At 36.7% G+C, this 72,089-nt stretch overlaps 2 protein-coding genes and 1 long non-coding RNA gene across 7 annotated transcripts; all 3 read right to left on the reverse strand.

Annotated features, from left to right (window-relative positions):
- Positions 1-19,417: 19,417 nt before the first annotated feature.
- On the reverse strand, positions 19,418-22,696 carry LOC141630602 (uncharacterized). The gene is made up of 5 exons (XM_074443389.1): positions 22,016-22,696; positions 21,299-21,968; positions 21,065-21,240; positions 20,878-20,965; positions 19,418-20,526 (listed from the first exon to the last, which is right to left on the reverse strand). Exons 1-5 carry the CDS (start codon positions 22,694-22,696, stop codon positions 19,418-19,420), a joined length of 2,724 nt encoding a protein of 907 aa, XP_074299490.1.
- Positions 22,697-34,782: 12,086 nt separating this feature from the next.
- Positions 34,783-36,452, reverse strand: LOC141630603 (protein FAR1-RELATED SEQUENCE 5-like). The gene is made up of 3 exons (XM_074443390.1): positions 35,250-36,452; positions 34,902-35,165; positions 34,783-34,806 (listed from the first exon to the last, which is right to left on the reverse strand). The coding sequence occupies exons 1-3, from the start codon at positions 36,450-36,452 to the stop codon at positions 34,783-34,785; spliced, it is 1,491 nt and encodes a 496-aa protein (XP_074299491.1).
- A 7,843-nt stretch (positions 36,453-44,295) lies between these two features.
- On the reverse strand, positions 44,296-49,431 carry LOC141633724 (uncharacterized). 5 transcript variants are annotated; one of them, XR_012538497.1, is made up of 8 exons: positions 49,211-49,431; positions 48,729-49,123; positions 46,970-47,158; positions 46,281-46,334; positions 45,698-45,847; positions 45,285-45,595; positions 44,972-45,027; positions 44,296-44,760 (listed from the first exon to the last, which is right to left on the reverse strand). It is a non-coding gene; the product is annotated as an uncharacterized LOC141633724 (long non-coding RNA). The 5 variants fall into 5 exon arrangements; XR_012538498.1 differs by lacking the exon at positions 44,972-45,027 and adding an exon at positions 46,011-46,064 and having other exon boundaries at positions 44,296-44,754; positions 45,285-45,536; positions 45,698-45,823; XR_012538500.1 differs by lacking the exon at positions 44,972-45,027 and adding an exon at positions 46,011-46,083 and having other exon boundaries at positions 44,296-44,740; positions 45,285-45,536; positions 45,698-45,823.
- Between the last annotated feature and the right edge of the window lie 22,658 nt (positions 49,432-72,089).

A 72,089-nucleotide genomic window follows, 5' to 3' on the forward strand; every position in this document is an offset into this window, starting at 1 on the left:
AATAATGGATGGCTAGGATTAGATTAAAATAAAGGGTTGTGATATAAATACCACAAAACCCTAATTTCTCATTTCATTCCCTCACAACACAAATTTTACACTTCTCTCTCTTCCTCCCATCTCTCTCTAAACTCACTGCCGCCTCCACCATTCCACTACCGCCACCACCACATGCCGCCGCCACCCCAGCCGCAACAAAACCAACGACCCCTTCTCCTTTCTCCTAGACCACTCCCCCACCACGGTTTCCTCCACGTTGCCGCCTCCCTCCTCTCTTTTTTTTTTATTTTTTTTTCAGATCTGAGAAGCCACACCGCCACCCCCTTCTCCCTCACGCCGACACCGCCAATATTTCGTCTGAAATTCCGCCTTTCTTGTTTTTTTGGTGAGATTATTTTCAGATCTGGAATTTTTTTGGGTGGTGGGTATTGTTGTTGCTATTATTGTTGTTGGTGGTTGTGTTTTTTGAATGTAATGATACGGTGGTGGTGTTTTTTTTTCCTTTTCAGATTTGTTTTTTTTTTTGGGTTGTTGTTGGTGGTGGTAAGAGGTGGACCGTGGTGGTAGTGGTGGGTCGTGGGTGTGCCGCGGCAATGGCTCAGATCTGTTTTTTTTTTTTTTTTTTTGGTTGTTGGAGGTGGTGGTAAGAGGGTAGTGATGTAGGTGATGGATGTGGTGCTGTAGTGGTGACGGGATGGATGATAGTGGTGGTATTGTCGGTGGTGGACTAAAGTTACACGCTTGGCGGACTAAAGTTACACACTTTACGGACTAGAGTTACACGCGTAACAAACTGAAGTTACACTCTAAACGAACTGAAATTACACTTTTAACAGACTGAAATTACACTCGTAACAAACTGAAGTTACACTCTTAATAAACTGAAGTTACAATCAAAATGGACTCAAGGATTACATTAAACTTAGTGTTAAAATTATATAAATTCAACCTATAATAAAAATTACATAAATTTCAATTTTAACATTAAAAATGACTCTTAAAATACTAAAGTTACACTCTTAAAACAGTAAAGTTACACTTGTAAAACAGTAAAGTTACACTCAAAAGTGTTGAAATTACATAAAAAACAGTAAAGTTACACTCATAAAATGTTGAAATTACATAAATCGTTAAAATTACATAAATTCGAATTTATATATTAAAAATATTAAAAAGATAGCCATAAATTCAAAATTTTGTATAAAAATATCCATAAATTCAAATTTTATATAAAAAATAGTCTTAAATGATTAAAGTTACACTCATAAAGTACTGAAGTTACATCTACAAAATGAGTGGCTAAGATTAGGACTCAAGGACTCAACCAAATTTGTGGACTTATAAGAACTCATCTCTATATATATATATATATATATATATATATATATATATATGGTCAGGATTCAGTGAGAACCACTAACATAATAAGAACCGTGATAACCCTTACTAAATCATCATTAAATCTTGTTCCGAACGTTTTGATGGATCATTTAGCCTTAGTTTAGTTATTCAAATACATTTTTAGTATTTCTTAACAAAATTTATTGATTTTATTAACAAAATATAAACTTAATGTAGAAAAATACAATTATGTATAATAAAATGGCTATAGATGCATTAAAACGAATACTAGGTGCATAAAAATTGTTACATGCATGAAAACGATTACTAGATGCATGAAAATACCAGGCTCTAGGGGCACGAAAACGAGTTCCAGGTGCATGAAAATTGTTATATACATGAAAAATGAGTAGTAGGTGCATGAAAATTAATAAAATGTTTCTTGTCTCGATTTTCGGCAATAATTTATACTTTTTAGACCAAGAAATATGTTTTCTAGCCATAAAATTCTATGCCTAATCCAAATATATCGTTATTTTTTAGAAAAAAAATGTAAGGTGGAGTTCTCACGGTTCTCACTATATATATATATATATATATATATATATATATATATATATATATATATATATATATATATATATATATATATATATATAGAATGAGGATCCGGTACGAACTAAATTATGGTGCGAACTTACGAACTCCATCTCAGCCCTTGATCATATTAATCAAAGGTTAAAAACAAACCCCTTAAAACACTACTAGTCCCCCTCTCTCTCTCCTAAACTAATCCCCTGACCCCCTAGCCTCTCTCACCCTTACCCACCCGGCGACCATTACTCGTCATCATCGTCGGCCACCAATGTCGTCGGAACTCCGTCATAACTTCACCAGCGCACTCCATTACTCCACCGTCGCCGCTCACCGGCCGTTTCTTTTTCTTTTTTATCTTCACCTTATTCTCCTCGTCGGCCTACTGGCGCACCACCACCACCACCTCATTTTCAAGTCGCGATAGTCAACCACACCTATTTGCCACCGCCCTCGCCTTCTCCGATCATCAAAGTCACAAATCTGGTCGAGTACAATGAAAAACATTCAAACCAAATCGAGACAACTCCTCACGTCAATGGTGGTTGTGTCAGCCATGGATTTTGGGAGGTTGAATGGCGGTGTGGGTCTCCCGTTAGGTTCGGTATATGTATGGAGTGGCCGCTTGGTGATGTGGTTTAGCGACTGAAGTCCGATAGTGAGTTGCCACTGAGTTAAGTCGCAACGATCCCCATGGTGGCGCGTGAAGGTGATTGTTGGGGGAGTGTAAGGGAGCACCTGCAAATAGAAATGGCCGAAGATCCGGTGATTTTCTCGGTCAGTGACATGAGATTGTGAATCGAAGGCGACGGTGATAGGTGGTCGTTATGGTGATCACTGTGGTGAGAGGTTGCGGCGGAGTTGGGGAAATGTGTCGAAGGCAAGTGGAAACGAGAATGATGATTGGTCAATTTGGGGGTCACTGGTAAAAGTAAGTGCATGACGTTGGTGATTGGCGTTGTGTCGCCTAATTGTCAGCATTAAGTGGTGATGAGGTGGCTATGGCGGTGGTTGTGTGCAGCGTGTAGTGATAATTCCAGATCTACAGCGGCGCACTGGTAGCTAAAATTGAAATATCTAAGAAATGTATTTACTGTATTTTTTTAATGTATCCACTGTCTTGTTTCATGTTTCATGTGCGTGAAACTCATTAATGTTTCATAAAATTATCATGTTAGAGGCTGTTTAGTATTCCCTCCCATCCAAACCAAAGGTTACATTTGACTTTATTACGCTTTTCGATGCGCGTTTTGCAACGTGAATATCTTTAGTTATACATTATTAAAAATTATAAAAACTTCATATTCTTATAATATTCATGACGATGAATCAAACAAGATCTCGCATGATTGTGTTTTCACTTATACATTACTAATAATATCAAAGATTCTCTACAATCATGAATAGTGCCAAAAAGTCAAATGTAACCTTTGGTTTGGATGGGAGGAAGTATCAACTTAGAAATATTGAATACACAAAACAATGTATCTAAAAGGGTTATCGTCCTTCTCATTTGATCCCATTAAGTTGCTAAATACAAACCTTTAACCTGCTAGATACAATTATTTAAGTTGTTAGATACATGCCTCTTGCTATTTAGATACATTTCTTTAAATTTCTAGATACATATCTTTAACTAGCTAGATACATTCATTTAAGTTGCTAGATACATACCTCTAGCTAGCTAGCTACACTCTATTAAATTGCTAGATACACACCTTTACTTAAGGATACCTGTCTCCCTCCTTTGATCGATCTCATTCCCCCTCGGAAAGGGTTCACCCTATCTCTTTAGGGCTTAGTTTTTGTTTCCACTCTCTTTCCGATAATAAGGGAAAGAGTTTAGGGTTGGCGGAGCCGCCTTATCCATCCTTAAACCCTTTCCTAAATTTAGAAACGCGTCCCCCTCGTTAGATCCTATTAAGTTGCTAGATACACTCCTTATCTTGTTAGATACAGATCTCTAGCATTCTATATGGGTTAGATGAGGCCATTAAATTATTAATTAGCCATTTATTTATGTACTTCCTAACTTATTAAGGAATAATTATCCCACTTAATTCTCATATGGGTTAGATGTGAATATGGGAATATGTGAATATTATTATTATTATTATTATTATGATCTGCATTGAACAACGCATAGCTTACATTGCCTTACAATATAAGAAGTCAAATGTAGTTTAATTGTTCTCGCTCTCCAACCTTTTTTTTTTTTGCCTTCATATTGCCTAATGCTCTACTGGTTTGGAGAGTCCCTATTCATAGCACTCGAGGGAGTTACATATGAAGATGCTATGATGAATTTTTAGCCATATGTACTGACATCATACTGTTATTACAGTACTGAGACAAGTAGGTTGGATTTATGTAGTCGTACGCCATTGTCGAAAATAATTAGGTAACCGTTTTCGATTGACCTACTTCACTCTATCAAAACGTCACAAGTACAAAGGGTTGAATGACTCTTGTAAATTTATATCATTATGCTTCAAATTAAGTCCAAAAAATAGCAAAGTTTTCAGCTCCTTAAAAAGGTTAAGTGTAAAATCCATTCATGTATCAGGATTGCCAGCAATAACAAATATGCGAAAGGTAGTATGCTCCATAGAGGAAAAGCCTGAGCTCAAAGACAGACACAGCGGGTCAATGTTCGTGCTAGCCGGAGTCGCGACAATGGCTTTGAACAATGACAGACAGAGCATTCAGAAAACTGGTGAATGAGCCTTGAATTGGAGATGCGGATTCTGGATCGCCCATTAAATTAGGGACTGTTCAGCAATTGAGTTACATCTAAATATCGACCTTTCTTTTCAATTTTCTGAGCTAGTAACATAAGAAATTAGATAATTAACAAATAAAACAGGAATGCACCAGCACTAGCATAGCCTCCATCTCCGAGCTCACACTCCTGCACTCTAGTCGGCACATCCTGTACAGTCCTTCGACCAACGTCGAGCAGCCCAGCGTCAAAGGCAATGTCTCGGACCACCGCAGCAACACCAACATTTAATTTGCGTCAGAGGCAATGTCTCGGACCACCGCAGCAGCACGCACATTTAATTTGCTTATTATTATTATTATTATTATTATTATTATTTTTATTTCTTTCCGTTGTTCATAATTTCCTATCCTTCTACTGGACATTAATTTATTTATTAAGTTATTCGGATGTTTGTTCTATAATCATATCCCTAGTGATTAAACCTCAACTTGATTAGTATGATTAAATATCAAATAACCTACGTCTTGCAATGGACTTAAAATCATTTATATAATTGCACAAATTTCTATTTTGTTTTTTTTTGCTACAATTTATGATTCAATAATACGCTGGCTACATATGATTTAACTGGCCCATATTTTAACTTATAAACTAATTTTTGATGAATCAACCTTATTATTAAGCAAAGTGAAATCCATGGACACGCTTGTTCAATTGAAGACCCATGTAACACAATCTTCTCTTTTTCCTAAGATAGATGCGGAAATCAAGACATGAAGAGTATGAATTGAAAACAGGTCTATTAATACTTGTCACTGCCTAGTCCAATGGCCATCCTTGTAAGACTAGAGTCTCAGAATGGCAAAATAGATGGGACCATAGGGCACCAAGTCAAAGTCACGCAAATATTACTCGCATATCCTTAAGGGGATATATATATATATATATATATATATATATATATATATATATATATATATATATATATATATATATATATATATATAGAGAGAGAGAGAGAGAGATTGGATTTGGTGATTTTGGTTCTTATGGTGAGTTGTGAGTTGGGGGAATCTCAGCCACTAGATTATATTAGAGATGAGTGTCCAAGATCAAATCTTACATGTCATATAAAACCATTGTCATTTACTTATTTTCTCTTTTTTTTCTAATGTTCCTTTTTTTTACTTGAATTTTTTTTCTCTTTTTTTTTTACCTCGTGTTATTTTATTTTTTTTACCACTTTGATTTTTGTTTTCTCTTATGTTTTTCTTTAATTTACTCATTATGTTACCTTTTTTTTTTCTTTTTCTTTTTGTACCGGATTTTTTTATACTTGAAATTTTTTTTTACTCTTATTTTTTTTCCTCGTGTTATTATGCTATTATTGTGCTTTTTTTTTACCTAGATTTTTTTACGACTTTTATTTTTTTCTCTCTTTTTTTTACCACATGTTATTGTGTTGTTATTGTTATTCTACTGTTATTGTGATGTTATTCCGGTATCACTTTGATTTTTTTACTACTTTGATTTTTTTACTCTTTTTTTTTTACCGTATGTTATTGTGCTGTTATTCTGGTGGTATTGTTATTCTGATGTTATTCCGGTGTCACTTTGATTTTTTTTACAACTTTGATTTTTTTACTCTTTTTTTTACCACGTGTTATTGTGCTGTTATTCTGGTGGTATTGTTATTTTGGTGTTATTGTGATGTTATTCCGGTGCCACTTTGATTTTTTTTACTTCTTTAATTTTTTTACTCTTTTTTTACCATGTGTTATTGTGCTGTTATTCTGGTGGTATTGTTATTCTGGTGTTATTGTGATGTTATTCCGGTGTCACTTTGATTTTTTTTACTACTTTGATTTTTTTTTTTACTTTTTTTTCTCGTGTTATTATGCTGTTATTGTGGCATTATTCTAGTTTTATCCGTGTGTTATTGGAGTATTATTCTAGTGTTATTGTAGTGTTACTCTGGTGTTATTATGGTGCTATTGTGGTGTTACTCTATTTTTAATGTAGTATATTTGTGTTACTAAGTTTCTCACCCGTATTAGCCTAGTGTTCTTGTTTTGTTACGCTGATATTATCCGAAATACACTAAAATTGAAGTTTGCTACTGCCTACTTATTGAAGTGTGCTATTGCGTACTAGTATTAGTCAGTATCACTTAATTATTAAGAGTTAAGAGCACTTAATTCAAATTGAAATTCAAATGGTTGCATGAGTCATTTTAAGGCCAAAAGTGAGAATCTTTTTAACAGTTGGTTGTCTGACACTGCGACAGTACCCATATCTTTTAACATTTCACCGGTTGCCACTGTTATTCAATGATTCGCTAGCTTTGTGTTAAAGACGGTTATGAAATATAATAAACATGCAATGCCAGGGCCATAGAAAACTGAACGAATGCGAGTGCTCAAACTGTATATGTAGCAGTATTGTTGTAAGCACGTTTATACTCTGAAAGTGTGAATGTTAATAACATATACGATTATAAAATATGAAGAAGTGCAAATGAAATCGGGAAGTGAAATTCAATATAATGATTTAACGAGACAGAAACTTGAAAAGCAACTGTTTCACTACTCTTAAGTATTATGCCAGTCGAGCCCCATCTCACTTCTTACTCACATTCTACCGCAATCTCGACCCTCACTTACGAGCAGAAATCGTAGTATTTTGGCTTCACTAATAAGGTTAGTTAATCACACGCTAAGATGTACTTCTCCCTTACAGACCATGCTGACCCTTCAATGTAGATCTTATACCTATCCATACCAAATTTTGAATCAAACCGTCAACATTTTACAGAATATCTTCTGGCCTTACGACATATCAAAGATTCAAAGCTAAATTGGCGAAGCAGAATGCACATGTACTTGTGTATACATTGGCTAGCCAAGTTTGACTACTTAAATCCTTCATGTGATTCTTGAAAAGTAACTATTTCACTACTCTTATAAGTATTATGCCAGCCGAGCCCCATCTCATGCACTTCTTACTTACATTCTATCGCAATCCCAGGCCCGACTTACGAGGCGCACCGGTGCCAACACCAATTTCCACAAAGTGGACCAATTCAGATAAAATCGAATTTGGTGAAGGTGAAAGTGAGAAGGAGAAGAGTGCTGAGGTACATCACCACCTCCATAAACACCAACAATCACCAATGAACACCATCACCAATTCACCATCCCACAACTATCACCACCACCACCATCAATCATTGCCGGCCACCACTTACCCAGAACCATCCGCCCGACCACCTGCTTCTACCCACGACATCCGAGTATATATATCGACTCCCTCCACCGTTCACAACATCGACCATGTGGGTGATGGCTATCGGAACTCGGAAGTGAATCCGGCCACCCTTCACAACATCCGATTTCCCTTCCTGATCGAATTATATATCTTTATATGATTGAGAAATTTCAAGGGTTTGATTATTGTAGACTAAAATTGATCGGGATCTTCAATTACTTCAATAATTTGATGCTTTTGTGATTATTTTTTCAAAATTTAAGCGTAAAGTGGAAATATGGCATGATTGTAGAAAACTAAACGCAGGAGGGAGAGGACGAAATCGAACTTTTATCGGAGTAACAATGTCGAGGACGAAGGCAAGAGTGATAAGGGGAATGAAGAACAAAAGACAAATGCGATTTTTTTAATGTCAGGCTTTGCGTTTTTATGTTTATCAATCTCAGCCATCTATTTTCTTTTATTGAATGGTTGAGATTTGTAAGCACACAAACTCACAACTCACCGTAGAACTAAACTCACGAGATCCCGCCTATATATATATATATATATATATATATATATATATATATATATATATATATATATATATATATATATATATATATATAGAAATAGGATCTCGTGCGAACTAAAAGTTCGGTACGAACTTATGAACTCGACTTTAGAGCCGTCGATTTGAGTTAGTAACTTAACTCTCGTTTATTAAACAAACTCCCTTATTTTCTTTCCAAATCCACACATTTCATTATTCCACCATCTTGGTCAACCGGTCGAGGAATCTGAGCTCGCCACCGTATCCTTCGGCCAATCCTCGTCGCCGGTGAACCACACCAACTTATCTCTCCGCGCGCGCTGCATTTTCTCTCTCCTCCCCATCAAACCCGTAATCACGACATCTCGCATTCTTACCTTTCTCATTCCTATGCGCCACTTGTTATACCCGATCTCAGCCACAGTCAAGTCGTGAGATAACTCGAAAGTCGGTGAATCAAACTATAAACGCCGCAAGTTTCGTATACCAGGTGTTATATCCGAGATTAATTTCAGATCTGATGAATTGCTGCCGGAAAAGCACTCGTTATTTTCTGGGTTGAGAGGCAGTGGTTGGGTATTGGTTGTCGAGGAGTATTAGGTTCGGTGGTTATGAGGGTCATCGTGGGAGTGTTGGTGTTGATCCGTCACCAGGTCACGGTGCTCGTAGGGGTAGTGCGAAGGGAGGAAGTCGGAGACTTGGTGGTTTTAGCGGGTCAGGTGTCATGGTTATAGCCAACGACGTTACTGATAGTCGGCACGACGTCAACTGGTGGTTGTTTATGCTCTCGGCAGTGTAGATGTGTGGTGGTAAGATGATAATGTTGATGAATGATGCACGGAAGTTGTTTATGCTCCTGCACCATCTTTTAAAAGAATTGTATTGGCAGTTAACTGTGATTGCAAGATGATATTGTTGTGTTATTTTGTTGTGAACGGTGCTGGCGGCTTTTGAAATAAGATTTTGAAACTTCTGAGATTGCAAGATGATGTGGCTAAAAGCATAGGATCTTCAACAACTACTTAGTTGCAAAGAATTTAATAACATAGCCATAAGCCATTCTCCACTTCTTTTCCATTATTTTATGACCATCGTACTTCTATTATTTTTTTGTGACCCGTGCTGATGGCTTTTAAAATAAGGTTATGAGTATGACGCCACTGGTTATGACTTTTTGCGTTAATTACCGTACTAGTTAAATTAACTGATACGGAGAGAAAATTTACATTGTGATTGTGAACTTTGTGTCTTAAGTTTGAGGTAACTAGTGTTCCGTTAAGTTGCTAGATACATATCTTAGCTAACTAGATACACTCTTTTAAGTTACTAGATATTTACTTTTAGCTAGCTAAATACATTTCCGTAAGTTAGTAGATACATACCTCTAGCTAGCTAGATACACCCCTTTAAGTTTCTCGATACATACCTCTAACTAGCTAGATACACTCCTTAAAGTTGCTAGATACATACCTCTATCTAGCTAGATACACCCCTTTAAGTTTCTCGATACATACCTCTAACTAGCTAGATACACTCCTTAAAGTTGCTAGATACTTACCTCTAGTTAGCTAGATACACTCTTTTAAGTTTCTAGATATTTACTTTTAGCTAGCTAAATACATTTCTATAAGTTAGTAGATACACTCTTTTAAATTGGTATATACACACTTTTAGCTAGTTAGATACACTCTTTTAAGTTGTTAGATACACACCTCTAGCTAGTTAGATATACTTTGTTTTTGCTAGATACAAATATTTAGCTTGTTAAATACTTATTTTCTGTGAAACCGTCTCACATAAAATATTAGGAAATTTTATACTCCGTATTTCTTAGGTCAATCACAAATTTCTCCTTCCACTCCTATGCTTTATAAAAAAAGGGCATTCCGGTGTACGATAGCGTCCTCGCTAGGCGAGGGTCCGAGGAAGGGTCCCACCACAAGAGTTTAATTGAGGCAAGGCGGCAAGCCTATACAATTCCTTATAAATAGAACAATTCCACCCTTTGAAAATTTGGCCTAGACAAACGTTGTAGTATAGAATAATTGAAGTAAGACTATATCTTAAAACTTAGTAATATAAAATAGAGAAGAGAATGTCGAAATGGGGTTAATGGGGAAACGGACTCGCCCGAGGTAAACGGAGGTCGTCGGCGTTGTTAGGGTGGCCGACGACTGCGACATGGAGGTGGTGGTAGGTGGATGAATATAAGGGAGATCAAGGGTTTGTGTTTGGATTTGGAGAGAGAGATTATTATAGTTATACGAGGCACATATTTGATTTCATATAATCCAAAGGTTATTATGAGTTCGTACGGTTTGCACCGTAAGATAGTTCGCACGGGATCCCGCCCCTACACTCTTTTAAGTTGCAAGATACATACCTCTAGCTAGCTAGATACACCCCTTTAAGTTTCTCGATACATACCTCTAACTAGCTAGATACACTCCTTAAAGTTGCTAGATACATACCTCTAGCTAGCTAGATACACCCCTTTAAGTTTCTCGATACATACCTCTAACTAGCTGGATACACTCCTTAAAGTTGTTATATACTTACCTCTAACTAGCTAGATACACTTCTTAAAGTTGCTAGATACTTACTTCTAGTTAGCTAGATACACTATTTTAAATTGCTAATTATTATGAAACTCGTCCTAACTTATTAGATACATACCTTGTTTTTTTGCATGTTGTATTATTATGAAACATAAATCCTTAATTCAAGAGACATAAATCCTTAATTCAAGAGACACGTATAATACCACGGAGAAACTAATGTATCTCAAAACTCACAAGAGACATTAATGTATCTAAAAAACTAATGTATCACAAAACTCACAAGTTGGTTTTGCATGTTGCTGTAACAATTGTTACTCAAGGTATTTCCACTATGATCACATCACCAGCACGCCAAAGCAAAATTCGGGTTTGGTTAAGAGGATGTTCAGGAAGTGCACGGTTTCAGAATAGAAAATAAGAAATTAAAGATAAAAATAAAACATCTCTAATAAGTCGTAAACGACGTATAAAAGCTGAAGAAACACATGGTGTAGCAAATTTAAAGAGTGAGATGTAAATAATTGTTCAAGGTAATACACAGGACTGTAGGGATACCATTAGAATAATCTAGAGGGGATCGGATCTGAGTTGATAGCTTCGCCCAATACTGTGGGCTGAAGACCCTGAAATTTAAAACAGCAGTGTGCAAAACTCCTAGGCGTATCCAACACTAAAACTATTCCATCAACCCAGATCCACAACCATCATGTCGGACCCCAGAACCGCCAATCACTCGACACAAATTAATGTCGCGCACCACCGTAACCACCTATCACTCAACGTTAATGTCGCGTCGCCAAAATCCTAGGATACAACTTTCCGATATCAACACAGATCGACAACCATCAGTTGGACTCCAGAACCACCTGGTACGACAGCGACATCAATTTGGAGGCAACCAATTTAAGCACCACACCGAAACCCAAGCCGAATCAAGTCAAATCTGGGTCGATTTGGTTCGAGCCCTAAAAATTCGATGTATCTCAGGCGAACATCACTCGACACAAATTAATGCCCAGCACCACCGTGTTTGTCGGAGATGCGCCGGTCTAGTGTCGGCGTCATGGTGCTCGTCATCGTTGGCGGCAGCAGATCGAGGGTGGAAAGAGGCTGATATTCATAAGATGGAGAAGGGAGAGTGAGGAATAAGTCGCGGAAGTGTAAAGGCTTCATCGGCGATGTTGTCGAATGTTGTCGAATGTGTCTGGTGCCGGCGCCGAGGGTATAAGGTGTGGGTTGGGTGAAAGAGAAAGAGGGATGTGGGTCCAGTGGGATAGTTGAGTGTGAAAAGGCAGTGGAAATATGGTCAATAACATATAACGTGATTGATACGGATAATGTGTGATTTGAGTTTTTAAATTAGTTAAATACGGTTAAATGCACTGTACTTTAGTTCGCACTGACCCGACCCTATATATATATATATATATATATATATATATATATATATATATATATATATATATATACTCATTGGTTATTTATATATATATCCCAATATTTTTTTTTAATTTTAAGAGATAAAGTTTCTATGAAAGAAAAGTTATCCTTTTAGATTAATATTTACAAATTCTGTTATTTTTTTAGATCAATATTCCCAATAATTTTTTTATTTTAAGAGATAAAGTTTCCATGAAACAAAAGTTATCTTTTTAGATTGATGTTTACGAATTCTGTTATTTTTTTAGATTAATATTATTATTATAATTAGAGTGTTTCAAAAAACTTGGAGTCTTTAGAATTGTCTGAAAAAAGCCTATATACTCATTGGTTATTTATATATATATATATCCCAATAATTTTTTATTTTATTTTAAGAGATAAAGTTTCTATGAAAGAAAAGTTATCCTTTTAGATTAATATTTACAAATTCTGTTATTTTTTTAGATCAATATTCCCAATAATTTTTTTTATTTTAAGAGATAAAGTTTCCATGAAACAAAAGTTATCTTTTTAGATTAATATTTACGAATTCTGTTATTTTTTTAGATCAATATTATTATTATAATTAGAGTGTTTCAAAAAACTTGGAGTCTCTAAAATTGCCTGAAAAAGCCTCTTTTATATATATATATATATATATATATATATATATATATATATATATATATATATATATATATATATATACAACAAGGATCCAGTGAGTCTATGGTTTTAAATGAGTCCGTCCTACTATTTCAGACCGTCCGATCAAAGACAATGGAAGCATAGGATCGTGCCACGTTGCATGTGACACGTCAGTTTTAACGGATGAACAAAACTCCAAAATTATCACGCCTGGTTTCAAAATTTAGATTTTTTTTTCTCTCTCCTCTTCACAACACTCTCAACCGTTTTACCCCCAAAATAACAACGCAAAAACAACAAGATAACTATCACACAAATTTATTACCGATTCTTTGCTAAATTCAAGAACAATAATCAATCGATATAGGTAAATTCAAGCTTTAACTATATTTTTCATTATGTAATTACGATTTAGGTTATTAATTTTAGGATTATGATGTGTTTTTGAAGGTAACTGACCTATATCAATTGATTTAGGTTATTTATTGATGTTCGTATGTTACAATGGGCGATAATATGCGAGTTTGACAAATTAATTTTAGCAATGTTATAGTTACTTATTATTGTTTAGGTTATTTATTGATTTTAGTTTAAAATGCAGGAATCGTAGAAGGACATGGCGAAAAAAAAGTAAAGAAGCAGATTCAAGTCCTAAAACAAAGAAGGGGAAACGAAAAAACAAGGAAGTAGGCGAAGAAGATCCAACTGCTAGTAGGAAGAAATTGAAAGTGACACTGAAGAAAAATATCGATAAAGAATTAGCAAAAACCAGTGCGAATCACGACATTGTTGATAATGCAGAAAAGCCTAAAAGGAAACAAAAGTATGTAGTGTTTCTGTTAACTTATTTTACCTTTTGTTATAGTAACTGAGAATGTATGTTATAATGAGGAACTATTGGTGATATTTTTGACATGGTACACTCATGTTTTTACATGTTATAGTAATTGAATATGTATGTTATAATAACTAAATATGATTGTTATAGTTACTTATTATGACGTTTAAACTGTTATGAAATTTAATCTGGAACAGTTTTTAAACTGTTACTGTTGTCCAATAAGTATGTTACAGTAAATAAATTTGTTGCCTAAGATTGTTTACATTGTTAAATATTTGTTCCCTTCAATTAGTAAATGTTTTTAATGTTGTTGTCAGACATTTTACTTTCTTTGTAACATATAATATTTACATTACATACCTGTGGAATTCGTAGTTAAATGTCGATCGACAACTTTGGTCGACATTATTAACAAGCTCACAGATGAGCATAAGCAAGCAGTTAAAGGCATTGGGTTTGGGGGCCTGTTAGAATTGAAAATAACTGAATTTCCAAAGGGAATATTAAAATGGGTGATATATGCATTCAATCAAAACAATTTTCTGTTCAAAGCTTCAAGAACGAAGGAGTTTATTCTGACGATGGACGATGTACATGACTTTTTCATGTTACCTAGGGGAGGTAAAGAAGTTGAATTTACACCGATTGGGCGTTGTAAAGCGTCGGCAGAAGAACCTCTGAAGAAAGAGTGGCATACCAGGTTTGGATTAGGAGGCACTACGGAAATGATCAAGATAAACCACCTATCAGACAGATTAAAAGAAACAGATGACAATGGAGATGACTTCAAACGGGTGTTTGTGCTTTATAGTTTGTGCACCTTCTTAGCACCAACTACAAGTCATATACTTGATTTCAGACTGCTGAACGCTGTACAAGATGTTGAAGAAATCAAAAATATGAATTGGTGCAAGTATGTATTTGATAAATTGGTTAAAGAAGTGGAAGAATTTAAAGGTGGTAACAAGACACTCTGCGGGTGCACTATGTTCCTCATGCTAGCATACATGCACAGAATAGAGTTTAGAGGAGAAGTACAACCCACTGAACTTCCCTTGATTCAGCATTGGACAGACGCAAAGCTCAAGAAAAGAGTATCTGATGAGAAAAGTGTAGGATACTTGGGAGATGGAACCGTAACAAAGACAAATTATCCAATATGCCTCCAAAAACATGAAAATGATGCTGAAAAAACAGTAAAAAAGGATGGAAGTCGGGGATCTGTCTTAGAAAGGGGAAAAGTTTATGTAGCAATGGAGCTGCCTCCTGGGATTGAATCAGACGAACAGCTAAAGAAGAAGGCCATTGATGTAAGTTATTTTAAATTAAATTTTTAATGTTTATCAACATATAGTAATAGCATACTAAATCACATTGTTTGATTATGATGTAACAGTAACATTATGATGATGTTATAGTAAGAGCAAAATGATGTTAATATGAGGATTATGTAACAGGACATTCATTTGCTTTTCCTTGAGATGAAAAGGGATTCTGATCTTTTCCATGCAAGGAATGTTGAACGTATGAGGATGTTCAAGGAAAAAGTACGGGCACCGGCAGGTTCAAATATTTCTGAGACAAGGAATGCAGCATCGGCAACACAAGTTACTCAAACAGCAACTCAACAACTGTACAACAATCCTGTATACCATGCTTATATGGATGAGCTGGTGAGGAGAACGAAGCATGCAAAAAGCCTTGATATACCTTCTTTTGAAAAGTATGAAGAATTGGTAAATGTATTCAACAAGTCAATGGATAGTGAAGAACACAACGGTGGAACGGGAAGCGAGAATCACGAAAATATTGATAATAACTTGGATGACATTATACTGAACAATGACGTTACAAATGCAAAGGATAAAGAAACGTTGGACGACATAAGAACAAACAAAGAGGACTTGCCAACATCACAGAATACGAACAGCAGTGATTTCAGTTACGTGTCAGAACCTGGTACTCAGAACAAAGACAATACACATAGTCCATTGGTCAGTGGCAAGGATGAACCAGAAATTGAACTTTTAGACGACGTGGAAGACAGAGCAACTGATAAACATTTATATCTACTACACACAAACAAAGAATAAAAATGCATGGATTTAGTAGATTATGATTTCGGATGTTTACTCAACTGTTTTGATGCAGACGATGAGACTGTACTGTTGTCAGAGTACATGATTGAAAACAGTGATATAATGAGACCTATGCTTCGACTGAGGAAGGAGGTAGTAGACTATTGTTATCTAATGGACCACAACTACATCAATGAGTAAGTTCACATTTCTATTTCTTACATATTTACATTATTAGAATTTTAATAAAACAACACTGTTTTTGTTTAAATAGTGAAAGGCTAGCAACATATGGAATATTCCACTTCCTGTCAAAGGATGATGCAAAAAGTATGATGGCCGATGAGCTGATAACAACATCAATAATAGAATGTTGGTCAATGCTTAATGAACTCATTGAAAGAAAAATATTGACTTATGAACCCTCCAGAATATACTTTGGTATTAATCATATGGTATGTTACTCTAAGGGCTATATCTGTTATACTAATTGTTAGACTATGTTATATTGGCAAACATATGTTACAATGCAATTTTTCAGGAACAAATCCTTTGAGTACTACAAAAAGAAGATGAGGATAAGGAAATTGATGGGAAAAGAGCAGGATATGTGACAGAATTATTCAATGCATGGAGAGGATGGGGAAATTGTTGCAAAAACAAATTGAATCTGGACGCCGACATGGTAAGAGAAACAGTTTAAAACTTTTTCAAATCACGCAGTATTAATTATGTACTACTGCAGAATATAAAATATTTTGTTTCTTGATGTGTTGGTAGATATTCATTCCAATGATATTTAAGAAGCACTTCCTTTGTGCTTGTATAAATTTCATTGACAAGAAGATTGACTACTTAGACAATAGAGAGTATGAAGGGATCTTTACCGAAAATAAATATGTCGACATGGCGAAGATAACAGTACGGATGCTAGACCCTTTGTAATACAAATTAATCTATTTTGTGCACATTCACATGAAATCACTTAATTTCTACTGTTGTTCTGCAGGCTCACATGTTTGGAACATTTCTTTATGAAAATGGTGTTCAAAAGGGGCAAATGGTTCAAAGTTTTGAAATGAGAAACGTGTTGTTCAAGTGGAAGTGTAAGGAATTGTATGACAATGTGGACTGTGGAGTGTTTTTGATGTTTCACATGTTGTTTTACATAGGCGAGCTTTTCGATTGTGACCTTGGCAATGCAACATCAAGGATTCTATATCGCGCAGAGTTATTGGCGATACTTGTTATGAGTGAGATTAACAGTACAAGAGATAAACTGCTGGAAAAGTGTGAAGAAATAAAGAATGAAAGAGAGAGTTTGCTGCCAGTCCTTGTTGAGCAGCGTAGGAAAGCGGCTGAAGAAGAAGCAAGAAAGTAAGTAGATAGTAAAACTCTTTATTAATAGTATTTTGCATAGTCTACCATATATATTTAAAGAATTGACTGTGTGTGCTGGAAAACAGGAAAAGAAGAAGAGGTTTCATGGTCAACACCATCAGCAAAAATACAGCAAAACTATGATGACTATTTGAAGACCTCTATATCAGTATTGGGTAGTCGTAAAAATGGAAATCAGATGGCATTGGATGCACATTATACTGTGGAGAACCAGAACCTAATGCTGAAGTGGTGGCAAGATTTATGCGAAATAATAAAAGCTTGTTCTCTTTAATTTTAAATAAGAGAAAAGAAGTGGCTGACTATTGCTTCCTGGATGACTACATATTGGATCAAAGGTATTGAAAAATGAATGCTTTTAATTTTTTAAAAACTGGTTATAATTGTATATATAATCTGTTTACTGATATTTTTGGAAATAGTTAATGCGTGGTGGAATACAATGCGATAAAGACTTTGAAGAGACAAGAGATACAAACACTGATGCCAACAGTACATTTCAATCCAAATGTGGTAGAATGTTGGTCTATGCTGCTGAATAGCATAACAAACACTGAGCAAGGAACAAAAACAATCATGTTTTTTTGGCATAAATCACATGGTAAATCTCTTACACTAGATAAATAATTCTGTTACATTTCTGTACAAGGCTGTTACACTAAATGCATAAGGCTGTTACACTATATGCATAAGTCTGTTACACTAAATGGTTAAATCTGATACACTGAATGCCTTAGTCTGTTTTCACTAAATAGATGTGTCTGTTTCACTGGCTGAATTTGCATTGATGACTTTTATTATTCATATGTTAGGAGGAAGTCAATGCACTGGTTGAAAGAGAAGCCAATGGTACACAGGTTGATACACAGGCCAATAGTGTGTATTATTGTTGGAATCAGTTTATAGATGATAACGCAGTATGCAACATCAATGCTGAACTGATTTTCATACCAATAGTTGCTGAAAACCACTACTTTTGTATATGTATCAATATGTCAAAGAAGATAATTGAAGTGCTCGACTGCCTGATTCATAAATCATGGAAAAATATCAAATTTTACAATATTGCAAGAGTTGTGGTATGTAACTGTAGACTATCTCCCCTTTTACACAACACTTTATGACTTCTTAAAAATACTAGTTAAATATGCGTTGTGTGACCTTTGTGTGCAGGCTGGTGTATTGAGTGACTATTTGGAAATGAAAGAAGTGAAAGGCGCAGAGGAGATAGCAGGATTCATGATCAATGAGACAAAATTACCATGGCGGTCGCCTGATGTCACTGATGAGGAATCGGGATGCTTTTTAATGATGCACATGATTGCGTATGAGGGTGAACCGTATGCATCAGAGTTGTAGAAAAAGATTACGAGGCGCATATTTTGTACTGAAATGGCAGCCTCATTGGTCTTGGCAGACGTAAATAAGAAACGAGCTGAAGTGATCAAGAAAGTTGAGGCATTTACGAGTAAAAAAGCAGAACTCTGGCATGAGATTAAGCGTAGAAGGGATACTTTGAATGAGAAGAAAAAGAGTGAAGGTGAAACTGCTGCTGCAAACACTGTCCTAACCGAGATGCCTGTCTTACATGCAAGGCCGATGGTGCAACAACTTGGGTAATTTCTTATATCTACAGAATAAAATGTATTTTGAATGGATTAATACATTTCAATAACTGTCAATTTTCTAATTAATGTAGGAACGAAAATGAAAATGCAAAGAATGGCAGTGGTTCACAACACACATTTGCTACGTATGGGAGGAGGCGAAAACAAGTAGTAAGGAGAGAAGGTTATCCCAAGAAAAAACAGCCAGTACACGGAAATGCTGCAAAGAAATGAAGTTTATGTTAAGGAGGAGAAATGGTAGTGAAATAGTTAAGACATGTAAAGACGAGTAACAGTTTATGATGTTTTTTTTTTTTGGTGAAATGTGAGCAGGTTTCCATTAATTAAAAAAATAGTCTATTACAACATCATTTCAATTTTCTAGTACTAACCACAGCTAAATTAAAATATCTAAGCTAGAGAGCCATAGCTGATCTTGGCTAGTAACAAAACTTGGAAGCAATTGACTGATTCTAGCATGAATCAGCCTCTTCAAATCTCTCACAATATTCCTAGGCATTATTAGCTGCATATTCAGTCGGCAGTTGTTCCTCTCCATCCAAATGGTATACCAGCAGGCCAGCTTTGCCATTCTACACACCTGTTGCTGCAACTTAGAGCACCTCCTTGCAGGAACCAAGTTCAGTTGCAGCCAAGTCTCAATCTGTCCCATAATGCACTTACTATATAAACAATCTTCAAACAGATGGGCATGTGTTTCAGTGCCATCCTCACACAGCACACAGTCCTTAGAATCAGAAATCCCATGAGCATGTAATTTTTCACGAGTATTAAGCGCCTTATGATAAATCAACCAAGCTATGAAGGAATGCTTAGGGATATTCCATCTATCCCAAACATCAGCATACCAAGATACAGGTGGGTGTTGACCCTGTATCCAAGCATATCCAGACCCTGCTGAGTAGCCTTTAGGATCAGCTACCCAACAGTTATCCACAAAACCAGCATCCAATTTCATTCTGATCTTACAGATGTTCCTCCAATTCCAATTGTAGTCACTAGGAGGCACATAAGTAGACCAGTCACTCCCTTTCATATAAATATGATCAACCCATTGAACCCACAGTCTATCTGCCTTAGTGTAGATCCAATTTGCAAGTTTCCCTACAGTAGCAATATTCCAACATTCAGCATCTTTCACACTCAAACCACCAGATTTCTTACTGCAGCATACAGTAGACCAAGACACAAGAGGAGCCCTCTGATACTCTGTGCCTCCATCCCAAAGATAATTTCTGCAAATAGCCACAATCCTCCTAATAATCATTTTAGGAATCAAAAATATGGAGGCCCAATAATTATGTAGAGTATTGAGGATAGAGTTAATCAACACCAGTCTTCCTGAGTAGCTAAGCTTCCTAGCCCCAATCCCTCGTATCCTATTGACAATCCTTTCCACCAAGATGTTACAGTCCTGTTTTGTGAGCCTACCAGGTTGGATAGGTATGCCTAGGTATTTAAAAGGTAAGCAGCCCTCTTGGAATCCTGAGATTTGCAAGATTTCATGTCTCAGGTCAATAGGAACTCCAGCAAAGACAACTTCAGACTTAGCCTCATTCACCACCAGTCCAGAAGTAGCAGAAAAAGTAGAGAAAGCTCAAAGCAATAATATGATAGATCTAGCATCCCCTCTGCAAAAAAGTAACAAATCATCTGCAAAAAACAAATGGGTCAACTTAAGGCTTCTACAGAGAGGGTGAAATCTGAAGAACCACTTCTGGGTAGCATACATCAGAACCCTTGATAAGTACTCCATACAAATTGTAAAGAGAAAAGGAGAAATAGGGTCCCCTTGTCTTAAACCTCTCTTTCCAGCAAAGTATCAAAAATGTGAACCATTCAGTTGAAGTGAAAAGTGAGGAGTCCTCACACAAGTCATAACCAGATGCTTAAAATTAGCAGGAAAGTTCAATGCAGCCAGCATCTGCTCAATAAAGTCCCATTCAATGGAGTCATAGGCTTTTTGTAAATCTAATTTGAACATGCATCTAAGAGAGGCATTACCTCTATTGTACATCCTTACCAGATCTTGGAAAATAAGGATATTTTCTAAAATACTTCTTCCATGAATAAAAGCACCCTGATTCCTACTTATGATGTCAGGAAGGACCCCGGCCAATCTAGCACATAAAATTTTTGAAATAGTCTTGTAGATGATTACAGCAAGCAATAGGTCGAAAGTGTTTGACACTAGTTGGCCTGTCAGTCTTAGGTATAAGAGTAATCATAGTTGCATTGATCTGATTGAGCATCTTACCACTAGCAAAAAAGTCTTTAACAACATCACAAACCTCCTTGCCAACAATGTTCCAGGCATCCCTATAAAATTGGCTAGTAAAGCCATCAGGACCAGGGGATTTATCCTTAGGGATGCTGAATAAATGTAATTTAACTTCCTCTGTAGTGACTGCTTTACTCAGCATCTCCCAGTGAGCAGGACTGCAGCAAATCTCTTGTCTGACTACCCTTTCATTGACAGGAATAGTACTCTTCTGAGACCCCAAGAGATCTAAGTAATAATTTAAGAAAGCCTGCTGAATTTGAGAGCCCTCAGTACAGATCCTACCATCTTTATCCTCAATACTAAGGACCTTGTTTTGCATCATTCTTTTTTTGATTGAATTGTGAAAATAAGCCGTATTCAAGTCACCCTCAATAGACCATTGAATTTTAGCTTTCTGAATCAGAAAGCTATCCCTTGCTGTCATCAGGTCCCTTAACTCAGTAGCCACCAACAGCTCATGTTGCATCATCTCCATATCACCAGGATGGTCCACCAACTCCTTCTGAATTTTTTCCAAGAGAGCAGCAGAATTAGCCGTGCTATTCTCTATATCAGAGAAACATTCTTTATTTATAGCTTTTAAACCGGTCTTCAGTGCTTTCAATTTTTTAATGACAGAGAACATTTTAGTCCCCGGGTAATCCTGGCACCAGACATGCTTCACACAATCAAGAAAAAATTCAGATTTACCCCACATGTTGTAGTATTAAAACTCTTCCTACCACCCATGTCAGCTTTCTTATTGACAATTGTGCAAGGACAGTGGTCAAACACACCTTCAGGATGGAAATGAGCAAGGTAGTCACCATATTCCATCATCCATTCATGATTTCCCATCACCCTATCAAGCCTACTATAAACTCTATCCACAGGGTTCTGCTTGTTAGACCAAGTAAACATAGCCCCAGTAGCCTGCAGATCCTCAACACAACACAGAGAAACACATTCCTGGAAATGTTGCATTTCAGCTTCAGAAGTATGCCCCCCAAGTCTCTCCACTGGACTCAACACAGTGTTAAAATCCCCAGCCCAGAGCCAAGGTTCATTACAAGTCAATGCAGTATGCTTCAGGAAAGACCAAAGATCAAGTCTCTCATATAAATCATTATGAGCATATATCATAGTAAGAAGGAAGCTATGATCATCACTCCTTGAAGTCACTCTCATATGAATATATTGTGCATTATAAGCAAGGACATTAACTATGAAAAGCTCAGGTTTCCATAAAATCCAAATACGACCTCCCTTATGCCAACTACTATTAGTAGTAATACTCCATCCTTCACAGAGAGAAGTATTCTGATTCAGAAGATTCCTAGGTTTTATTTTGGTTTCCAGTAGTCTAAATAACCCTACCCCATTATTATGCATAAACCACTTAACCAGTTTTTGTTTATTCAAATCATTTAAATCTCTCACATTCCAAAAACCCAAATTATGCATGAGATGGTTGAGAAGGGGGGTCTTTACCACTCTGCATCACTCCCCCCTAGGAGTAGTGCCATTTAAAGCATCTAAGAAAGAACTAGGGCCTTTCCTGCCAGAAGCTATAATTTCAGTAATACCACCCTGCTTATTGACTTTCATGGTATGCATAGCAGGAGTATAAACAGTAGGTCGTACCAGAGGAGGGAACCCCTCAGGAGAGAAAACAATTGAGCGTTTAGCTCCAGGGGGATCCACCTGTTTTTGCACTGGTTTCCAAACTTGCCTCTTTTGTTTCTCTGGAGGAGGATTTGGTTTTTCCTTGGGTTGAACCTTTGGCTTAGTCTTTCGACACTACTATTTGACATGGCCAAATCCTTTACAACCCTCACAAGAAACAGGTCTCCACTCATAGTGCAGATGAACAACCACAACATGTCCATTTTCATCCAGAAATTGGATTTTGTCTGGCAAGTGTTGGTTCATCTGCAGTTCTACCAGGACCCTAGCATAACTCAGTCTCTTTTTTTCAGTAGTAGCAATATATTTCCTAACAAAATTGCCCACAAGTCCTGCAATAGGCACTAAACAGTCCCCCCAGAACTTCAGAGGGATTCCTGTTAACCGCACCCAAACAGGGACCATGTCAATTTTCTCCTTAACAAGATCAACATCCACACTCCAAGGTTTAATCACAATAGGTTTGTTGTCAAAGAAATAATATCCAGCATTCAAAAGAGCAGACATCCCATCAGGCTTAGTAAATCTGACTAGGAACACACCATTCTCCATGTATGAAAACCTATCTATACCAAATTCAGACCAAACCTGATAAACATAATCCTCAATTACTTCTTGTTTTAGCAGGATTTTTCTGAAAGGATCCGGCTTAATTATAGAGTAGTCAGGGTATCTAGTTCTATAAGTTTGGTATGTTGTAAATGAATAAAAAGGAAAGACTAGGAGAAAAGAATAGTGTTTATATTATTTTGATAAGCTGAATACAGATTTTGTTTAAGTAAGTGAATGCTAATAAAATGACGAGAAGATAAGTAATAGACTAATTTCACACTAATGAATAATCAATGCCTTTGCCAATGCTAGAGTTACAGTATTTATAGCCATAAAAATGAACGTTGTATTGTTCTTCAACGTCCTTCTCTTTTGTCGGAGCTGTTACCGGATTAATAGGGCATAGTCCCTATCAATCCGGTTGACTCGTTCTTATTTGATTGATCCTCTTCCTTTGCACGTCTAGGTTCATGGGCAATATGGTTTTACAAGTAGACTTAGTCTTCCTTGAAGATAGGACACGGATATATATCTTTATATAACCGTTTTGCTTCTTCTTCAGCTTAATTTAGCCTGCTTTAATACTCTGCCAGGCTATTCTGTGCTTACCACCAGGCTTCTCTTCCAGTATAAGGCAAGCTGATTGCAATAATAGCTAGAATTGTCCGGTCTTCGTCTTCTTTAGTCAGCCTTGTAAAGTCAGGCCAGGTTATGGTCAGGCCAGGCTAATCTGGGCCTAACAATTGCCCCTTGACATTTTACCCGTGCTGAACCAGGCCAGGGGTGAGATGTCAATTTTTACCGGGTTGAATAATAAAGAGAATTATACTTAATCAATGACTCTTAGACTCCTAGTTACCGTTGGACACTGTAACGGCTAGGTGATGTCATGCTGAGAGTTTTGCAATTTCTAGGGTTTTCACGCCGTTGCTCATCTTCTATAAATACGGTATCTGGGACGAGATTATTCTCCACCAATTTTCCTCCACTTTCTTTGCTAAATTTTCTTCTGAAATTCTTCCCTACCTCTCAGCAATCCTGTTCTGCTAGTTTATATTCTTTAAATAACTTAACTTCATCACAATAAATCTGCCAATAAAAGACATGAGAGCCAAAAAACGTCCTGCATCCCAGAAAGTTGCTGCTGCTGTTGAGCCTGAACCCACAGACATCCAAGAGGAAGAGGTGAGGGAAATTGATCCTCCTGCTCGTGTTGTGGCTTTCAAGTATCAGGATTCTGTTTTTACTGCTCTTCAATCTCTGGATTCTTCTTTCCCGAGGAAAACTTACTAAAAACAAACTATGACAAGATTCTAAGGGAGAAGAAAATAATTCCGAGTCAATCGAGGTATGGATCCCGAGTCTTGTCCGGTCGGGGCTAATCGGGTATCACCTGGCTGGTTCTGTATTTTTGAATGGGCATTCAAAGCAGGCTGTAAGTTACCTTTTACTCCCTTAATGATTGACACCATTCGTGCTATGGAGGTATCCCTTTTTCAGATTATGCCAATGGTTTGGAAACTTGTCCATTCTATTGAAAATTTATGTGCTAAACACAATCTTGTAATTACTATTAATGATATCAAGGCAAAGATATCATATGAAAAATCTGTTGATGGTCGCTTTAATTTGAGAATAAAATCGAAAATGTCTCCATTAATTACTAACCTGGACTCTGGAGATGATAAAAATTAGGCAAAGACTTTCCTGTTTGTCCGGACCGAGACTTTGGGATCAGGCTTTGATTATCTGAGATATCCTCCCTTGGAGAGTGGTAGGTTCCCTGTACTTTTTATTTTGCAATATACATTACATGAAATTAATGGATTTTGATTCTTACTCGTGTAATTGTAATTTTGACGGTTTTTGCAGCTCCCGATTGGAGTTTTGATCCTCTTGATGAGGAAGCTATTTCGGATAGAGGCTTTCCTTGCTATTCCCGAGGAGGAGAGGACCGGCCACTAGTTTGGGTAGGGAGTTGTTGCCCGGTATATGAAGACCAAGCCGACTGGGGTCGAGTACCCAAAGGCAAGCCTAGTTCTCGCTCTTTCTGTACGTCTTCGTATGTTTTTATGTTAGCCGTTATCTTCTGTCGTTTTTGTTTGATACTCACGTATATTTTTTATATATTCAGTATTTAGGTCTTCTGCTAGGCTGGCCAGCTTTTCTGCAAAGGATTTGAAGGCTGGGGTGGCTAGGATTGCTGAACAGTCCAAGAGCCAGGAGGCTAGTGGGAGTGACAAAACGCTTGATATCCTGGTTTCTGATATCCAGCCTTCTCAAGATCCACCCAGGATAGCGTCATCGGAGGTCGTCCAGGCTCAAAAAAGGAAGAGGGAAGATGTTATCCTGGAAGAGGAGGAGGGAGAGAGAGAGCCTATCCAGGCTCAGCCAATCAGGAGTATAAGGCAAGTGTCTACTAGGGTTGATGACATGGATGATGCCCGGGCACGGATAGATGATTTTTCTGCAAAAATGAGCGGCCGGCTAATGTCTGCTAGTACTCTTGAGTCGTCTACCAGAGTGGTTTCTATTCTGACTTCTCTTGTGACAAATGCTGCTGAACTTGCTTCCCAGGCTAGGGAGGTTAGTTGTAAAGGGATATTTTTAATTGTTCATGTGCTTTTTGTTTTGCCTTGTATTTGGTTGATTGATTTTATATATATGTAGGGATTGGATGCCGGGTTGGCTACGCTTATCGGCTTAGGGATGCCCAGGCCAGGGTTTCTAGTTTGGAGGAAAACTGGATAAACTTAACCGTGACTCCGCACACATCCAGGGGTAATGAAGTAGTGCTTCAATCTCGATTGGGGACAGACTAGGGAGTCAACCAGGGTCGCTATAGTTTGTGAGGTGGGTGGCAAAGAATCCGAGAAGGTGTTAGGCAAGAGTTGGAGGTCGAGAAGGGCAATGCAGGATCGATTGAGAAAAAATGAGGAGCTTCTTCTTTGAAAAGGAATTGGTGGAGGCGAGGTTGGGCGATGCCGCTCAATACTTCTTCGGGAAAGGCCGGGTTGATGCTATGAGGGATCCGGAATCGGGAAGGGCTAATTGGAATCCGGACCGGGATGAGATAGCTTTGGACGCTCAGTATCCTGATTTGGCCAATATGGGTCAAGAAGAAGAAGTGGATTCTCCTCCTTCCAAGGCGAAGTCTGATGACCAGGAAATGGCGGATGGTTGTGAGTCGGTCACTGGCTCAAAGATAGCTTAGTTTTGTTTTTCTTTTAGGTTTTGGTCTATCCAGGGGGAATGTCCCTGGAATGAATATTTAGAAACGTTTTTTGGCCCATCCAGGGGGGATGTCCCTGGAACGGATGGTTATTAGGTGTGTGGTGAGGCCAATTATTTTGGATGAATAAATATTTGGTCTTTGTTTGTTTCTTTTTGTGTTTTGATAAGGTACTTTTGAAATGTTGGATGTGTCTTGGATCTCGACCATTTTTTAATGGATCGGGCCAGTTTTTGTCTTTGGATCCGCCAGTCCTTATTTTTATGTATGTTATGGGTGGGGTTGTTGCATCCGGGAGGGCTTACGTCCCCTGCCTGGAGGGCTTATGACCCATCTGTGTTATACAAGTCGGGGAAGAAGTTTTCCGCTTTGTATGTTTAAGTGGAGCTCAATATTTAAAGGTTCTGTTTTGCAATCGAAATTTGGATATCGTTGGATATTTGGTGGGGGTGGCCCCAATCTTTAAGATTTGTTTTAAAAATGCAATATGTAAAACAAGTATTGAAGATTTCGCTAAGTAAATATGAGAACATAGATAAGTACTTGGGCACATAATTTGAAGAAATCATATACGGCATTTATTCATATAGTTGCAAGTATCATACATGTAGTTTCCAGGCAAGAGATGTCAAGGTGAAAAGTTGTACCTGGATTGGGAGATATATTTTATATGTGAAATAGTTTTAAATGTGCAATATTCCAAGCTCTTGGGATCATTTCGCCGTCAGGGTTTGTAATCTATAAGCTCCCTGGCCGACTATTGAATCAATCGGATAGGGACCTTCCCAGGTTGGGGCCAATTTGCCAAAGATTCTTTTCTTTTGTGTTTTGGAAGACTTTCCCGAGGACAAGGTCTCCTACCCGAATACCCCTGGCTTTGAGGTCTTGTTGTAGCTTTTCACAACCCTTTCTTTGGTATGTCGCTAATCGATCTTGCGCCGGGCATCTCTTAGCTCTTCCGTTAAGTCTAGCCGTCCTCCATTAGAGGTATATTGCTTGTTATTGTGTTTAGGCTGCATCTGGCTGATGGAATGTCCACCTCACCGGGATTATCGCTTCACATCCATAGACCAAGGAGTAGGGGTTTGGCTCGTGGAAGTTTTAGGCGTGGTTCGTCACCCAAAGGACCGGGGGAGTTCTTCACCCATCTGCCTTTTCTTCTTTCCACTTTTTCTTTATGCGGTGATTACCACCTTATTATTGGATTCTCGCCTTTGGCCGACCGTTGGCTTTTGGATATCCTGGTGTGGATGTTACCAGATTGATGTTCCATTGAGCACGGTAAGGCTTCTTTGTTCTTTTCCCACAAATTGTGTGCCATTGTCGCATACTATTTCGGAGGGGATGCCATATCTACATATGATGTTATGTTTGATGAATGCTATGACATCCTTCTCCTTGACTTACTCGTATGATTCAGACTTCTATCCACTTGGAGAAGTAATCGAGTCATTGCTAGCATGAAAACTTTTCGTCCAGGGTGCTTGAGGTAGTTTTCCTACTATATCCATGCCCCACTTCATAAATGGCCAGGGTGCGGATATAGAATGTAGTTCCTCAGATGGCTGATGGATATATGGTCCGTGAATCTGGCAAGCTTTGCATTTAGAGCTAAAATCCAGGCAATCGGCTCTCAGGGTAGGCCAATAATAACCTGTTCTGAGTACTTTGCTTGCCAGGCTTCTTCCACCTTTATCATTTCCACAGTATCCTTCATGGATTTCTGATAATATCTGCTCAGCTTCTTGTGGTTCCAGGCATCTGAGGTACGGCCCGGCCCGGCCTGCGATTTCTTAAAAAGCACGTTGTCAATAATAGTATATGAAGCAGCTTTTATTTTTAGTGCTTTGGCATCTTGCTTATTTAGGGGAAGGATTCCTGTTGTAGTGATCATAGTAGGGTTTTGTCCAAGAATTGGCAATATAAATTAAGAAGCTTTCATTTTGTTTGTTTATTGCAGGTTCTAATAAATATACGATGGGTATTTTGTCGAAGTCTAGGGGACTGAAGTTGGATCCTAGGCCGGCTAGAGCATCGGCCTGGGTATTCAAGTCCCTGGGAATTTGGTCAATATTAAAATTGCGAAATTTTGATTTTAAGATTTGAACAACATCTAAATAAAGCATCATCTTTGAGTCTTTAGCTGTATATATCCCATTTACTTGGTTTGAAATAAGGAGGGAGTCAGTACGTACCTTTAGGTTTTGTACACCAAGGTCAATACATACCTTTAACCCAGCTATTAGGGCTTCGTATTCTGCTTCATTGTTGGTGGCTTCAAATGCACAGCTTATAGCCTGTACTATCTTATCCCCCTGTGGCGATTTTAGTACTACTCCCAGGGCCTGTGCCCTCGTGTTGGCTGCACCATCGACAAATAGGGTCCATTCTAGGTCTGTTTGGTCGCTGGTCAGTTTATTTACTTCTTTTATTAGGTCGGGTTCTAGGGTCGGACTAAAATCAGCCACAAAGTCTGCTAGTGCTTGTGACTTAATTGCTGTCCTTGGTTCAAATGTTATATTGTATGCGCTTAGCTGTACTGACCATTTACACATTCGTCCGGATAATTCTGGCTTTCTAAGTACAGATTTGATAGGAAGATTGGTTCTGACTATTATAGGGTGGCTTTCAAAGTATGGTCTTAATTTTGTGCAACTCATAATTAAAGCTAAAACATATTTTTCAAGCAGGCCATACCTGATCTCTGCGTCCAGTAGACTTTTACTTACATAATAGACGGGGTGCTGTTGTCCGTCATCTTCTTTGACCAAGACTGCACTGACAGCAGTTTCTGTGACTGACAGGTATACTGTTAGGGGCTCATCTTTGATTGGTTTTGCCATCAGGGGAGGAGAGGATAGATATATCTTTAGGTCTTCAAAGGCGGTCTGATGATCAGGGGTCCATTGAAAGTCCTTGTTCTTCCTTAACAGGTTATAAAATGATTTGCACCTTTCTGATGATCTTGAAATGAACCTGTTTAGGGCCGCTATTCTTCCAGTCAGCTTTTGTATGTCTTTGACTGTCTTTGGTGGTTCTAGCTCCAGAATAGCTTTGATCTGTTCAGGGCTGGCTTCTATTCCTCTTTTTGTCACCATGTAGCCCAGGAATTTGCCTGCTGAGACTCCGAAGTGGCATTTTTGTGGGTTGAGTTTCATATTGAATTTCTCCAGTATTTGAAAGGCTACTTCCAGGTCTTTGATGTGGTCTTCTGCCTTTTTTGACTTGACTACCATGTCGTCTGTATAGACTTCCATGGTGTCTCCTATCTGGTCTTTGAACATCATGTTGACTAGCCTTTGGTAGGTTGCACACCGCATTTTTAATCCAAAGGGCATAGCAGTATAACAATATATACCTCTTTCAGTGATGAAAGCTGTGCTTTCCTGGTCTGCTGGGTGCATTTTTATCTGATTGAATCCGCTGGAGGCATCCATGAATGTTAACATTTCGTGGCCTGCAGTGGCATCTACCATTGCATCGATGTGTGGCAGGGGAAATGGATCTTTTGGGCAGGCTTTGTTTAAGTCGGTGTAGTCTACACAGACTCTCCATTTGCCATTTTTCTTTTGGACGACTACCACGTTTGCAAGCCAGTCAGGGTACATTACTTCCCTGATCATCCCCATGTCCAGTAGCTTGTCAACTTCTTGGTTGATGATTTCATGCCTTTCTGCAGCGAATTTTCTTCTCTTTTCTTTGCATACAGGCTTAAAGGATTTGTCAATGTTCAACTTATGAGTAATAACATCAGCATCTATACCAGTCATATCAAAATGTGACCAAGCAAAACAAGACATTTTAGTTTTGAGAAAGTCGACGATTTGGTCCGATTGTGTCGGTTTGTATCGACCCTACGAGTACTTTCTGTCAGGGGGAATTCTGAATCTAATATGACTTCTCCTGTTTCCATCTGTGATTGTGCTACATACTCTTCCCCGACGGTGACTTTAATTGCTATGCGAGGGACTTACCGACTTTGATGGTTTCAAAGCTTGAGTGTAACATTCCCGAGCCGTCCTTTGTTCTCCTCTCGATGGTGGTTATCCCCCATTCTCGTTGGAATTTTCACGCATTGATGGTATGTCGATGGGATTGCTTTGACATTGTGGATCCATGGTCTGCCAGGATTACATTATACGAGGATAGGCAATCCATTACTCCAAATCTTTCATATGAAGCCACGCCTTCTACATAGGTAGGCAGCCGATTTCTCCCAAGGTGTTCTTTGTTTCTCCATGAATCCCACCAGGACGCTGGATTTCTTGATGATGTTCCCTTCGTCTATCTTCATAGCTTTGAGGACGTCAAGCATCACCAGGTTGATTGAACCGCCTCCGTCATCGAGATTCTTGATACCTTTCTTTGTCTTGCCGATTTGCATGGTGATTACCAGTGTCATGATGTAGATCCGATATTCCTTGCAGTCCGAGTCATCAAAGGTAATAGCAGGCAATGACTTGGGCCTGGAAGGAGGTTGAAGTCTGGATTCCCTGGATATTCTTTTGGCGGTGAATGGTCGGACCACGATTTATGATCCTTCATTTATGAATTTGACTTCATAGATAGGGGGAGGAGGAGGAGGGTCTCTGCTGCTTCCTGGATCTCTCTTGTTTTGTTCTTCATTTTTGTTCTTTGGCTGCTGGATTAAGTCTTTCAAGTAGCCTTTCTTTAGAAGATATGCCACCTGTTTCCTGAGTTGGATGCATTCTTCGTGCTGTGTCCGATGTCCGATGGAAGTCACACCATCTTGTTGGATCTTTCCTGGGGTTGTCGGATTTCTTTGGCCATCTGACCGTATCTCCCAGGTTTCCAGGTGTTTGATTAATCTGCGGTATTAATAGAGAAGTTATATTCGGGAATAGTTGGAAGGCTAGAAAGGTTACCTTTGTGTTCTTGTGCCATATTGACTTGGATCGTTCGGGCCTGGAATAGGGTCCGATCCGGGATTGCCTCCTTTCTCGGTAGAAGCTTTTCTGTTAGTGTGTCCATAGCCTTGCTTTCCTCCGGATGAGTTCATGCTGAAGTTGAGGTCTTCTTCCAATCTGACATGCTCTAAAGCGATGGATTGAACAGTGGCAAAGGTCGGGCAAGCTTTTTTAGTTAGGTCTGCATATATGTCACTTTGTCAGCGGGACTCCTTGCTGAAGGCTTCCACCATTGTTTCTTCATCACACTGGGAATGGCCACCTTTTCTTTGACAAATCGGCCAGAAATTCTTTGAGAGATTCTTGGGAAGTTGCTTTACCCCAAGCAGTTCTTTGGGTCTCTTGGCCATATCTCTACCGCTTGGAATTGTTGATTGAAGGCATTGATCAATTCCGCAAAATTCTTGATACCTCCATTTGGGAGATTGATGAACCATTGTAATGTTGCTCCGGTCAGGGTTGTACCAAAGCCTTTACACATGCGGACTTGCCTGAGTTCACTGGGTATTGAGGCGACCAACATTTTTGCTGTTTGAATATGGCAACGTGATTTTGTGAATCGACGTTCCATCATAAGTTCTCATGGACGGAACGAAGTAAATTTCTTGGGAGATCAATTTTTGCAATTTCATCGCAAAGGGTGAATCTGCGAAGTCATCAACTTCTACTTGACCACAGTGGTCCGCACTCAGGGTATGTTTTCTATTTTGTTGTGGAGTTTTTGAATTTCTCGAAGCATGGCCATCATTATTCTTGATTTTTTGTTTGTCTCATGATTGGGAATGGTTGGGGTATCGGATAATGTATCCTTCTCCGGGGTTCCAAAATTGGAGAAGTCTATGTTTTTGATAATGGATGAAAATGGGGTTCCTGGTTCGAATCTGGTCTTGGATCCTGAAGCTTGATTTTCCAATTTTTCTTCGAGGCTAGACTCGATTCTTTCCTATTGATTTTTTCCTCGCCGGGGTCCTTCTCTTGGATTGTCTCCAATTCTTTGATCTTGGCCAGGGCAGCCGCTAATTGTTGTTCTGCGGTAAGTTCCACCATTTTTGTATGAATATTAAATGAAAAATAATAAGGGGAATTTTATTGGTTGAAGAACTAGATGCCCCACGGTGGGCGCCAATTGTTTTAGCAGGATTTTCCTGAAAGGATCCGGCTTAATTATAGAGTAGTCAGGGTATCTAGTTCTATAAGTTTGGTATGTTGTAAATGAATAAAAAGGAAAGACTAGGAGAAAAGAATAGTGTTTATATTATTTTGATAAGCTGAATACAGATTTTGTTTAAGTAAGTGAATGCTAATAAAATGACGAGAAGATAAGTAATAGACTAATTTCACACTAATGAATAATCAATGCCTTTGCCAATGCTAGAGTTACAGTATTTATAGCCATAAAAATGAACGTTGTACTGTTCTTCAACGTCCTTCTCTTTTGTCGGAGCTGTTACCGGATTAATAGGGCATAGTCCCTATCAATCCGGTTGACTCGTTCTTATTTGATTGATCCTCTTCCTTTGCACGTCTAGGTTCATGGGCAATATGGTTTTACAAGTAGACTTAGTCTTCCTTGAAGATAGGACACGGATATATATCTTTATATAACCGTTTTGCTTCTTCTTCAGCTTAATTTAGCCTGCTTTAATACTCTGCCAGGCTATTCTGTGCTTACCACCAGGCTTCTCTTCCAGTATAAGGCAAGCTGATTGCAATAATAGCTAGAATTGTCCGGTCTTCGTCTTCTTTAGTCAGCCTTGTAAAGTCAGGCCAGGTTATGGTCAGGCCAGGCTAATCTGGGCCTAACACTTCTATAGGAGGGTTAGCGCCTAAGATATAACAATAAACATACTGGTTCCAAAATTCTACCTCTGATTTTATGTCATCCGTCGTGAACCTAAATAGATCCAGCTGTTCCTCCTCCTCAACAATCGTTTTCAGAGCTATGTTTTTGCCACCCTGACGAAGGAGCCATCCAGATTCTGGGTTGTCAGGCACTCCCTCATCCAGGTTCAGAACAGGAATACCCACAATAGACCCCAAAGATACTGTCTTTTTCGCATCACCAGTTTGAGGCCCCTGTGTAGTCCCCTTAACACTAACTGTCTGCGTAACTTTCTCAACTGTCGCATTCACCGCTCCCTTATTTTTTTGATTTTTTTGATTTTTTTGATTAGGAGTAGTTCGTGGGAGTTTAGAAGATGAAGCTAACGGTGAGAATTGATTATCAGTAAAGGTCATGATAGCCATGGTTGTTAGAGCTGCACGGAAAACAAAGATGATTTTTCAGGTGTTTTTAGGGGTTTCTCTCTCTATCTCTAACATTTTTCTTTTTTCTTATTCAGTTTATGATGGTTGTTAAAATAGTTTGTTACTGTAATTGTGGTCTGATGTTACAGTGTAGAACAATGATGTTATTGTGAAAACAAGATAATTGAAAATGAAATTTGCCAAAATGAAATAGCCGTTGTGACAGTGACTATATTGACATGTTATAGTAACAAGTTTTTGATGTTACACTGAAAGTAATAATGTGCTGATGTTATATAGTTTAAGGAAAATGGTGTTAATGTGAAACAAGATCACGTTGTGACAGTGACTATATTGACATGTTATAGTAACAAGTTTTTGATGTTACACAGAAAGTAATAATGTGCTGATGTTATATAGTTCAAGGGAAATGGTGTTAATGTGAAATAAGATCACGTTGTGACAGTGATTATATTGACATGTTATAGTAACGAGTTTTTGATGTTACACTGTAAGTAACTGACCTGTTTAAGTAATTTTGTTACAGTAATAGTGTGCTGATGTTATAGTTAAAAGAAAATGGTGTTACTGTAAAACAAGATGCCGTTTGTAATAGAATTATAACTTGTTGGCAAAAAAATTATTGCAAACAGAAACTGCGTAAATGTTCTACTTTTTTTATTGAAGTAACCATGTCTCAAACAATTACATAAACTGTGTAAATGTTCTTATCTGAAAAAACAAAACAAAAATAAAGTAATGTCGAAACAACAAAGTAAAGTAATGTCTTAAATGGAATTGACTTAATGTCCATGCTGCTGCATCACCAAGACTCAAACATCCTCTTCAGAAGTGTCCTGTTTAAAATAAAAACAAGTAAATGATGTTAAGTAAAACAAAATTCAAAAGATATATAAACATGTAACAAGGGAAACAAAAAAAGAGAGAATACCGAATATATATCCTTTTTAGGACAATTGCGTTTGTCATGGTTCACCATTTCTTTGCAGCAGGCGCACAGTCTTTTGGGCTTCTGTGATTTCGCAATAGCATCCTTCCTGGTAGACAAAAGCCTTTTCCCGCTGCCCTTGTTATTTGAGATTTTTGGTGGTAAGATTGTAACTTCTGAAGAATTTGTGAAGCCCAACAATTGCTCTATCTCTTTCTCCTTGGATAATACCTCTGATGATGCAGGACTGACTTCCTCTCTAAAAGCCTTCAAATTTGCAGCTAACTCTTTAATTCAATCTACAGAAATAGTTTTTGCAATAGCCATTGTAGAATAAAACTCTGACCACACATTAGAAATCTCCATGTTAATAACATCAGCAGGCTCACAATCCTCGACGAGATTCCCAGGGAAAATTGAATAAGGATTTCTATAAGAAACCTTGCACCAGCGAGGGACAATGTATTTTCCAGGAATGCTTTTAAGAAGGTTAGCTGACAAAACCCAAAAAACATGTCTGCAAAGTAAACCTTTACTTTCAAAAAGTTTGCAAGTACACTTAACATCTTCTGTTGTGGCAGTGTAAGAGACCTGAAATGTAGTATGTCTCAGCTCATCATTTACATCATATACACGAATGTCCCCATTCAAAGGCATACCAGCAAGCGCGCAGACGGAAGTGTGCTTCAATTCAACTTGCACATCATAAAAAACTTTATGAGTATAGACAGATGCAGCTTGTAACTCAATATTAGTCAGCGATGGAGTAGTAACTGGTAAACTGTGCTCACTGTCCTTGTCTAGACATTTTTGTAGGTAACGCTGTTGTTCAATGGCTGTTTCATAACGCAACCATAACTCAACCAAAGTTCCATAGTGATTCTGATAACGCTTAAAGAAGGAATTTGCACTCTCGGATCTCTGAGTTGTCCTTAATAGGCCTCCCATTGGCATGTCCCTAAAAAATGCTGGAATCCAGAGATGCTTATCACGAAACATACTAGAAAGCCATTTATGGCCACCAAGGTCGAAGTCCTTCATAACTGCAAGCCACCTCTGTTCAAACTCCATTGGTTCTAAACTAGAATCCCACACAACAGAATTCAAACGAGATAGGAAATCAGTTTCTTTGCATGTGATTGCACCCACTTTAGCACTGACTTTCTCCATAATGTGCCACATGCAAAAACGATGACGGACTGTTTTGAAGACTTTAGGAATTGCAAGTAACATCCCAGGGTCTTGGTCTGTTACGAGACATAATGGTTCTTTTTGATCCATACAGTCCAAAATTTTCCTGAAACACCAAGCAAAAGAACGTTCATCCTCATGATCAAGTAAAGCACATGCAAACGTAACAGACCGCTTATGGTGATCAACTCCAGTAAACGGGGTGAATTTCATATGATATTTATTGGTTCCATAAGTAGCGTCATAGCTAAGTGCATCCCCAAATATAGAATAATTCCTCCTACACTCAGCATCTGCCCAAAACACCCTGCTCAAACACTTATCATCATCAACCTCATACACAAAATAAAAACCAGGTTTCATTTTTTAAAACTCTTCAAGGTGATTGATGAAAAGATTTGCATCCTGTAAACTTATATAGCATTTGACATCCCTTGCAAAATTCTTAAAATTTGTCAAAGTCGCTCCAACATTAGCATATACTTTGCAAAGTTGAAAACTCCTGTCTGCCCCAATATTCAACTTTGAATTATCAATTATTAACTTTTTTTGGAAACCAGAAAGATGTCTGACAACTTTATGGAACTCTTTGTCTATAACAGAAAGAAGACGGTGATTATGAACAGCAACAAATTGATCGACTCTATAACCTCCACCCTCCACCGCTTCCACTCTCATCATTGCTGGACAACCAACCTTAGTAACTTTAACATTCCTTGAACCTTGAGTCTTAACAGTAGAATCAGTATCAATCTCTTGAGCAGGACACTTCAGTTTCCTCTTATTATCTCTAAAGCCTTGACGATTACAAACAATCTATTTCCTAAGTAATTCACCAGAACGGGTACGTTTTGTGGTATGCAGCCTTGGTTCAAACCCACAGGAAATTGCATACACAACATAAAAACACATTGCTGAATCATAATCAACAAAATGCATAGATAGTTTAGGTGTGAAACCCTCCTCAACTAGCCTAGTCCATCTCTGACTACCACCAGGAGTGTAGCTCACTTGAAGTGGATGTATTTTTGTTGGGTGTGATGTGCACGTTGGAGTAAAAACAGAATCACGACAAGATTGGACTTCTGAATAAAACAAAATGAAAATAGAAAATAAGAGACTACATATAGCACATTAAAAGGAAGATTACAGTGTATTAATATTATTAAAATAAAACATGTTACAGTGACATGAAATGGGTGTTATAGGGACATGGTTTGCTATTCCAGTAATGATTACATATGTTATAGTCATTTATAACATGTTACCGTAATATAACATACATATTATAGTGACATGGAATTTGTTAAAATAATCATACTAAATCACATTGTTTGATAATGATGTAACAGCAACATTATGATGATGTTATACTAAGAGCAAAATGATGTTAACATGAGATATTACATATGTTATAGTCTTTTATCACATGTTACAGTAATATAGCATACATATTATAGTGACATAGAATCTGTTACAGCGATGTAGCCTATCTATTATAGTAATTTCACATGTCAAAATATCTAACTAAAATTTAAAATACAAACAAAGAAACAAAAAACAACGCGTAATTCAGAATAAATTTGTTATAGTGAATTAAATTATATGTTACAGTTAGTAAACATGTAGATAGAAAAAAATTAAATTAAAAAAGAAATAATAGACAGAAATGACTTAATTGAATGAACAGGATGTTTCTGAAATAAATGTAAAATACTAAAATATAAAGGTAAAGCCGGTTAAAATACACATGCAGATACAATAAAACGATTTTAATTCGAAAAACAAAGAGATTATAGTAATACCTGGATGAATGTCATCTTCAATTGATACGCTAATCAATGGAGTAGAAGGAACAGTCGACATGAAAACAGAGACCTGCAAAAAACGAAAAAGCAGTGATGAAGAAGCGTGAATCATTTAAAAACCTAATATGCAAGCAATTAGAAGAAAAGGAAACCGAAATTGAATAACAATTGTACAATAAGAACATAAATTACCTAAATCGAAAGGAATCGAAGACTGAAAAGATATATGTTGATCGAAGTAAACGCGTAAACCTAGTAATAAAGCAAATAATGAATTGTGTAAGAACAATATGAACAATTGAAGAAAAGTAATCAAATCGCAATATGATGAAACAGAATTCACGGAAAAACGAAGTTGATCGTGAAAGTGATGATTAGCGTGAGAGAAAAGCAAAGAGAGAGAAAGAAGAGAGAGAAAGTTGCGTAAGAATTATGACACAAATTAGTCAGCTCCACTGTTTTTATAAACAATATTAAGCTTAGATTAAATCTCAGCCATCAGATTGACATGATCAAACGGCTAGGGATGGTAGGACGGACTCACCCTAATAACCTAGACTCTCAAGATCCTCTCTCTCTCTCTCTCTCTCTCTCTCTCTCTCTCGCTATATATATATATATATATATATATATATATATATATATATATATATATATATATATATATATATATATATATATATATATATATATATTGATTATGTTAGTAGTTACAAATACCGGAGAACATTAACTTGTGATCCATTGAAGGGTAAGATAATAACTAAGTTAAATTAAATTAATTTAAGTTATGTTCAAATTCTATACGTTAAGTTTAAAAAAGTTTAGTTTCTATAATTTCAGTTCAGATTATATAGGTTCAGTTTAGAAAAGTTCAGACTTATAAGTTAAGTTCAGTATAGACAAATCGAGATACCATTTCAGATCAGATCCTATAGTTCAGTTCAAAAAAATTCGACAAAATTAAGTCCAAAAAAATAGGACCTAGCTCGTATAGAACTTTGCTTTGGCTCTAAGATTAGTACTCGGCATTATATATGACGACCCGCTTTAATGTAAGATGGATACATGATATATCCGTCTTAAAGGAGATCTATTGTATTAATATTGTGAATGGAATAATCCACGTTAATTTCCTACCTGATATCTAAGTATTTATAATTTTGTAAAAAATTCTGTTCATTAGAAATAGTTGTATAAGTTTAGTCGATGTGAATAAAACAATGAGTAATACTTAAAATTTTATTAGCGGAAGACTTGGTATCGTTAGATGACAAGTTACATGCATATTCACATTGACATACTCACACGAAATGCATATGTTTGTATGTAGTCATATACTCATATTCCATCCTCATCAATTTGCAGATACAGTCAACTTTTTTAGATCATGTAATATAAGTCCATCCTCATATAAGATAAACTTGATAAGTTCTTCTTCATTTATGACCACCTGGCTTTCTCAATTCTCATGGAAACCAATGTTTCGACTTGTTAGATCTGATAGTGCGAATAAATTATTTTACTCCTACATATAAAATCAAATCAAATCTTAAGAAAGGTAGAAAACTATACTGATTAGTATACGCATAGATTAGACATTATGTATAAAAAGGCTATTAGAACACTACTAAAGTGAGATAAAACAAAGTTGTTAATATATGTGAGATGTAGGGTATAAAATCCTCCTAAGTTGATGATTCAAATAATGCCAATGCATATAAATAATCTTATATCCCATATTTTATAAGACTCAATGTCTAGGTATTAACAGAATGGAAGAAAATACATACTTTCAAAGTCTTGGAATAGTAGCAATCAACAATTTAAAAGAAGAGTAAGTAAAATACTATAAAAATATCAAAGAAATTGTAGTTTAGAGACTAACCCGATCTCGGTGCTCCCTTCGGTTGAAGCTCCTAAAATTGATCCTCGTATTTGAATCTTCATATTATGTCCTACAATATCGAAGAGGATTATTGATATGCATACATCCCATAAGCAAATAAAATAAAGCAGTATATTGAAGTAGATAGTATACCGTTTGAAGCTAAATTAACAGAATTCATATCATATCATAAGGGCTAAGGCCATGACAATACCTTCATACGTAATGAGATTAGCATTATTGTATGAGTTTGTAATCGGGCTGCAAAAAGGAAAAAAAAACAAAGAAAGAAATCAGCAATCATCGTAATACTATGAACAAATAAAAAAAACTTGCGTAGAAAAACAATAGAATGAAGTCAAATGGTTTATGACATTGAGTATATATATAACATTGGAGGCAGGTGTTATGAAATATATTTGAGTTATATTAGACTTCTTTTTGTTCGGTAATTCCTACAAACTCTATCTTTTAATTTGATTTGAGTTGTTTAGATTTAAATTATTTGTTATTGTATATCCTTTATTATACGTATTTTGTAAATATTGGAGTCTCTATAATCGCTCGGAAAAAGCTTCCTTTAATATATATATATATATATATATATATATATATATATATATATATATATATATATATATATATATATATATATATATATATATATATATATATATATATATATATATATGGTCGGGATCCGGTGAGAACCACTAACATAATGAGAACCGTGAGAACCCTTACTAAATCATCGTTAAATCTTGTTCCGAACGTTTTGATGGATCATTTAGCCTTAGTTTAGTTTATTCAAATACATTTTTAGTATTTCTTAACAAAATTTATTGATTTTATTAACAAAATATAAACTTAATGTACAAAAATACAATTATATATAATAAAATGGCTATAGATGCATTAAAACGAATACTAGGTGCATAAAAATTGTTACATGCATGAAAATGCTTACTAGATGCATGAAAATACAAGGCTCTAGGTGCACGAAAACGAGTTCTAGGTGCATGAAAATTGTTAGATACATGAAAAATGAGTAGTAGGTGCATGAAAATTAATAAAATATTTCTTGTCTCGATTTTCGACAATAATTTATACTTTTTTGACCAAGAAATATGTTTTCTAGCCATAAAATTCTATTCCTAATCCAAATATATCGTTATTTTTTAGAAAAAAAATATGTAAGGTGGAGTTCTCACGGTTCTCACTATGTAGGTGGTTTTCATGGATTCCAAATATATATATATATATATATATATATATATATATATATATATATATATATATATATATATATATATATATATATATAGAATGAGGATCAGACGAACTAAATTATGGTGCGAACTTATTTAACTCCATCTCACCCTTGATCATATTAATCAAAGGTTAAAAACAAACCCCTTAAAACACTACTAGTCCCCCTCTCTCTCTCCTAAACTAATCCCCTGACCCCCTAGCCTCTCTCACCCTTACCCACCCGGTGACCATTACTCGTCATCATCGTCGACCACCAATGTCGTCGGAACTCCGTCATAACTTCACCAGCGCACTCCATTACTCCACCGTCGCCGCTCGCCGGCCGTTTCTTTTTCTTTTTTATCTTCACCTTATTCTCCTCGTCGGCCTACTGGCGCACCACCACCACCACCTCATTTTCAAGTCGCGATAGTCAACCACACCTATTTGCCACCGCCCTCGCCTTCTCCGATCATCAAAGTCACAAATCTGGTCGAGTACAATGAAAAACATTCAAACCAAATCGAGACAACTGCTCACGTCAATGGTGGTTGTGTCAGCCATGGATTTCGGGAGGTTGAATGGCGGTGTGGGTCTCCCGTTAGGTTTGGTATATGTATGGAGTGGCCGCTTGGTGATGTGGTTTAGCGACTGAAGTCCGATAGTGAGTTGCCACTGAGTTAAGTCGCATCGATCCCCATGGTGGCGCGTGAAGGTGATTGTCAGGGGAGTGTCGGGAAGAGAAGAGAGCACCTGCAAATAGAAATGGCCGAAGATCTGGTGGTTTGCTCGGTCAGTGACATGAGATTGTGAATCGAAGGTGACGGTGATAGGTGGTCGTTATGGTGATCACTGTGGTGAGAGGTTGCGGCGGAGTTGGGGAAATGTGTCGAAGGCAAGGGGAAACGAGAATGATGATGGGTCAATTTTGGGGTCACTGGTAAAAGTAAGTGCATAACGTTGGTGATTGGCGTTGTGTCGCCTAATTGTCAGCATTCAAGTGGTGATGAGGTGGCTATGGCGGTGGTCGTGTGCAGCGTGTAGTGATAATTGCAGACCTACAGCGGCGCACTGGTAGCTAAAATTGAAATATCTAAGAAATGTATCTACTGTATTTTTTTAATGTATCCACTGTCTTGTTTCATGTTTCATGTGCGTGAAACTCATTAATGTTTCATAAAATTATCATGTTAGAGCCTGTTTAGTATTCCCTCCCATCCAAACCAAAGGTTACATTTGACTTTATTACGCTTGTCGATGCGCGTTTTGCAACGTGAATATCTTTAGTTATACATTATTAAAAATTATAAAAACTTCATATTCTTATAATATTCATGACGATGAATCAAACAAGATCTCGCATGATTGTGTTATCACTTATACATTACTAATAATATCAAAGATTCTCTACAATCATGAATAGTGCCAAAAAGTCAAATGTAACCTTTGGTTTGGATGGGAGGAAGTATCAACTTAGAAATATTTAATACACAAAAAAATGTATCTAAAAGGGTTATCGTCCTTCTCGTTTGATCCCATTAAGTTGCTAAATACAAACCTTTAACCTGCTAGATAAAATTATTTAAGTTGTTAGATACATGCCTCTTGCTATTTAGATACATTTCTTTAAATTTCTAGATACATATCTTTAACTAGCTAGATACATTCATTTAAGTTGCTAGATACATACCTCTAGCTAGCTAGCTACACCCTATTAAATTGCTAGATACATACCTCTAGCTAGCTAGCTACACTCTATTAAATTGCTAGATACACACCTTTACTTAAGGATACCTGTCTCCCTCCTTTGATCGATCTCATTCCCCCTCGGAAAGGGTTCACCCTATCTCTTTAGGGCTTAGTTTTTGTTTCCACTCTCTTTCCGATAATAAGGGAAAGAGTTTAGGGTTGGCGGAGCCGCCTTATCCATCCTTAAACCCTTTCCTAAATTTAGAAACGCGTCCCCCTCGTTAGATCCTATTAAGTTGCTAGATACACTCCTTACCTTGTTAGATACAGATCTCTAGCATTCTATATACACTCCTTTAGCTTACTAGATATATATCTCTAACAAACTAGATACACTCATTTACTTTGCTAGATACACATCTCTGACATGCTAGATACACTTCTTTAAATGGCTAAATACACATTTATGACCCTTCATAATCAAATTACTTACACTCGAATGGCTCGCTAGAGAGCTATGTAAAATATGTTTTAAACTTTAATTAAGCTTTTACATTTCCTTACTCTTTTTTCTAATGTTTTGTAACCATTCTTTCGTTGTACTTCTTCGTATTTCCTTATGTTATTCAAGCACCTAAGTAGTCTTATTCGTACCATAGTTTGATAACCTCGCCTATCGGGGTGTTGATTTCGTGAAAAATTTAGTATTTGCTAATTATATGTAACCATTGTTCTGTTTTGTTACTGCAACAGTGACATTACCTCGATGTTTGAAGGCTCTCGACAATATGCTAAAAGACTGTCTCATACTCTCATGATGATATATTTGAGTTAGATGAGTCCATTAAATTATTAATTAGCCATTTATTTATGTACTTCCTAATTTATTAAGGAATAATTATCCCACTTAATTCTCATATGGGTTAGATGTGAATATGGGAATATGTGAATATTATTATTATTATTATTATTATTATTATTATTATTATTATGATCTGCATTGAACAACGCATAGCTTACATTGTCTTACAATATAAGAAGTCAAAAGTAGTTTAATTGTTCTCGCTCTCCAACTTTTTTTTTTTTGCCTTCATATTGCCTAATGCTCTACTGGTTTGGAGAGTCCCTATTCATAGCACTCGAGGGAGTTACATATGCAGATGCTATGATGAATTTTTAGCCATATGTACTGATATCATACTGTTATTACAGTACTGAGACAAGTAGGTTGGATTTATGTAGTCGTACGCCATTGTCGAAAATAATTAGGTAATCGTTTTCGATTGACCTACTTCACTCTATCAAAACGTCACAAGTACAAAGGGTTGAATGACTCTTAAATTTATTCCATTATGCTTCAAATTAAATCCAAAAAATAGCAAAGTTTTCAGCTCCTTAAAAAGGTCAAGTGTAAAATCCATTCATGTATCAGGATTGCCAGCAATAACAAATATGCGAAAGGTAGTATGCTCCATAGAGGAAAAGCCTGAGCTCAAAGACAGACACATCGGGTCAATGTTCGTGCTAGCCGGAGCCGCGACAATGTCTTTGAACAATGACAGACAGAGCATTCAGAAAACTGGTGAATGAGCCTTGAATTGGAGATGCGGATTCTGGATCGCCCATTAAATTAGGGACTGTTCAGCAATTGAGTTACATCTAAATATCGACCTTTCTTTTCAATTTTCCGAGCTAGTAACATAAGAAATTAGATAATTAATAAATAAAACAGGAATGAACCAGCACTAGCATAGCCTCCATCTCCGAGCTCACACTCCTGCACTCTAGTCGGCACATCCTGTACAGTCCTTCGACCAACGTCGAGCAGCCCAGCGTCAGAGGCAATGTCTCGGGCCACCGCAGCAGCAGCAACATTCGACCCACCTGCAAAATCGTAAATCTCCAACCACCACCATTTGAATACTCCGGTGACCAAAGACGATATCCAACTCGGAAACGCAGCTGGCCTCAAAAGATCTCGATGCTTATGTGACACTGATTTCTTCAGGAGGATCCTGTTTTGAGCACTCTAAATCTTCAACATCAGTGCAGGTCAAATATCAATAAACAATCATTCCATTGTGATGGTGCCAACAAAAAGTCACGCCATTCATCAGTATCAATAAGAATTATTTTAGGAAGCTTATAGACAAGAAAGCACCTATATAGGAAGCTCTGTGATGGTATATATTTACCCTATTTATATGAGTGCCTGTAACCAAAGTACCATGGACATTAATATATACCTTTCTTTATCTTCGTAATCCTTTCACAGGTGTACGTCTTATCATGATTCACACAGCTATAAATAAACCATGTAAGTCGTCTTAAAAAGTGCCAGATACAATAAATACACATGCTATTACTACTGGATACACATGGTATTAATACTAGATACACATATCATTTTGTGTATCTAGTAGTAATACCATATGTATCGGGGCTGCTATTTTGAACACGAAAAAACCTGCACCAATAAACCACACGTGGAGAAAAAGTTTTCTCCCGCAATTCTAATGTGCGCTTCAATGTAAAGGAGATGTGGATAGTGCATCCTACCTAAAAAACTCAGTGCCTGAATTGCTCATATGAATATGCACATATCACAGCAGAACTGTGCCACTGCATCGGATGCATCGGTTGAAGCCTGATTCAGTCCATCGCGAAGTAAGGCCTCATGGCCAAAGTAGATGGAGGCCCATAGTTCAGAGAGGTCGTGAATGGGGCTCCATAATACGCAAAGGAGTTTGAAACTTTGGCATGCTGAAAGGATCCAAATATTTCTGACCAGTCTGGAGGTGCCACACATACCTGTAGGAAAAGCCAGATGGATACGCCCCAATGGCCAAAAAAAGACTCACCTTGAGAACCTTGGGGAAAATGCAGAACAGAAACTCAGAAAGTACTTGAGAAACATAAGTTTCCTCTAAGGACATATGTAAAGAAAGAGCCATTTAAACATCAACACTCACATTTTTAGTAGATTCAATGGAACAAAGGGTAAGATGATTTGTTATCTTCTGATATGCACATTCATCCTTCTCTGTCTACTGCATACAAATGCCATCAAGAAAGAGCACCTTCCCATAGCTGGATGACTGCATAAAATTAATAATAGTTTACTATAAATTTACAAAACAATAAGCAATACAAATAATTGTACAGAAATAAAGACAAAACCCAAAAGCATACATAAATGAACTACACAACCACATCTATTTCTTTTAGCATCCAGAAAGCGATGAATCAGTATAAAATGACGAGATCAGGGGAATTATGTAGTACCTTAGCTGCCATTTTCATCCCTCGGTTCACAAGATCAGGGGAATTATGTAGTACCTTAGATACAAGTAGTTAACTTTTAATTTCGAAGAAATACTTTGTTAATCTGGAGATATTGATTAGAATGTCCTCTGCACAAAAGAATGTTCACAACTAATGTTTTTACTGGTGTGCTCGTTGTGCATATGCAAATATAATGTGAACAAACTTCGTGAATTGACACCAAATTCCACACATAAAAGAAAGATGAACGAAAAAGAAAACCAAACTGACCTGAATTACTGATATTTACCAAGCCCTCAACCTATCTGTCAAATGACTTCTAGCCTGCTCATCAATAAAATTTAGGCAGCATCAGTACCATATAATTTCAAATCACATCAATTTATAAGAAATTGGCCCCCTGAACCAATTTTAAGGTATTCCGGACCCTTAAGTAACCAATCCGAAAAGAATAGCTGAAGCAATTGAGAAAAAGGCTTGCAATGCCTTCTTCTAAAGGTATCATAATGTTACCCACTCCGTCCTAATTAATAGTTACGTATGTTTAAATATTCCGTCACAAAAACAGACAATAGATAACTATTCATTAGGATTTAGGACGTTGGTAGTAGTATTTGTTTTCTTTAGAATGCCACCATCTTTTGCTTCGGAACACATTAGTTGACTCAATAAACAGAAATCATAAATTCTTGTTTAAGACCGTCTTAACTCCCAAGTTAAGATGCCACTCGCAACCAATTTAAATAATGTTAAAATGTAAAAGGCGTTGTGAGAGGTCTTAGCTTAAGACCGTCTTAAGCAAGACTAAACAGAAATTAGCCTGCATTTATTTGCGATTTGAGAAAGAAACTTGAAAAGAGTAATATAAGCATAACATCTGTTTTAGTCTTGAAAATACAAGTAATCCTTGAATCCCTAAATGTTCATTGGTATTTGCACGTGAGGTGGTGCAGGTATACCTTGCTAAAGTAGTAAGGAATACGCTTCTCTAGCGTAGATACATTTTCAAGTACTGGATTTCTCCATTCATTAGCTTCACTAGTTTTCTGCTTATTAGCAAACTTATCGCCTCTTCCGTTCCATTTTCTCGACTGTCAAACATTTGGCTTAGCAATTCTTCCGATATCCCTCCACCTGTGTGCATTATCCTGAAACGACATACTCATAATCAGTCCTATTTAACTCGGAAAACAACCACTTGGTCATAACTTACCGCAGTATGGCCTTACAGCTTCAAAAACCTCCCCATGTTTTTATCATAGCTTATTGTAATTTGGCCTTACCAAAACTCGATGATGGTAGAATGTAGATACTTCCAGATAGACTATGTTCACTACTCACTAGGCCTTTTAAATCAAATAATTATACAAGTATTATCATTCTTATGTGAATTGTGATTCATTACCTGAATTCCAAATTTGCAAGCTGCACAAAGTCTCCTATATTATCCTTTGCTAAGTGAACAGTAATTCCGATGTGACCTCCAGCAGGTGTAAAATTCACAGAGTTTGAAAGAAAATCAGCTAGTATTTGCTTAAGCCTTAGGCTATCCCCATATAGGGTTTCCTTCAAACTCTGATTTCTAGAATCATTAGCTATTTGAATCACAGGTATTGCCCTAAAGTAGTAAGGAATACGCCTCTCTAGCGTAGATACATTTTCAAATTTCCGTAGATACACTTCTTTATATTGCTTGATACACTCATTTAACTTTCTAGATGCATATCTCTTGCAACCTAGATACACTCTTATACCTTTCTAAAAACACATCTATGGCATTCTAGAATGCTAGATACACTCCTTTAGATTTCTAGATACACTCTACCTTGCTAGATACACTTCTTTACCTTGCTAGATACATATCTCAGAATGCTAGATACACTTCTTTAGAATGCTAGATACATATCTCTAGAATGCTAGATACACTTCTTTAGAATGCTAGATACACTTCTTTAGAATGATAGATACACTCATTAGTTTGATTATAGTCTTTGCATCCGAAACTACTACAAACATGTACATTTAATTGTTTAATTAGGAATTCTCAATTTAAACAAAACAAAATTCATCACTTCTTAGATACTAGAACATACGACATGTAAAAATGCTCTACTATTTACGGTCTATATAAGAAATAAATAACGGTAATAATTTCATTTAATTTTTTCAAAATGTCATAGATAAATACTTCAATATACAAGGATAATTGAACGGAAATATAGTACTCCGTCTGCCTATTTCATTTTCATACATTTGTTCGGAATTCGACTCAAATTTATTGAATAAATGTATGACAATGAATTGAGTGGAGGGAGTAACTAAGATTATATTGTATTAACGTAAAAATAAATGAAACATTGGAATATTGAAATCAATAGAGTATGCAAGGTATAAACCTGCAACTGTAGTCATACTGACAGTAACAAAACTACAGAATTCTTCCTGTAAAGTGGCTACTCTAAACTATACATATCAAAGACTCCCCTAGGTTGACAGCATTATGGAGAAGTGTAAACTTTCCTAGTCTAAAACATCTCAAGAATGAATTCTGTGGGCAGATAAAGACAAACTGTGATGGAATAGAGGTAATGATCATCAATGAAGAATCAGGAATTGCAGATCTCAGAACTGTACAAACCAATGTTCTTTTTCCGGAACTACAATCACTAAAGCTAATTCATTTGAATAAGATGATAAATATAATCGACCATCGTTTACCTGTTGATTTTCCCAATTTGCAACATCTAACAGTACTCTCGTGTCCGAGCTTGAGAAAGCAACAACTTGCATCCAGAAGCAACAACTTGCAAGCCAAAATGTTATTTGTTACGTTCTCGTCAACGCATTCATGCGGTATCATAAATTAATACTCCAGATACACAAGTCGATTTGTGTATCTTGTAGTACTAGCTTGTGTATCTGCGGTCATATATTATGCAACCACCACTGACCAACCGTACCCACGACTAACACCTGACCCACCACGCAACGCCGTCCAATAACTTCACCCATGAACCATTAACACCGACCCCTCAACGAGGCTGGTGAAGGAACCGTATCCACGACTAAACCACCGCGTCACCATACTTCGAAATTTCTTCTGTGTGCTAGATCTACAAAAAAGGAAGTAGAATTTCATAAAACTAACTATGCAGGCGATGTAATCGGGAAATTTAGAGTCAAAAAGTGGTCTTCGTCACCATTGTTGGTATATCCATACGAGGTCGCCGGTGAAGGAAGCGATTGAAAAAGAGAGTGGCTCACTGGCGTGGTCAGCGTCGCCGGTCTAGGAGAGAGCCGACTCCGGCGGTCGTCTAGGCTGCTGCGGCCGGTGATGGTGGTGGTGGTAGATTAGGGCGAGGGATGGTAAGCATGGTGTCTGAAACTCTGAATATGTGATTGAAAAAGGACGTGAGAAGGGAAAGTCAAAAATTGTGTTTTATAACTTAGTTCGTACGGTTCGTACTAAACTCAAGTTCGTACGGGATCTCGCCCCTATATATATATATATATATTATTAAAGGAAGCTTTTTTCGAGCGATTATAGAGAACCCAAGTTTTCAAAACTCCCTAAACTATTTTATATTATTAAAGGAAGCTTTTTTCGAGCGATTATAGAGAACCCAAGTTTTCGAAACTACCTAAACTATTTCTTTTATTTAGAGATAATACGTATTTTTATTAGAGATAATAATCAAGCAGTTGTAAATTAATTATATATCGAAGAAGAACAAATTTTATTATATCATGATCATAAGCAATCGTATAGAAATTATAAGGCTAAATTTGAATAACATGGAAATACAAGAGTCTACCAGTTGTCTACCAGCTAGCAACTTCTGAAAGGAACAAGATATTAATTAATTATTAATTGCTGTGGATATTGAATAATCTCCTATAGCAACTCTAGCACCGTAACTTTTCATCAAAACAAAAAACTCTATCATCGTAACTTATATATAGGTTTCAATGTTTCATCGTCATAGCTAGGCCTCCTGACATTTTTCTTTTTCAATTATTCTTTAGTTTCTCTATCATTTTTGTGTTCGAGTTTGTGTAATTGTATTGGTAGACGATCCGTATACGATAATAGATTCATCTTTATGTTAATTATACGTTAATTTGCTACATGCACCTAATATACTTCTATACTATGAAATCCAATTATATACTGTATTTTTTATGATTTTTCAGGATATATAAAGAAAGGATTTGGATTATTGCAACATCAACAAAGACTAGTATTTTTTAATTGTATCAATGTTATTGATGATAAGTCGGCAACTACAGGTATGCATGTATATTGTTTACGAGTTTACCCTAGACCGACTCGCTTGCATTCTCCTTCCCGTATAATGATTATTATTATTATTAAAGCATATGATTTTTTTTCCTACTATTTTTGATATTTATATAGTTTATGTTATCTAGAGTATTATAATATTTACATGAGAAAATTTAAACGTTTTGCAGGTTATCTAATAGTCTTGCAATTAACGTTAGTACTCTTGTCCTTTTAAGGTAAATTTTAAAAGTAATCATCTAACAACCTCTTTTTAATAAAATACTACTCCTTAATATATTTGGTGTATATGAAATGAAGGTAAATAAGAGGCTAATGAGAACTTGCGATATCGGATCCAATAAGCTAAAAGAAGGGTTGTGATGAGAAGAATAAGAACAGCGAAGAATGAAATTATAGCAAAAAAAAAAGTATACGTATCAAAATAAATATTCCAGGTGGTTGAGTAGGACTCATAAATTATCTTAATTGTAATGCAGATTAATTGAATTTTAGATTCCAGGTGGTTAATTGAATTTTATATTCCTTTATTTTTCCTTTTGAAAACCTTTATTATTTAAATGTATGAGATATTGAGTATTAACGTTTATGTTTAGGTCAACTACATTGGGTCTAATTATATGTAGTTACTCATGTTCAGTAATTGGAATTGGGATTGTTTCTTATGGGTCTTATGGAGTTATGGAATAGTATTTATTCTAAGTTATTCGCTGGACAAATTATATAAGTAGAAAACTTCTTTTGAGTGATTATAGGGAATTGCCTTTTTCAGAGTAGGTCTTCTAAGAGACGGTTTTTTAATAAGTTTATTGAGAAACTATTTTACAATTTTAAGAAAAAGTGGTATTAAAGGTTGTAAAATTTTGTTTGGTAGGTGTTTGGGTTATGTTTGAATAGAGATTTGTAAATTCAAATAATAAAATTAATTAATCAAAGACGGAGAAAAATGCACGTAAGCAGTAAGCAATTGACTTGTGATCATTTCATAAAAATTCTTGGTTTTAGATTAGTTACCGCCTTTTGCATAGCTACTAAAATTCGATTTTCAATTGAGGTCAAATAGAAGAATCCGATTTTTATTAACTATTGGAAAAACAAATACTTAAATAAGAGTTCAACTTTTATGAGAGAACCAAATGTTTGGAACGATTTTTATGGCACAAAATTATTAACAAAAATCACCTACCATTATGGTGAACGAAAATTTTGAGGTCTTCTTTCGATATTGCTACCAAAATTGGGATTCGAGTAATATTAAAAAGCGAAGTTATGTCACAAATCCAAAATGAAAGAATGCATTCAAATATATAGAATTTATTATGTAAATAGGTGCGAAATTACTATGTCACGATCAACAACAAAAAGGTCAAGAAATGCAAATAAAAGGGTACGGAATGAAGACTGATATCTCAATAACTTATTGAAAGACCGTCTCTCATAAGTTTTAGTTTTAACTTAATGATTAAATATAGGAATTTTAATTTAAATTCGATTATATATGTACTAAGATAGTAGTAGATGAAAAAAAACATGTTAAAACCAATGTTTTAGTTACGAGCAAGAGTATTATTTACAAGTCCATCACAAGCGCAATCTAAGCTATAACAACGTAATGTAAAATGTAATATGTTTTCCAGATTATAATATGAAAAAATATATACGGAGACGCGGAGTAGTTTAGACTTGAAAGAATAAAGTATAGTGGCCTAAAATATTCCACATATATACACCAATTAAAAATAAGGGATAAAATATAGTAGTAATAGAATATTAGAAGAGACCCTTTCATACAGGGATTTATATATTTTACATAGGAATAAGCATGCATGTCGCTTACATCTTTTTTCTCATGCAATGCATTATCCCTTCTTATCACGGGATAACACTCTATCTGATCCCTAACATAATACTCCGTAGTTTAAATTGTAATAACATGTTTTAGTTACTACTCCGTTCATGTTAATAGTTTACACTTATAAGCAAGTCTTTTCATTCTTACAAAAGCAACAAACACCAGGCCCGTGCATCGCACGGCATTAAATCTAGTGTGTGTGTGTATATATATATATATATATATATATATATATATATATATATATATATATATATATATATATATATATATATATATAGATTTGGGATCCAGTGAGAACCACTTACATAGTGAGAACCTTGAGAACTCCGCCTTAATGATTTTTCTTCTAAAAAATAACGACATATTTGGATTCACCATAGAATTTTATGTCTAGATAACATATTTCTTGGTCCAAAATGGATAAGTTATTGACTGGAATCGAGTTGAGAAATATTTTATTAATTTTGATGCACCTAGTACTCATTTTTCATGTATCTAACAATTTTCACGCAACTAGAACTCGTTTTCGTGCACATAGAACCTGATATTTTCATGCACCTAATAATCATTTTCATGCATGTAATAATTTTCATGCACCTAGTATTGGTTTTCATGCATCTATAGGCATTTTAGTATACCTAATTGTATTTTTGTACATTAAGTTTATATTTTGTTAATAAAATCAAAAAAATTTATTTAGCTATACTAAAAATGTGTTTGAATAAACTAAACTTAGGTAAATGATCCATCAAAACTTTCGGAGTAAGATTTGATGATGATTTAGTAAGGGTTCTCACGGTTCTCATTATGTTAGTGGTTCTCACCGGATCCTTACCCTATATATATATATATATATATATATAGAAGTGAGTTCAAATGAGTCCACCTAAAATGGTGAGTCCACTAAGTCCTAATCCTAGCCATTGATCTTCTAATATTGAAGGTTGAGATTATTTTAAAATTTTAAGATGAAAACTTTAATGTTTTATAAATGAAACTTTAATTTATGAGTGTAACTTTAATTCTTTACAATTATAACTTTAATATTTAAAGTCATTATATAAATAAAAATTTAAATTTATGTTATAAAATTTTATTTTAATGATTTATAAATGTAATTTTACTGTTTTACGAGTGAAATTTTAATTCTAAAAATTAATACTTTAATTTTTTTAGCCGATTTCTAATATAAAAATTTGAATTTTTTTTTAATTTTACTGATTTATAAATGTAACTTTAATGTTTTACGACTGAAACTTTAATGCTAAAAATTAAAAATTTAATTTTTTTAGACAATTTCTAATATAAAAGTTTGAATTTTTTTAATTTTACTGATTTATAAATATAACTTTAATGTTTTACGACTGAAACTTTAATGTTAAAAATTGAAACTATATTTTTTTTAGACAATTTCTAATATAAAAATTTGAATTCAATTAATTTTACTTATTTATAAATTTTATGTAAATATTGTAATTTTATGAATGTAACTTTAATGTTTTACGGTTGTAACTGTAGTTATAATTTTTAAAACTTTATTTTTTTTAGGATTGTAACTTTATACTAATTTGAATTTATGTAATGTAATTTTAACGGTTTATGAAACTTTATTCTCTTAGGAATGAAACTTTAGTCCATGTCATGTGAAACTTTAATCTACTATACGTGAAATAAATTTTAGTGCGGGTCAAGTGAAACTTTAGTCAATACCAGTGAAACATTAGTCCATATCTTTGAAACTTTAGTCAATATCAGTGAAACTTTAGTCCATATCTTTGAAACTTTAATCCATATCACCCATCATTGCCACCAACACCAACGACGACCACCGACTTGACCTACCACCAACACCCTTACCCGCCACTACCACCACCATGACGTCCCCCTGTAACCACCGCTGAGAACCACCACACACCACCAATTTGAAAAAAGAAAAAAAAGGGAAGCAGCAGCCCCATGACATCACCACCAAAACCACCACTAACACCCAACCCACCAACAACCCAAAAAATAATAACAAATCTGAAAAAAAAAAAAAAAAACTCCACCAACCTGCAACAACTCCACCACTGTATCATTACATTCATAAACCACAACCACCATTCCAAAAAGTGTGTAATCTAGGAAAAAAAAAAACAAATAAACAACCAACAAAAACAAACATTTTTTTCAGATCTGAAAAGAAAAACAAGCAAAAGGGAGAAATCGAAGGAGCGGCTGTTGGTGCGTGGTGGAAGCGATGTGGGTGCGTGGTGGCAGCAGGTCGGCATGGTGGCAGATCTGAGAGATGGCGTGGTCATCGTTGGTTATGGTGGTGTCGTGGTTTGGCGGGTGGTGCCGAGGGAGGCGGAAGAGGAGAGGAGGAAGGCGGCGGTGGTTGTGGCAGTGGAGGACAGTGGAGGACGAAGAAAGGAGGGAAGGAGGTGTTGGTTAGAGAGAGATGGGAGGAAGAGAGAGAAATGAGTTTGGTGAGGGAGTGAAATGAGAAAATGTGAGGAGAGATTAGGGTTTGTAGTCTTTTATATGACAGCCTTTTATTTGACTCTAATTCTAGCCATTCATTTTTTAAATCCAATGACTTATATTAGGACTCATGGGACTCACCTACACTAAGAGGATATATATATATATATATATATATATATATATATATATATATATATATATATATATATATATATATATATATATATATATATATATATATATATATATATATAGAGAGAGAGAGAGAGAGAGAGAGAGAGAGCAAAGTTCTCCTAAGTTCTTCATATACCTTTGAGTCTATGAGTCCTTTCCACAACCCTTGGATCATGCATGGTGGAAGGTTGAGATTGAAAGGAAGAAATACACTTAACACTAATTAATTCACTTCTCTCTCTAGTTTTAGTAATACATTCACTAATTCATTATCATACACAATTAATACCACCTTTTGTCTTATACTTCAAAGTTTATGAAAATTTTGTTAACATTTTTCCTGTTTCGGTTTTTTTCGTTTTTTTTCGAGACAAACATTTTAGGATTTTACGAGTGTAATTCTAACAGCAAAAAGTGTAATTTTAAGGAATGTTTACGAGAATTTTGCGTTTTACAAGTTTAACTTCAGTCTTTTTCGAGTGATTTTGACGAATAATATTTTGAATTTTTATAATTTTATCACAAGTTATTGTAATTCTAGCATTTTACGAGTGTTATTTTAACGACAAAAAGTGTTATTTTAGTCCAGATAAATGTAATTTCAGTCCAATGAGATTGTTATTTTAGTCAAGGAGAATGTAATTTTAGTCCAGAAAAGTGTAATTTTAGTCCAGGAAAGTATAATTTCAGTCCACTGAGAATGTAATTTTAGTCCATTGAGAGTGTAACATTAGTTCAATGAGAATATGAGAATATGACCAAGTCCATTGAGAGTGTAACATTAGTCCAATAGAAGTAAGTGTAATTCTAGTAGAAAAAGTGTAATTTTAGCCAAAAAAAGTATAATTTTAACAGAAAAAAGTATAATTTTAACAGGAAAAAGTGTAATTTTAATGGAGAAAAGTGTAATTTTAACAGAAAAAAGTGTAATTCTAACAACAACAAAAAATGTAATTTTAACAGAAAAAGTGCAATTTTAATGGAGAAAAGTGTAATTTTAACAGAAAAAGGTGTAATTTTAATGGAGAAAAGTGTAATTTTAACAGAAGAAAGTGTAATTTTAACAGAAAAAAGTGTAATTTTAATAGAAAAAAGTGTAATTTTAATAATAGAGAAAAATGTAACTTTAATAGAAAGAGTGTAACTTTAATAGAAAAAAGTGTAATTTTAATAAAAAAAAGTGTAATTTTAATGAAAAAAGTGTAATACCTTAAAAATAAGACTATATTTTAAATATATCTAAGATTAAAATCAACAAATAATCTTAGATCTATTTAGTAGATCTGAAACTAAAATAAAAATATCTCACAAAAAATGTAATTTTAATAGATAAAAGTGAAATTTAATGGAGAAAAGTGTAATTTTAATAATAGAGAAAAATGTAACTTAATAAAAAAAAGTGTAACTTTAATAGAAAAAAGTGTAATTTGAAACAAAAAAAATAAGTATAAAAATGAAATCTCACAAAATATAAATAAAATCTAAGAAAAAAATATAAAGGAACTTTGAAACAAAAAATACGTATAACAAGACAAATTTACAAGACATTTGAAAGGAAAAAAACACAAAATACAAACTCTTAGATTTAAAAAAAACAAAAAAAAAACACTAGATCTGTCAAGAAAAAAAAACAATTACAAACACCCAAATATTTGAGAAACAAGAAAAACAACAACAACAACAAAATCTGAAGAAAGCAAAGGGAAAAAAAATCGAAATTTGATAAGTAATAAAAAGAAAAAAAAAACAAAACATAAAACAAAGACTAAAGAAAAAACACAAAACAAAGACCAAAATTTTAAAATCTGAAATGTAATAAACAAAAAAAAAAAATAAAAAACAAAACACAAAAAACAAAAAGACACACAAAGTTCAAATCTGAAGAAAAAAAAGAAAAAAAAACGAGATCTGGAATTTGGAAAGGCGGAAAAGAAAAGGAGAAGAGGGGTGGTGGCGCGGTTACGGCGGTTGTAGTGGCGTAAGTATAGGAGGGTGAAGTGCGGTGTAGTGGCTGTGTCGAGGGGCCGCCGTCAGGGAAGATTGTTGGTGAGGCGCGTGGTGGAGGAGGGAGGACGGCAGGTCGTATGTGGCGGTAGTGGGGGCAGGTGGTGTGGATGGTGGCAGATCTGGGTGAGGGGGAGAGATGAAGAGAGACGAGTTGGTGGGGGTGAGGTGAACAAATAGGAAGTGTAAATTTGAATATAGGAGAAGTGTAAATGTGAACAAATAAAGAGTAAAACTGACTAAATTGGAAGTGTAAATGTGAAGATATTCAAAGTGTAAATGTGAGGTTATAGTATGTGTAAATGTGAAGTTACTGGAAGTGTAAATGTGCTGACATGGGAAGTGTAAATGTTAGCACCAGTTATTTGAAAATAAGTGTAACTGTTACTTGACAATCTTAGCCATCCAACTTCCCCATCCAAGGACTCTAAGGAGGACTTATGGACTCACATGTAAGAGGGGGACTCATATGATCCTAATACTATATATATATATATATATATATATATATATATATATATATATATATATATATATATATATATATATAGGATCAAGCGATCCACCCTTCTTAAATGAGTCATGCATCCCTTTTTAGACCGTTCGATCTAAGAAAATCAACGTCTGAGGGATTGCTTGGAATGTGAGTAATAATTAAGGGAGTAATAGTAAAGCTAAAATGAACTAAAAATGGAGGGAAGGGATGGGGGTTGGAGATAAAAATGGATAAAAATGGGGAAATATAATGGGGAGATAACCAAGGCGCGCGCCTGCTTGTGTCTGCGTCCAGCTTTGCGCAACATTAAAGACTCGTGTTTTGTTTCCTTATTTGACTCGGTTTGTTCCGATGAATTTTATTATTATTATTATTATTATTATTATTATTATTATTTTTAGTACTTTATTTCCGACTTTAATTATTTACTCTATTACTATATAATTAGTGAGGCATCTTTAGTAAGAAACTTACACAACTTTGAGAAGAGAAAACCCTATTATTGTTATTAGCAGACGATGTGTAACTAATCTTTCTTCTTGGATTCAAGCAATTGAAACGCTCTTAATACGATTGTGAGTTTGAATGTTTTAATTTCTTGTCTTGATTATTGTGAATTTCTTAGTTATTAATTTTATGAATGCTGATTGATTATTGCTAGGTGTACAACTAGTGATTGATTTCGTCATTCTATTGTTAGTATTGTTAATTGAATAAGATTTATTGATTAACTCTACGCTAGTAACAGCTAGGAATTAATATTGAACGGGATACGTTGATATTAGTACTTAGAAGCGATTCACATAAATATCTAAAGTGCGACTGGGATTGTATTCATTATTTATTCTCTATCGAGTTCTTTATTTATTATTGCTGCTGTTGGATTAAATCTTGAACTGGATTGTTAAGGTTGTTTAACAGTTAGGGTTGATTAAGAATAGGATTCGTTTTAATTAACTGTTCGTAAGGAGAATTGGAATTTGTCATTCACGATAGAGTAATCAAGATTAGTAATTGAAAGCGTCTTACAGTGATCAATTGTTATTGAGTGTGGATATGTGCTTGGCTCTAAGACCCTTTTAAATTATTTGATACCAAAAGTCATTAGTTTTCTTACTCAATTTGCATTAGCTATTAATCTTAGTTTATTAGAAAATCAACTCAAATCCCCCCTTTTTGGTACTACGATCTTTAATTACATTAAAGATCGACCTTTCCTACATTATAATTTGCATAAATTGTTAATCTTATTCCCTTGGGTTCGACCCTTATTTCCGCTTTACTACTGTTTAGTATTTGGATTTAAGTAATATAAATTGTTAATTTTAGGCATACGACTTTAGCCTGTCACCTACCATACAAGGTCTACTAGTTTTGGCCTTATGACCGGGTTTACAACATAAGAATTAAATTGTTCAAAGTTCAAACGACAAAGAAATGTCTCAAGGAGTCCCGAATCATGAGGTCGCCACTACTCGGAGGGCTTCCTCTTCTTGTCAATGCCCGTCATCTATTTCGCCCACCCGGAATGATTTTTCATCGTCTTGCTTCCTCCTCCCGCTTGCTCTTTTTCCTTGTCTTCCTCTTCCTCGTCTTCGTTCTCCCCTCCCCTTCCTCTACGTGTCGCCGCGGATGTTTCCGCCTCGCTACCACCTCCTTGATAGACATTGACAAAATAGATTCTGGCATCACCCATATATGGGTCACGTAGGTGTCCTACACCAAAAGGGATGTTGCTAGTCCAATCCGATAGTTGGATGCCATAGGCCTTAAAGACTCCGGTGGTGTCTCTGTCTCCGGACCAAAAGCTAGGGCGGAGGCCGAGTCGTACTCCTTGGTAATAAGCCACCTCGTGCATGTCTCTCAACACAAGGTCGGTGTTCACTCGGTGGATGAGGTACGACATGGGATAGTTGGAGTCAAAGGTGGGTTGGTTTTGGCCAAAGTTCCCGGCATAAGGTGGGGGCATCATTGATGTAGGCATAGAATGGGGAAAAGAGGTAGAAGCTTGTTCGACGGGTTCACGAGGTGGGGAAGGTAGAGGAGGGGTCTCCCGTTCCATGGTAACATCCTCAAGGTCAAAAGTGAGATTACTAGGAATGGTGTACCGTTGGGCCTCGGGGCGGGGTCATCCCTCCCTCTCCAAGGGGGAACTCCAAGGGGGAAGTCGGGGGTAGTCTTTCACCGACGCGGAGTTTCATGTGCCAATGTTCATCAACTCTCCAAGAATAGGTATCCTTCTCTGCCCCATCCACAACCCAATACCTACATTTCAGTCACGCAAGATCAAAATAAAAAACTTCCCTAGATATGGGTGCATCCACCGCCCCCGGTTCATAAGCTAGCAAGTTCTTGGGTAACCGAGTTACCAAGGCCCCACAATCTAAGGTGCACTTGTCCGACTCGGTCATTCTCTCAAGGGCAAGACACACCATAGATATAGAATTAAAGTAGAAACGCTCTTCACGGCGGGGGTTTAAGGTAAGAAATCAAGATCAACACCTCCGTGGAGTTGAGTTTGCTCGGGTCTTTCCTCCCATAAAGGATGTTGGTCAAGGAGCGCAAGAAAATCTTTAGAACAGGGTGTTCGATATCACTAGTCTTCATGTTACTCACACGACCTTTCCCTTACTCGTGTAGAGATGAAAATTCCTCGAAGCCTTCATATCCTTCTCAACCTTATCATGGTGGTCCTTGACTCGCTTACTCACTCCCAAATGGTCGGCAAAGGCATCACTACCTAGGTTGAAAGTGGTATTCTTGACCCTAAAACTCACATCATATGTGTAATACCCCGTAATTTAGTAAATGTGATATTAATAATTTATGCATTTTTAAATAATTAATTACAGCAATTATAATTAATAAATCAAAATAACAAGAGAAATATAATAAATTAATAAATAAGTCGAGAGAGGAGTTGGGCCGAGTAAATTGGAAGTATAAATGGGCCAAGTTTGTGTAGTAGTTGTATATCCCATGTAGAATAATAATAATAATAATAATAATAATAATAATAATAATAATAATAATAATAATAATAATAATAATAATAATAATAATAATAATAATAATAATAATAATAATAATAATAATATTAATAATGATGATGATAATAATAATGATAATTATAATAATAATAATAATAATAATAATAATAATAATAATAATAATAATAATAATAATAATAATAATAATAATAATAATAATAATAATAATAATAATAATAATAATAATAATAATAATAATAATAATAATAATAATAATAATAATAATAATAATAACAATAATAAGGTAATTACATAGTTTCCTAATTGTTCTCTTATAAATCTAAACCTACCCTATAAATAGAGATAAATACCTTGCCCTAGTTTATGATATGCAAACATAAAATTTGAGAGAAGAGGAGGAGACGTAGAAGGAATAAAGACGGAATTTATATCGCTAATTAACTCGAGGTAAAACCATCTTTGTATACACCTTTGCCTCGCTATAACTTGTTAATTAGACAACCATGTGGCTAACTCAGACCATGACCGTGGATGTGGACCACCAGGGATCGCCAGACCCACACTTGACCACCATTGACCGACGGGAGAGGGGCGTAAGAAGGGGGTTTATGTGGGTGGTTCTAACACGTGTTTTATGATTGTTGGTTGTTGATATTCGGTTAAACCCAAATTGGACCCTCTATTGTGACTCGACTTGACTCGAACCTAGTATGGTTTGACTCGTGGTGGTATGGCTAGACTATTGGTGGCTATAGGGTGGTCGGGGGTGGTGGTTTCGTAGGTAGTGGCCGGAATTGCGATAAAACAGGGGGGGAAATAGGGGAAATCGTACTGTTGCGTGTGACCGTCTTAAGACGGCTACCATGGTCGTGTTTGTTGACTAACCTAGGATAGGGGACCACCCCTGGAGTCAACATGTGTCAGTGGTGATATCGGTGGTGGCCAGATGTGGTTATTGGCGGTTTAAAGGAGTGAGTCGTGGCTGTTGTTATTATTTTAAGTGTTGTCGAAGGTGGCGGTTGCTGGGGCGTGGTCTGGTGGCTATGACGTGGTTTGGTCGTGGGTTGTGAGGGGTGATCAGTGTTGGTGGTCTGTAGTGGTTGAGGTGGTCGTGAATAGTGGTTTAACCGTGTGTTGTGTAGGTTGCGTCGGGTTCAGGTACGTTGTTGTTGATGTGGTGTAGGTCACGGCTTAGAGACTGTGTTTTGGTGGTGATGTCGGTGGAAGGTGTTGGTGGTGGTGGCTCACGGAGGGCATGGGGAGGCGTGTGAGTGTGGGTTGTCGGGCTGTTTTGGAGGTGTGTAAGACAGGTTTAAGAGGATGTGTTGGTGTGTTGTTGCATGTGAACCTTTGACACTATTATATTATTGGCTTGTTTGTCGGGTTTAATTATTGCTAGACGGGTTTATAAATATTAATTTACGTAAAAATATAATTAACTTAGTTAATAATTAATTATTTTTATTATGATATAATTAGTTGATTAGTAATTGTGATTATTACTTGTTTAGGTGATGGAGTTGTGAGAAGCTTTGTTAATCGGATTTCTATTTACTTGGATTAATTTAATTGGATTTGCCAACGAGGTATGAAACTACTCAATCGAATGTTATTATTATTGTCTTATTCCTTGCTTGGTATATTGAGTTAAATGGATTGGATGTAGCTTAATTTATTATTCTTATGAGTTTTTATATCTTGTGGAATTATTATTGTCTTGCTGGATTCTATTGTTGTTGGAGTGGACTGTGTGTCCAGGAGTATCCAGACTGTGTGTCTGAGGCGGGATTGTGTGTCCGGGAGTATGACTGTGTGTCTAGAAGTGGAGTATGACTGTGTGTCTAGAAGTGGAGTATGACTGTGTGTCTAGAAGAGAAGTATGAGTGTATGTCTAGAAGTGGCTATGTGACTGGAAGTTATGTGCCATGGTATGGGTGGACGAACTGATTATTGTGGAGCTTGTTTATATAACATTGTTAAAGCAAGTAGCTTTATATTATTCATTGTTTAGTTTTCTACTCAACCGGGAGGTTGAAAATGTATTCGTGAACACCTGTGATGAACCATAAATGGGGAGCAGATTTGCAGGTGCTTAAGATTAGCTGACATGGGAGCTTATGGGGTGCGTGAGGACTCGGCCAGTCTACCTAGAAGTCTAGATCATATAGTTATTAATCAGTTTATTTATTTTCCGCTGCAAGTTGTATTTAATTTTATATTAAGTTTAGTTTGGTTGAGTTGTAATAAACATGTAATCGCTAAATTTTATTTAAAGTACGTACTTTGGTTTGTTGTACTTTGTTATTCACTATCTCGGGAAACCGAGATGGTAACGTTCTCATTTACTTGGGATGTCTAGCTAAAGGCTCCTGAATAAATGGGGGTGTTACAATATGGGTTTCTTTATCGTAGGTGAAAGAGTTCAAAAAATCAAGGGTGAGGTTATGGTAGCTTATCTTCTCTAGGTTGTACAATCCCTCTAACCCAAGAATCGTAAAAATGTCAAGTACCTCCTTCTCTATTCCCAAGGCCTCCAAGGTACTTACCGACGTGCACTTTGTTGGGGCCATCCTCCTAGTGGCTAGGACATCAAAATTACTCGGTGATCCTCACTCCCAAAGGCTATCGTCGGGTAGCCCAGAAGGGTGATAACGGGCAGTGCCCCTTTTGTTGTTGTTGGCGAGCATTCCTTCCTCGACCGGTTCTAGTGTTCATTGACATGCTACAAGAGAAAATCACATACAAGATATGGAATGAGAAAGTTAAGAATTTGAAATCAATTTTTGAATATGGATAAGAATTTTCTCTACTTCTCAAATTAGTGGAGGACAAATAAAAGGAAATCCCAATATAGTTCTCTTGTATTTTGACCAACATTCCAAAATTTCCAAATGTAATAAATTCTTTTTCCGGAAATTGAAGTTCTTGTGGTAATATAGTTTAAGACATGACTTTAATCACATGCACTACCCTTGCTTATCATCCAACTTGTTCAACTTGACTCAACCATGACATACAACACTAGACTCTTACCGTAATAGTCATTTGCTCAAATCTTGAAAATTTTAACACCTTAAAGTCTTAACTTAAGGGGTTACATGTTATTGAAATCAACTTAACCCATTAAAGCGATTAAGACACGAATTGGCTTGGAAAAATTCAAGATCCGGGTGAGTGAAATGCTTCTTTTTGACACTTTAAAGTCCTTAAAACGTAAAATTTTAAATGTAAGTTTACTTCCAAGCATCATAGGTTTGAAGTTTTGAGAATTCATGAGTAAGCAACATGAGTAGTAAGCATAAAATTAAAATTTTGACATGGTTGGTGTCAGATTTTCAAGAATTTGGTCACACTTTAAGACAAAATTTCCTTAATTCATTCTATATTATAGCAACAACTATCCAATTCATAATCTAACAACATACTTAAACCATCCTTAAGACACAAAAACATTTGTTCATGGGAGTTTTATGAGAAAAATAAAAAAAAATCACCCAAGATTTTAAGACGAAATTTGTTTTTTTTTGGGGACCACATACTACATTACTAACAAAGATAGTAGCCTTATAAGACAATTATATTAAGTTTTACTCATGAAAATCGAAATTTGGGCATGACTCACTTAGAAAGTCGAAATTTTAAGACGAAACTTTTTTCACATATTACACAAGATCCATCAATGACAATAAAGGTTAAGCCTTTGTTGTCCAATTAGGCTCAACAACAAGAACCAAAATCTCATTATTGAATGAAGAACACCATTTTCAAGTTCATCAATGGTGGACAAAATTTCTTCACAAAAATTTGATTTTTACCAACAATAGTGGTGTAAAAAGTTTACTTCTATCATGAATTAAGTAAAATAGATAACTAATTAACAAAACTCAAATGATTTAGGCGTAGATCTAAAGAAAACCAAATTGGGGAAAGATGAAAGAGGATGAATAAGCTTACCTTGACAAATTAATGGAATTAGGTGAAGAAAAGTGGAGTAATATGATGAATCCCAAGCAAAATAGAGCAATAAAGGAGGTCTTTGGGAAATTTTTGGTGGGGAAAGAGATGAAGATATGAAGGTATGAGGATAAGAATGAAAAGTGAACGAAATAGGGGCTTTTAGTGGAGTAGCCAAACCCGTGTGAATCCACTCGGTCGAGTGCTGAGTGTACTCGGTCGAGTACAACTCAACTTGGTCGAGTAGAAGGCCCACTCGGTCGAGTGAGGGTTTTTCCAGAATGTAACACCTCCTGATTTGGTCCACTCGGTCGAGTCAAGAGTCCACTCGATCGAGTGATTGTTTACTCGATCGAGTTGCTGCTCGCACTCGGCCATGTGATTCCGTTGGATCCAAATTCTCAACAAGCCCTATTGACAGACGTCCTGCAAGAAAATAAGAGTTCGGGAGTCCACCGTCTATCGGTGACCCATCCCGAGTTAGTTGATAATAGCCGTTTCTTACCCGCTACATCAATACTCGCATTTAATCTAACAAAAATCATCACGAATTATACCCTAGTGGTAGCACTATCAAGCATTAGATAAACACGCGATATGAATCAAGAGAATGGAATTATCATTGTTAGGCCTGGAAATCCGCAGATATTTCAGGATAATATTCTGTCCTACCCTGACCATCAGGATGTCAAGCCACCAGGGTACAAGAAGACAGGCGCCAGCCATGGAGAGGATAACGGTCAAAATATAAGGACAATATTTGACCAATTCAATGACAATATTATAGATAATATTCGGACAATATTTGGAGTATTAATGCAGAAGATTTGATAATAAAGACGACAATTAAAGAGCATTAATCCGAGCAATTAAGGAGGAATATTCAGCATTAATGTAGGAGATCTGGCAGCCGTTCAGCATGGATTATATAAGGAACACTTGAAAATTGTTTACAACACACACTCTAATCATACAATATTCTCTCTTACAACACTTGAGCCATATTACAATCATTTGTGCTTAACACTCAATATTATAGTGAAATCCTCTCCTGGCTTGGTGGCCGTGCGTTTTTCCCATTTAAGAATTTTTCACGTACAAATTCTTTGTGTTATTATTGCTTATCTGTCTTACTTTACATTTGTAGTTTTGTACCCTGCCCTGCATACTCATAGATAAGTTCGAGATAGTTAACCCTGCCTAGACCTACCCTGACCTGATTTCGCTTTGCGCAAAATACATACAAAATAATTGGCGCCCACCGTGGGGCATCTAGCTCTTTAAAATCTTTTTCCCTTATCTTACAAAAATCCAAATAATCTACAAAAATGGCCTAGCCTACCATCGAGAAGAACAATTAAACGCAGCCCTCCAGCAACTTGCTGAGTTGGAAGGTTTGAAAGATAAGGTAGCCCAAACTGAGGTGGAAATACTTTAGTTAAGAGAATCTGAGTCAGCCTTGAGACAAATATTAGAAAAAACTAGATTCCAGCCAGGAACACCATTGGCATCAATCATCAAAAACATTGATTTCTCAAGCTTTGGGAGTCAAAGTGGTTCTAAATTTATCAATGTTGATGGTGATGGTGAGCCAAACAATAACAATGAAAAACCTGATGAATCTGCAGCAGCCATCATGATGGTAGTAGTCCAGGAAATCAAGAAGCTAAATGAAAAATTCGAAAAGATACTTGGAGTTCCTGCCAGCTTGGAGGAAGCTGCCCCTGATAGTTATGCTGATTCACCTTTTATAGATGAAATAGCAAAAGTGGATCTGCCTAAAAAATTTGTGATTCCGTATATGAAGATTTATGATGGGACCACAGATCCACAGAATCATGTAGCTCTCTATAAACAGAAAATGTTAGCTGCATCTATCCCCAGTGAGTATGTGTAAGGGATTTAGAACAACCCTGACCAGACCTGCTCTATAATAGTACATCAACCTGCCAACTGGGAGCATCCATTCTTTTGCCAACCTGATCAACAACTTCAACCAGCAGTTTGCAAGCAGCAGGGAGTTGGAGAAGCGGTCCAATGATCTTTACATCCTCGCCAGGTTCAACAAGGAGAAAGTATCTATTCCCAGGTGTGGTGGAACAGCAGTGGAGGCATTCAGGCAGGGGTTACTACCTCGTAATGACTTATACAATGAACTAACTAAGTATCCCTGCCATACCTTCGAAGATGTCCAGGCCAAGACCCTTGCATATATCAGGCTGGAAGAAGACAAAAGCTACAAAGTCGGATCATCCAGTGGATCAAAGGACTATAAAAAGAGCAATAGGAAGAGCAACAAAGGAAACAATTACATACCTACACCATATTCCAGGCCAGACCATTCAGAAGTCAACCTGGCATATGAGTATCAAGGTAAGGCTAAAGTTTTCCCACCTATTTCTGAGCATAACTTCAGTGTTGATATTGTAGGATTGATCCAGAGATTTGACAACATGGGATCAGTGGTCAGATGGCCTAGGAAGGTCGAAAATCCCAACCCTAGGCGAGACAACTCCAAATGGTGCGAATTCCACATGGACATTGGACATACAACGGATGATTGCTTCACCCTGAGGAAAGAAGTGGCCTACCTATTGAAATCCGGATATCTAAAGGTCCTGATCAGGACGAAGGGCGGGAATAGAGACCAGATCTAGGAGAACTAGGAGCAAAAACAGGACCGCAACCTTCTTCCACCACCTCCAATCTATGAAGTAAAATTCATATCTGGTGGATCGGAAATTTGTGGCCTGACCAGTTCAGCAACAAAGAAGATAGCCAGGACGCCAAGGACTACATCACCCTGCAAAGCAGAGCATGTCGCATCAATCACTTTCAGTGATTATGACCTGGTAGGAATTCCTGATGTTCATCATGATGGCCTGGTAATTTCTATACAGATTGGAACCACTACAATAAGGAGGATCCTGGTAGATGGAGGTAGCTCAGTAAACCTGATCATGCTTGATGTACTGAAAGCCATGAATATTGGTGATGATCGAATCACTAGGAAATCCAGCGTTTTGGTAGGGTTTAGTGGAGAAACCAAAAGCACATTGGGAGAAATTCATCTTCCAACCTATCATCAATGTATTAAGGTACCGACAGATTGGGGAATAGCCACAATCAAAGGAGAACACAAAGCAGCCCAAGAATGGAAATAGATCAGGTAATCCTGGACCCTGAGTATCCCGACAGGTATATTCTAGTAGGGTCTGACGCCTCAGATTGTGTCAGGCCAGAACTGGTAAAATTTCTTAAGAATAAGTCATCTTGGTTTGCTTGGTCTCATTTTGATATAACTGGGATTAGTGCTGATGTAATTACACATAAACTTAACATTGATCAATCTTTTAAGCCCGTGCAACAAAAAAGACGAAAATTTGCCCCTAAAAGAAATGCAATAATTAATGAAGAAGTGGAAAAACTTCTAGATATGGGAATGATTAGGGAAGTAATGTATCCTGAATGGTTAGCTAACATGGTTGTTGTGCAGAAAAAGAATGGTAAATGGAGAGTTTGTGTATATTACACTAACCTGAACAAAGCCTGCCCTAAGGATCCATTTCCCCTGCCACATATTGATGCCGTGGTGGATGTCACAGCAGGGCATGAGATGCTGACATTCATGGATGCCTCAAGTGGATTCAATCAAATAAAAATGCACCCTGCTGACCAGGAAAATCGCATTCATTACAGGACATCGGGGCATATACTGTTACACAGCCATGCCTTTCGGCCTGAAGAATGCAGGGGCAACGTACCAGCGCCTGGTCAACATGATGTTCAAGGATCAAATAGGTGATATCATGGAAATCTATATAGACGACATGGTAGTAAAATCTAAGAATGCAGAAGATCATGTGAAGCACTTGAAAATAGCATTTCAGATATTGGAAAATTACAACATGAAACTCAACCCTGCAAAATGCCACTTTGGAGTCTCTGCAAGTAAGTTCCTTGAATACATGGTGACAAAAAGAGGCATAAAGGCCAGCCCTGAACAGATAAAGGCTATCCTGGAACTTCAATCACCCAAGTCTGTCAAGGATATTCAGAAATTGATAGGCCAGGTAGCTGCCCTGAACCGGTTCATATCAAGATCCTCCGAAAGGTGTAAAACATTTTACAACCTGCTCGGAAAGAATAAACAGTTCCAATGGACACCTGAGCACGAAGCAGCCTTTCAGGACCTAAAATCGTACTTGTCATCTCCACCTTTACTGGCTAAACCGGAGAAAGGAGAACCCCTGTCAGTATACCTATCTATCACTGACACAGCAGTAAGTGCAGTCTTGGTAAAAGAACAAGAAGGCGAGCAACATCCTGTCTATTATGTAAGTAAAAGCCTGCTAGATGCTGAAATGAGGTATGGATTACTTGAAAGATATGTTTTAGCTTTAATTTTGTCATGTGCTAAGCTGCGTCCTTATTTTGAGTGTCACCCTATCATAGTCAGGACCAACTTACCCATAAAATCTGTCCTACGCAAGCCTGAATTGTCAGGTAGGATGGCCAAGTGGTCAATCCAGCTTAGCACGTATGATATTACCTTTGAACCCAGGAAAACGATTAAATCGCAGGCCTTAGCAGACTTTGCGGTTGATTTCATCCCTAACCTAGAATCTGACCTGAAAAAAGAAGTTAACCAGTTAGAAAATAAAACCCCAGATCAAGAGTGGACTTTGTTCATAGATGGGGCATCGAATGCCAGGGGGGACAGGGTTAGGGTTAGTACTAAAATAGCCATAGGGAGACATAATAGCTCAGGTTGTAAGCTGTGAGTTCAAAGCTACCAATAATGAAGCAGAATATGAAGCCTTGATAGCAGGCCTAAAGGTATGTCTTGTAATACTACGGTTTTATGAGTCTCTGGGTACTCTATCGAGTTGGCCTTACTCTGTCGAGTAAGGGTGTGTTGCGTTTTAAAAATAGTTTTTGACCTTTTGGGTACTCGATAGAGTAACCTTGATACTCGATCGAGTAGGGGGCACTCGATCGAGTATCTCAGCTACTCGATCGAGTAGCCGGTTTATGGGGGGATAATTTATCGGGTTTTGTTAATAATGCGATTTCGTATATAATTACTTCCGTCACTTTCTTTAAACACTTTTAAAAACCTAATTGCTTTAAAAAGTGAAAACAAACTACGTTCTTCGCATCAATCGCATTGTTGGCAAATCCCGGAGCTTGGAAGGTCGGAATTCATGTTTCTTTATACCTTTGTAATCCTTGCGTCGAGGGTAAGATCTACGTATTGTTTTTATAGTATTTCGTTAAAATTGGTTAAACCCTAATATTGCGATTTGGGGGTTTTGTTGTATTTCTTGGTTGGTAGTAATTGTATGATTGTATGTTAGGAGGAGGATTCGTAGAAGAAGCCTTTTGATATCAGCTGTTGAGACCGTCGATCGTGTTGCTTTCAGTGTAGGGTTTCCCTACTCAGTATTAGTCCCATAATGTGTTGTCGGTGTTTTGTGGTTGTTGAATATTATCATACTCGTATTGTGACAATTACTTGATTTGGTTGTTGATAGTAGTTGTGATTGTTTGTATCTGTCTGTGTTCTTCGGGGAGCATCCCTGGTTGAGTGGAGTCAATTGCGGGAGTGGCTTCACGCCCATTATTCGCCTTCTGTGGAACCCGTCAGAAAAGGGATGTGCACATTAAGGAATTTGGGTTTATCGCTCGACGAAGATGAGGAGGATTTGGTGGGTACGGATGCGGTCCCCCACTAGCGGCGTGGAGTGACTTGTTGCGATGGGAACTCTGGCAGGACTATACACTTTAGTGTGTAGTCAGGATTGTGGAGTTGGGATTTGAGTTCGGAGTATATCTGTGATAATTGAGCTGTTTGTTTACTGTGTTGTTGGTTTATATAAACTGTGTGATTAGTACTAACCCCGTTTATTGTTTTAAAAACTATGGTGATCCATTCGGGAATGGTGAGCAGTTGTTGAGCAAGTATGAGTCGAATTACATGGGATAGCTGGGATGTGCCACCGTCTGATGATAGAGTCTTCCGCTGTAGCATGATTAGTTTATCAAACATTTCTTTTAGTTGTTGGTTTTGAGAACATGTAACCGTATTTTGGTATTTTGTTTTGGGTTGTATCTTATTCACTAAATTTATACTATTTAAACGTTGTTTCGTTATTGTCTTATGATTATCATTGCCTCGGGCAACCGAGATGGTAGCATCTTTATACCTGAGTGGTCCTGGTAAGGCACTTGGAGTATGTGGGTGTTACAAAATGGTATCAGAGCGACGATCCTGAAACCTGTAACCAATGAATCTAATGAACATAGGGAGTCAATTAAAATAAACCCGGGGTAAAGGTTGTAGGAGCTAATGCAAAGACTTGGGAGACGTCCTAAAGTCGCGAACTCGCCCTACAATTTTGAACCGGTCACATGGGGGGTATATGTCAAGGTCGTATGTGATGTTTGCTAGTTTGTATGCAATGTGACGATACATGTTGTGAATTGTTGGATGTTGGGAGTAGAAGATTGAAATTGTGAATGAAAGGTTGGTGAAGTATATAAAAATGTTGTTTGAATAAGAAGCATGTTGGATGTTTATTAGTTGGCATTTGATAACATGAAATAGTTGCTTTATTGATCATGTGAAGAGTTGTGTAGAATTGCATGCTTAGCTATATTATAATGTTAAGTTTATAAAGTTGTATAGTATGTTGGGATATGTGAAATAACATGCGGGTAGTATATACGAGTCAGCATGACTCGATCGAGTAGGGGGTACTCGATCGAGTAGGTGAGGTACTCGGTCGAGTGGGTATTTGACGTTTTTATAACCAGAATCATGTTTTTGAACACTCGATCTACTCGGTCGAGTATGTTAGAGATCAGAAGGTCTGTTTTGGGTCTGATGTCGGGGCGCTCGATCGAGTATAGTGGGCACTCGATCGAGTAGCCTCTACTCGATCGAGTAGGTTTAGGCACTCGATCGAGTGTGTTCTGGGCAGTCTGCTTTTGTGTTTTGAGGTTTTAGTGCGCATGTTTATATCTACCCTTTCTTATATAGTTTCAAGATGCCGCCCAAGAGAAACGCCTTGTATGCAAGAGCTGAGAGGATGAACATCGACGATGTAGTTAAGATGTTGGAGCACCAAGATGCTCTTACTGAGGCCCTAAAGAGAGTGGCAAAGGATAAGGAGTTTGATCACTCCATGATCAGCCTTTATATAGCGAGGTTTAACCCAAAAGAGTACAAGGGGATCGGGGAGCCTAATCTTCTCGATAACTGGCATCGTGAGATGGAGAACATACTAGACCTGGTACACTGTCCTGATGAGATGAGAGTAGAACAAGCTGCGTTCTACCTGAGGGAAGCAGCTGGTGAGTGGTGGGATAAGGTGAAGGTGAGTGCTAGGGAGATGTACACAAAGCAGGGCTTACCTGCTATACCTTGGGAAGAGTTTCGGAGAGCTATGAGGAAAGAGTTCGTACCTGAGCATGTGAGGAGTAAGCTGAGGGAGGAGTTTGATGGGTTTAGGATGACATCTGACATGTCCGTGTACGAGTACTACAAGCGTTTAATGAGAAGTCTAGGTATCCGAGGATATGGGTTTGAGTGAGGAGAACCTAGCGCTGAGGTTTGAGAGGGGGTTGACCCCTAAGATCATGGATAAGTTACCCGTGGGAGTCCTTACAGATGTTAAGGAAGCTTATGAGAGGGCTGGGAGAGCTGAGAGGTTGGTGGAGATGGCTCAGGAGAGAGCAGTTGAGAAAAGAAAGGCTGAGAGTGAAGGTGGTGGCCAATCTAGTCACAAGAAAAGCAACCACAATCAGGCTA

This window comes from Silene latifolia, chromosome Y (genome assembly GCF_048544455.1).
Source record: "Silene latifolia isolate original U9 population chromosome Y, ASM4854445v1, whole genome shotgun sequence".
In the NCBI taxonomy this organism is placed as follows: Eukaryota; Viridiplantae; Streptophyta; class Magnoliopsida; order Caryophyllales; family Caryophyllaceae; genus Silene; species Silene latifolia.

Excerpts from the sequence above, each read along its gene's own strand:
- LOC141630602 (XM_074443389.1), bottom strand. The coding sequence starts at position 22,696 with ATGCATAATAATGGGGTAGGGTTATTTAGACTACTGGAAACCAAAATA. Across the intron at positions 21,969-22,015 it reads TTAATACTACAACATGTGGG|GATTACCCGGGGACTAAAAT; the intron begins GTAAATCTGAAT and ends GTCTGGTGCCAG. Across the intron at positions 20,527-20,877 it reads CTTTTCACTTCAACTGAATG|GATTCCAAGAGGGCTGCTTA; the intron begins GTTCACATTTTT and ends TGCAAATCTCAG.
- LOC141630603 (XM_074443390.1), bottom strand. The coding sequence starts at position 36,452 with ATGAAACCTGGTTTTTATTTTGTGTATGAGGTTGATGATGATAAGTGT. Across the intron at positions 35,166-35,249 it reads TTAACATGGAGATTTCTAAT|GCTTTTAGAGAGGAAGTCAG; the intron begins GTGTGGTCAGAG and ends GCAAATTTGAAG. Across the intron at positions 34,807-34,901 it reads CTAAAAAGGATATATATTCG|GACACTTCTGAAGAGGATGT; the intron begins GTATTCTCTCTT and ends TATTTTAAACAG.